We start from the raw sequence: 72,089 nt of genomic DNA on the forward strand, positions 1-72,089 counted from the left end.
TCGTTTCTATGCAAATTTTGATTTCTTTTTTGATTTCTTCTGTGATTTATTGGTTATTCAGCAGCGTGTTGTTCAGCCTCCATATGTTGGAATTTTTAATCGTTTTTCTCCTGTAATTGAGATCTAATCTTACTGCATTGTGGTCAGGAAAGATGCTTGGAATGATTTCTATTTTTTTGAATTTACCAAGGCTAGCTTTATGGCCCAGGATGTGATCTATCCTGGAGAAGGTTCCATGTGCGCTTGAGAAAAAGGTGAAATTCATTGTTTCAGGATGAAATGTCCTATAGATATGAATTAGGTCTAACTGGTCTATTGTATCATTTAAAGGTTGTGTTTCCTTGTTAATTTTCTGTTTAGTTGATCTATCCATAGGTGTGAGTGGGGTATTAAAGTCTCCCACTATTATTGTGTTATTGTTAATTTCTCCTTTCATACTTGTTAGCATTTGTCTTACAGATTGTGGTGCTCCCGTGTTGGGTGCATATATATTTATAATTGTTATATCTTCTTCTTGGATTGATCCTTTGTGTAGATCAACTATACTTTAAATTAAACAAATAATAGACTACTAAAAATACAGTTCTTGTGTTATTATTTTAACTTGTTAAAATATAGTAAGCAATTCTTTGGAATATTATTACCAGTTGCTTTTCTTTTCTCCAATTGGATAGGAAAAGTTTTATTTTTATTTCTTCTGGATTATTTATTTATTTATATTTTAGAAAATACTATAAAAGGTGACAACAAATATGCATAGTAAAGTCTAGTCTCCAGGCACAACCAGTAAGGATTTAAAGATCAAATTGATGATCTAGAATAGGATGTTGTACCAGAACTTTCCAAATACCTACAAAGATACATATTAACACATTAAATATTAACCCTCTAAGTATGTTCAGTGGATACATTTATATTTATAATTATTTATTTACATTTAAATATTTTTGGATCATAATATTAAATATATATATATATATACATTTTAGGAAATATATCCAGTGTCTAGTAATATTTATGATGACTGTATTTATGAAAATGGAATTATTCATTGTGCTTTAGTTAGTGCTCATTAATTTTGCACCATCTTGTGTTCTTATTTTTAGTTCATCTCTTGATTAACCAAAGTATGTGAAATAGGTGTTGTAAAACTCATGAAGTATTGTATATTAAAAGGTTGTTTTCCCTTATGCCATTATGTTAGAAAATTAAAATCTTGTAGGTTCAACAGCTTGTTTTCAGTTTGAAGCTCTTACAGATAAAGCTTTTATGAATATCTGTGTGTAGCCATTTTTTTTGGTAAAAATTTTTTTTTCTTTAATTTCTTTTGGGTAAACACCTCGGAGTATATTGTTTGGGTCATATAATAAGCATGTGTTAAACAGTATTTTTAAAACTACAAAGCTGTTTTCCAAAGTCTTCCATTTTACATCAAGGTAGCAGGGGCTTCCCGGGTGGCACTAGTGGTAAAGAACCCACCTGCCAATGCAAGAGACATAAGAGACTTTGGTTTGATCCCTGGGTCTAGAAGATCCCCTGCAGGAGGATGTGGCCATCTACTCCAGTACTCTTGCCTGGAGAATCACCGTGGACAGAGGAGCTTGGCGGGCTGCAGTCCGTGGGATCGCAAAAAGTCAGAAATGACTGAGCGATTTAGCACACATGCACAGCAATATATGAGAGTTCTGGTTGCTTCACATCCTTGCTAATATTTGGTATAGCCAGTCTTTTTAATTTTAACAATTTTGATTATAAACGTATCTTGTGTGGCTTCAATTTGCATTTCCCTAATGACCAGTGGTAGTGAGCACGTTTTCATTTGCTTATTGAACATTCGTATTCTTTTAATGAAATAGTTATTAAAACTTTATCTTCATTTTTAAAATTGAGCTGTCTTTTTATTATCGGCCTGAAAAAGTTCTTCATACAGCCTGCATGCAAATCCATTGTCTGATGTATATGTTGCAAGTATTTTCTCTTAGTCTGGAGCTTGCATTTTTAATTTTCTTAGTAGTATATTGTGAAAAAAATTATATCTATATATATTTTATAAAGTCCATACAGTCAGAAAGGGACTTTTGAAAGTCAGATGAGCAATGAAATTTTAGCACAGACCCATCTCACACTGGCCCACTATGTCTCTGAAACTCTTTTGTGGTTTTTTCCAGAATCCATAATTGGAATAGATATACTTAGCAGCTGGCAGAACTTCTTCAAGGAAGGTCAGTCTTTTGTTCTATCTAGGCCTTCAATTGATTCAATGATGTCCATCCATACTTTGGAAATCCCAGATTTCTCTATGCAAACAGTAAGGTTTAAAAGATTCTCAGTAAATATGTGCCCTCGGCTTGGGTAAAACTATGGGCTTCCCAGGTGGCAAGGTGGTAAAAAATCTGCCTGCCAATGCAGGAGATGCAGGAGACACATGTTTGGTCCCTGCATTGGAAAAATCCCCTGGAGAAGGAAATGGCAACCTTCTTCGGTATTCTTGCCTGGAAAAGCCTGTGGACAGAGGAGCCTTGTGAGCTAATATTAAACATAGGGTTGCAAAGAGTCAGACATGACTGAGCACACATACACAAGTTGTCTGAACATTTTCTGGTGATTCACAGAAAAGATGAAGTTCATTATATACAACTGATTAAGCATCCCAGGAGTTGTGCTTAAACATTTTCAATTTATTTTTCTTTTAATTTTTTTTAAATTTAAATTTATTTATTTTAATTGGAGGCTAATTACTTTATAATATTGTATTGGTTCTGCCACACATCAACATGAATCTGCCACGGGTGTACATGTGTTCCCCATCCTGAACCACCCTCCCACCTCCCTCCCCATATCATCCCTCTGGGTCATCCCAGTGCACCAGCCCCAAGCATCCTGTATCGAACCTCAACTGGCAATTCATTTCTTATATGATATTATACATGTTTCAATGTCATTCCCCCAAATCATCCCACCCTCTCCCTCTCCCACAGAGTTCAAAAGACTGTTCTATACATCTTTGTCTCTTTTGCTGTCTCTCATACAGGGTTATCATTACCATCTTTCTAAATTCCATATATATGCGTTAGTATACTGTATTGGTGTTTTTCCTTCTGGCTTACTTCACTCTGTATAATCGGCTCCAGTTTCATCCACCTCCTTAGAACTGATTCAAATGTATTCTTTTTAATGGCTGAGTAATACTCCATTGTGTATATGTACCACAGCTTTCTTATCCATTTGTCTGCTGATGGGCATCTAGGTTGCTTCCATGTCCTGGTTATTATAAACAGTGCTGCAATGAACATTGGGGTACATGTGTCTGTTTCAATTCTGGTTTCCTCGGTGTGTATGCCCAGCAGTGGGATTGCTGGCTCATAAGGCAGTTCTGTTTCCAGTTTTTTAGGAATCTCCACACTGTTCTACATAGTGGCTGTACTACTTTGCATTCCCACCAACAGTGTAAGAGGGTTCCCTTTTCTCCACACCCTCTCCAGCATTTATTGCTTGTAGACTTTTGGATCGCAGCCATTCTGACTGGCATGAAATGGTACCTCATTGTGGTTTTGATTTGCTTTTCTCTGATAATGAGTGATGTTGAGCATCTTTTCATGTGTTTGTTAGCCATCTGTATGTCTTCTTTGGAGAAATGTCTGTTTAGTTCTTTGGCCCATTTTTCAATTGGGTCGTTTATTTTTCTGAAATTCAGCTGCAGGAGTTGCTTGTATATTTTTGAGATTAGTTGTTTGTCAGTTGCTTCATTTGCTATTATTTTCTCCCATTCTGAAGGCTGTCTTTTCACCTTGCTTATAGTTTCCTTTGTTGTGCAGAAGCTTTTGATTGTAATTAGGGTTAGGGTTAGCGTTAGCATGTTTGCCTGCTATATCTGTTTATTTCTATGTTTATTTACCTTGATCTTAATTACAGCCTAAAATGAGTGTATCCTGTAAAGTCTTATAAGCCCTTTGAGTTGTTTTACTTCTGTGTAATTGCCTCAGTTGCTATTACAAAGCATGAAATTGAATAAAAAATTATATCTATGTTGTTTGTTGATTTTTTTCTACCTTATGATTATGTTTTCATGGGAACCAACTCTACCATGGAAGCAAAAAGGTCTGTGTTCAGATTCTTTGATTAGTTTTTCTGGAACTCATATCTTGCAGCATTGTCTAGTTAGACCCATTACAGCTAAGACAGTTCTTGGCAGTACAGTACTCCTCTATCATATAATCAGTGAATTCTGTATAAAGAGACTATTTAATACTACTTGAGTTGCATTAAGACTTAATTCTCAAAAGCTGATTTTAATATCTGTTACAGAAATAAATTACACCTAACTATTTAACAATAAAACTTAAATTTTGTCTAGGGACTAATAATTGCTCTGTAAATTTATCTCCAATTTGATACTGCATATAAATAAGGAGAAGGCAATGGCAACCCACTCCAGTGTTCTTGCCCGGAGAATCCCAGGGACAGGGGAGCCTGGTGGGCTGCCATCTATGGGGTCGCACAGAGTCGGACACGACTGAAGCGACTTAGCAGCATAAATAAGGAAATACTGATAGCTTACAATGAACGATGTCAGATTCATGATCTCCAAAGATTTAGCTTCAGGACCAGGAACCAAGTTTGATCACTCAAGAGCTTTTGTGTATCAGAGTTTTATTAAAGTTAGAAAAGGGATGAGAAAGCTTCTGACATAGACATCAGAAGGGGGAAGGAGAATGCCCCCCTCGTTAGTGTTAGCAAGGGAGTTATATACTTTTTAATTAGTTATTACAATAAATCAAAAGAATGTCTCAAGGCTACTAAGATCTTACTAGACCCACTCCCATAATTTACATTTTAAGATAACAGGATTAGCCAGAAGGTTTTCAGGAAGGAGAAACTGTCTTCAAGCCAGATGCATTGTTGTTATATAATCCTTAATACAGAGTTTAAACTGAGTTGTTTTTGTGTAATCAGCAGTTCTGGGCTTAAAGAAAAAACATTTTATGTGACTAAGACTAAGGGATGTAGAGGGGGAAAAAAAAAGTTTGTCCTTTCCTCCTCCTTGAGAATTCTAGAACCCTATCTCCTCCTTGAGAGCCCCAGACTCCTTTCTCCTCCTCGGGAACCCTGGACTTCTTATCAACCTGCCTAGGAATTAACTCTCTCAATATGATGTTTAATATCATATTCTGTAAAGCATATTCTCCATAAAATCTTAAGGACACGTTAATTTTAAAGGATGGAAAAGAAAATTATTTTAAGGCTCTTTTCAAACAAATGTTCAGAGTCAAGCTTTTTTAAAATGACATATTGTCACCACCTGATTTCGGATCTGTTTGGTTCTCACCCCATAAATAATGGGATTAAGGGCAGGGGGGATGACCACATATAAATTAGCCAGGAGGATGTGGATATAACGTGGAATATTGTGTCCAAATCGATGAGTCATAAAAGAGAAAAAGGCTGGAGTGAAGAAAGCTAAAATGACACACACATGGGAACCACAGGTATTAAGAGCTTTGAGTCTGGCCTCCTGGGATGGGAGTCTGAAGACAGCATGTAGAATCTTCACATAGGATATAGCAATCAAAACAACATCCAAAAGTATCATAGAAATAAGGATTAATCCAAACAATATATTGACCTTTATGCTGACACAGGCCAAACGGGCAATGCCCATGTGCTCACAGTAGGTGTGGGGTATAGTATTATGTCCACAGAATGAAAGCCTTAGAAGGAGGGATATAAGTGGAAAAACAAAAACCAAATTTTTCAACATTCCTATTTCCACAATAATACAGGTATTTCTGTTGGTGAGGATTGTGTTATATCGAAGAGGGTGGCAAATGGCAACGTAGCGATCAAAAGCCATGGCTACAAGCATGAATGTTTCAAAGCCTGTAAACAGATGTATGAAGAACATTTGAGTTAAGCATCCCCCAAAGGAAATCACACCGAGGTTAAACCAGAAGATGCCTAGCATTTTGGGAATAGTGGCTGTGGACAGGCCCAGGTCTGTGAGAGCCAAGATGGCCAAAAAATAGAACATGGGCTGGTGAAGACTGTGTTCAGTCTGGATGACAAAGAGGATGGTAACGTTACCAAGGAGGGCAATCAGATACACTATACCAAACGGAAAGCCAAGCCAGACTTGCATATTTTCCAGTCCTGGAATTCCCAACAACAGGAAAGATGAGGGGTGAATCCATGAGTTATTGACTGGAGACATATTGGCAAAGGCTTTTGATCATCACGCTCCACTCATTTGAAGGAATATTTTGTTCTATATCAGGCTTCCCAATGCCTCAATATTGCTAATACTGCGGAAGAACGATAAGATATAAGTATGTACACTTTCTCTAGAAATATAGAAGAAAGAGCACGTTATTCCACAGACTTCTCTTCCTCTCATTTACTTTCCTTGTTATGTATGGCACGTGAAGGAGATCACTATTTGGCAAAACTAATACAATATTGTAAAGTTTAAAAATAAAATAAAATTAAAAAAAAAGAAATGAATGGATATTTAGACATTAGACAAGATCATCTAAATTAGTTTTAGTGAGAAATTAAACCAAGTCAGTTAATATAAGATTCTATACTAGGCTCTAACTTTTTGAAATGTTAATTATAAATTGAGAGAAGATACACACATTCTAAGAAGATACACATATCCCACTGATAAATGATTACAATTTGTGAGCATTGGTATTATTATAGATTTCAGAAGCAGCCTTTAAAACCATTTGCTTAACTAGAAATATTACTCTAACATATGCCCTTGGGGGTTTCCAGTTGAAATCAATGAGCTCTTCCCTCCAGTACTTAATATGACATATATTTCTTTCTCAACATGCTATGAAAGTAGCACTGACATAGGTACACTACCAGGTGTAAAATAGATAGCTGGTGGGAAGCTGCTGTACAGCACAGGGAGCTCAGCTTCATCCACTGTGATGACCTAGAGGAGTGAGATGGAGAGGCTCAAAAGGGAGGGGATATATGTATACATTACAGTTGATTCATGTTATACAGCAGAAACTAACATAATGTTGTAAAGCAATTATATTGCAATTTAAAAGTTATTACAAAAAATCTAAGCATATATATTTTTTGCTTCTAAATTTGTGTTATTTCTTACTTTTGTCATCAATGTATGAAGACATGTGCTTTATTCTTTGAAATAGAACCTTACCTTATAAGGTCACTGACTTCACAAAATTCAATGCTACAAAATTAATTTTAGATATAAAACCATCTCTCTTTTAGCGAGGTTGACTCAAGTTTAAAGCTCTGACAATGCTTCAGGCTCCCCATTTTTCCCTATTTTCTTGTACCAACAACCTGGGCTTACTTCATTTCTAAAATACCTATATCATTATTATATTGTCATTGTTATAAGAAGGAAGAGAATAATTCTAAAATAATAACATCATACAAGTATTTAAAATTATTTATCTCAATCTCACAGGGAAATTTCAAATAAATTATATTACTTGGTATTCAGACATGGGGAAACAAGACTGATTCTGGTTCCTGAGTAAGTGGATTCTTTTTTTTTTTTTTTTAACTGGAGGCTAATTACTTTAAAATATTGTAGTGGTTTTTGCCATACATTGACATGAATCAGCCATGGATGTACATGTGTTCCACATCCTGAACCCCCATCTCACCTCCCATCCCTCAGGGTCATCCCATTGCACCAGTCTTGAGCACCCTGTCTCATGCATCAAACCTGGACTGGCGATCTGTTTCACATATGGTAATATACATGTTTCAATGCTATTCTCTCAAATCATCCCACCCTTGCCTTCTCCCACAGAGTCCAAAAGTCTGTTCTTTACTGTGTCTCTTTTGCTGTCTCGCATATTGGGTCATTGTTACCACCTTTCTAAATTCCATATATATCCATTAATATACTGTATTGGTGTTTTTCTTTCTGACTTACTTCACTCTATAATAGGCTCCAGTTTCATCCACTTTATTAGAACTGATTCAAATGCATTCTTTTTAATAGCTGAGTAATATTCCATTGTGTGTATGTACCACAACTTTCTTATTCATTCATCTGCCAATGGTCATCCACATTGCTTCCATGTCCTAACTATTGTAAACAGTGCTGCGATGAACATTGGGGTACAAGTGTCTCTTTCAATTCTGGTTTCCTTGGAATTCCTGGGTCATACGGCAGTTCTATTTCCAGTTTTTTAAGGAATCTCCACGTTGTTCATGGTGGCTGTACTCAAATGCAAACTTGAGTTTGCATTCCCACCAACAGTGTAAGAAGGTTCCCTTTTCTCTGCACCCTGTCCAGCATTTATTGTTTGTAGACTTTTTGATAGCAACCATTCTGATCAGCGTGAGATGGTACCTCATTGTGATTTCTTTTGGTCTGAATCTCAGGTGCAGGTCTTCATCCTCAAAACAAAACTGCTTTGTTCCAGTCACCCAGCTCTCTGACCTTCTGGTATTCCCAGCGTTCTGCCCAAATGTGCTTATTTTAGAACTAAGTAGTCAGTTCTTCATTCTTTTTCTTGTGCTACATTAACTTTGTGGCTAGCTATCTCCAGTTTCTTCCAATTACTCTTCCTTGTTCTATACTACCTCTTGCAAATTTTAACATAATTGGTCTAAATACACATTTCTAAAGAAGAGGGAACCAAATATGAGTGTGTTCTTAATTATAATCCGTGAAGGACAGATTCTCTTCTCTCTTTGAAGAGAATGAAATAGTATTAATAATAAGAGACTTGATCTTTTCTTTGAAGCTAAGGAAGTTAGGGGACATCACAGTACACTGTTCCCTTAAGATTTTAGGAAATCTATGTAGAAGATTCTAAGAATAAAAGAAGCATGATACTTCAGGAGAAAAGATAGGAAGCTAAAGTCTCTAAAAATCTAAATATATCTGTTGTAAGGTATATACATCAAGGCTGATATGAGGAAGAGAAAGAAGAACCAGCATCATCCTCCCATTAATCTCCCAGGTCTTTTAGTTACTCATGCTCAGAAAGGCTTCATGGAACTCAGTGTTGACTTGTTATATTTCTCTCCCAAGACCCTGTAATTCTACTCCATAGCTCTCTGTATGGCTATTTAATCAATGTCCGAGTTCCCATGTAATTGTAAGCTTCAGGCAGATTTGCATCAAGGGCTAGGAAGTGGTTTTGTTCATCATTATTTCTCTAGCACAGGATTTGGTGGATAGCTGTGACTCAAAACATTTCTTTTACAAAAAGACTGAATGAGTAGGTAATTATTAATTTTGACTCCTGGTCAAAAGTCTTCATGTTAGAAGAATGGTAACAGATATCACACAGTATATCTGGCAGTTAAGGATGGAGAAATGAAAAAGAAAACCATAATGCTCAAAAAAGGGTGCTCTGAGTACATAAGGAAGAGAACTCTGATCAGAAGCTTTCCTGACAAGGAAGCTATCAATGGGCCCGTGATGTAATAAAAAGAAAATGCAAGGAGGACATTCTAGAGAGAATTTTATAAAAGCAGGTGATCACGACAATCAAAAATAGAAAGTAAAATGTAACTGGTAGATTTGTTCATGCATAACTTGTTCTCTCATGGGACCTCCTGACTATTTGGATATTCAAATACATCAGTAAAACATCAATAATATAGTTTCATAGTGGTACATTTTCAAAAATCAGAGTTAATCAGTCTTTTGCAATCTCAACTTGTTTTCAGCATAAAGTCATTATTTATTCTATATTAGAGTGCCCAAATAGAATTGTACAAGGGGAAAAGGGGTGATGCCAAAGACTTGTGAGATCTTAAATCAAAACCTCCTGAATAAGGCAATTTAGGAGGCCCCTATGTAGGATAGAAATAAATTAAAAGTGGGTTCATTTCGATATTTGGCAAAACCAATACAATATTGTAAAGTTTAAAAATAAAATAAAATTAAGACGTAAAAAATAAATAAATAAATAAATAAAATAAAAAGTAGAGACATTACTTTGCCAAGAAAAAAAAAAAAATAGGGGTGAAATTGTGGCAAAACAGCCTCATCCTGCATGTCACCTTTCCAAAAGATTCTTATTCACTCTAAAAGATCTTTATTCCTATATACAATGAACAACAAAAGCTCAATAACAGTGCTAAAACCAGAAAGATGTTCAATCAGGTATTCTGAAGTCCTGGATAAAGGAGTATCTGTCTGTAAGATCAAAATTGTTCTTTTGCACAACACTGAGCCAGCCTAGCTCAGAAGCAACTGTTATATATCAGATATATTTCAACTCAAATGAGATTCACTTTCCCATTCTATACCAAATAGAACAGGTGGATAGCTAAATAAATAAATAAATCCATGTTCATAATTTTGGAAAGAGAATATCATCTTACTTTTTCCAAATTTGACTCTAATACATTTTTTAACTTTAACTGGAGGATAATTACTTTACAATATTGTGATGGTTTTGCATACATAAACATGAATTGGCCATAGGCACACATGTGGCCCCTTCCTCCCAAAGCCCCCTCCCAGGTTCCTCCCCACTCCATCCCTTCAGGTTGTCATGGAACACCAGCTTTGGGTGCTCTGCATGATAGGTTAAACTCCCACCAGCTCTCTATTTTAAATAAAGTAATGTATATGTTTCAATGCTACTCTCTCAAATCATCCCAGCCTCTCCTCCCACTAAGTTCAAAAGTGTGTTCTTTATGTCTGTGTGTATGTACAGGGCAGCAAAGGAGACTCTAATTTTTTTTAAAGTAATGAATAGACTGGAAGAACAAGTAATGGTTGAGTTCTACAAATAGCTACTTTTACAGCAAAGAAGAGATGTGATTTTAAAAACTGATTATTTTTCAACTGTTATGTGTTTTTGTGTGCTCGGTTGCTCAGTCGTGTCCAATTCTTTGTGATCCACTGGACTGTAGCCCACCAGGCTCATGGGATTTTCCAGGCAAGAATATTGGCGTGGTTTGTCATTTCCTTCTCCAGGGGATCTTCCCAGCCCAGGGATTGAACCCATGTCTCTTGCATCTACTGCACTGGCAAGCAGATTCTTTACCACTAGCACCACCTGCTAGTGTTGTGTGTTTTATATACAGCTTATATATTTAATGCTAAAGTAAAAAGTGAAAGTGGTTCAGTCATGTCTGATCCTTTGCAACCCCATGTACTATACACTCCGTGGAATTCTTCAGGCCAGAATAATGGAGTGTGTGGGTAGTCATTCCCTTCTCCCCAGGATCTTCCCAACCCAGGGAGTGAACCCATGTCTCCCGCATTGCAGGTGGATTCTTTACCAGCTGAGTCACCAGGTAAGTCCATTTAACACTAATCTTGCTTGATAGTATGGAAGACTAAATCAAGAATGAATATATTTGTAAACAAGGAGTCTTATATGTATAAATCAGCATGGAAATTTCATTGTATGCTTTTAAGAAACTACAAACTATTTGCAATCTGAAAGTAATTAAACATATTGAGGCTCTTTATCATGTGTTGGTTTGATTTGAAAAAAATTTTAGAATGTCTATTTTTGGATATTAAATACAAAATAATATTCCAAAATAACCTGTAGCATGACAAAGTTCAGTAGAATTAAACTAAAAGAGAAAATTAGAAATGGGAAGGATGGAGAAAGAGATACAGAAAGAAACAAAGAAGGCAGAATATGTAAAGGAAAGGGACAGAAAAGATTGAAGAGGAGGAGAGAGAATTTAGCAATATCATAACAAGTTGCTTAGTTGACTGTTTAGCTTTTTCTTTTTCTTCCTCTTTTCATGAAAATTAGAGATACTTGTACAAAAAAGTAATAAAACACTAAAATACACAGAATTACCTACAATTCTATCAATTAGAAATAAGAATGTAAAAGATTTTGGTTTATCTCCTCCAAATTAATTTCATATGTAAAGTTAGTGAGGGGGTTAAATCAAGAGATTCAAGTCCAAACTTTCCTAATCTATATGTTCAAATGCGTATAGCCATAGCTAAGCCTGCACCAACTTACCAGCTTCAGGAATAGCCAACATTAAAAAAAAAAATGTACAATCCAGACTAATAAATGCGCTAAGCATGTCTCAGCACTGTAACTGTGGTCCAAAGAGAAAAGCTTACTGGGATGGAAAATTTTCTCCCGGACTGAGAGTAGCTACCCTTCTGAGGCTCCACAGTATGAAAGCATCAAAGAAAGTGAACTCACAAGTTCTTACCACAGGTTCGAAGGCATAAAAAAGGACATGGGCAAAGGAAGCCTTTGGGACTTTCAAGTTTCTCCCAATTTCCAAGTATTTCTAATTCTCTAAGAACCCAACAGTTCTAATTATTCCCTTGCCATCAGTCCTATAAGAATAATACCTGAAGCAACCTATGATTTTTCTATCTGGTCCCCTAAGGCTGTTATATTCTCTAATTATTGTACCACTTTTTTTCCAGCAAATATCTTTGCCTTGATCTAGAAGTCAAGTAGCCATTGAATACTTATTTAAAATTAAGAATGTGTAGACTTCTCTGTGGTCCAGTGGTTGACTCCATGCTTCCACTGTAAGGGGTATGGGTTCCATGCCTGGTTAGGGAACTAAAATCCCTCATGCCACATGGCCAAAAAAAGATTAAGTGTGTGGTCATATATGTTTTAATTTGTAAATCTTTTCCCCATGAGGCCTATATTCTGGTTGCATAGACAATACTAACCACGAGATGTTGTTTTTAGTTGCTAAATTGTGTCTGACTCTTTTGCAACCCCATGGATTGTAACCTGTCTGGCTTCTCTGTCCATGAGATTTTCCAGGCAAAAATACTGGAGTATGTTGCTATTTCCTTCTCCAGGGGATCTTCCCTACCCAGGGATTGAATCCTTTGTATCCTGTTGTGCAGGCAGATTCTTTCTCCCTGAACTACCAGGGAAGCCCCATTAACAACTTATAAATGTGCAAATAATTAAGTTGTACAGTGTTAACTTTAGAGCTACAGAAACTCAGAGAACTTGTATGTTTTCTATGCTTTCTAACCTAATTTCCTTTAGAAAGGGCTTAGAAGGTGGCACAACAAAAACTACAAAGGAAAACATAAACTTACATTACTTGTGGACATCACAGAAGGATTATGCACTGTGTCTAGCCTGGATAAGTATAGAATTATGAAGCTGACTCTCTTCAGAGACAGAATAAAGCAGTTCTAACAGTTGTCATTGGCTCACTGGACTGGCACCAATATCTTGACCATGACAATACCCACTTAACATAAACAACTTTTCAAGATATGAACATCAGACAAAATCACTCTATGTTTGTGATGATGGAGTGAACTGGGGTGCAAAGGACAGCTTCCTGAGATACTGCCAAATAGTTTTCTAAAATGATTTTACCAATTTACCATCTCACTAGCAATGTTTGAGGATTCTAGTTGCACATATTTGGTATTTTGGTGGTTTAGTTGCTAAGCCGTGCCTGACTCTTGCGATCCTTTCACTTTACCCATTATGGTCAGTATATAGTGGAATTGCTTAGTGATTTTATATGTATTTCTTTTGTGACTAAGAAAACAGTGCATCTTTTCATGCTCACTAGAAATTTGGACATCTTCCTTTGCAAAAGCCCCATACAAACCCTTTGCTAAGTTTTCTAGGTGGTAGTGTTCCATTTTCTTATTTTGTCTATTCTCCCTATTATTTATTTGATAAAATATATATATTTGATATGCTTTATTTGATAAAAGATGTTCTTAACTTTAAAAATATATTTCTCATATTGTTAGCACATATATGTGTATGTATTGTGTCTTTATAATCCATTCTTATTGGAAAGTTATTTGTCCAGAAGTTGTATGGTTTATCCTTTCAAGTTTACATATACAATTCATTTGGGAAGGATTTTTTTGTATAATGTGAGATAAACATCAAAATTCACTGTTCCTTTCTATGACTCTCCAATTTATCCAATATCTTTTATTAAAAATATCACCTTTTGTTACTGTACTACAATGTTATCTCTCCTATAATTCGTGCAAACGTGTATCTGTGGGTGTTTCTGAACTCTCTATTCAGTTTCATTGGACTGGTTTTCTATACTTGCACCAAAACAATACTCTCCAAATTACTGTGCTTTATTATAGGTCATCACTACTACAGCTTTAGAACAGGTCTTGTTGTTTTTCCGTATGTCTTCCAATATAGTTCTTCAGAAAGAAAATTGGGTATTCTTGGACACTTTTCATGAATGTGATACTATTCAAGATAGTCTAGATAATGCTTAGATAATACTCACTCCATCCCAAGTTTCAGTGTATTAAGAAATAAAAGGTTTAATTCTTATTCCTACTACATGACTAATACAAGCTTTGGGAGTGGGGAGGGGCTGTATTGTAGTCACTCAGGGAGTTATTCTGACAAAGGTCAGAATTTTATGACATGACATCTGAACAAAAGCCTCCACTGAACAGAGGTGGGAGAGAGAAAATGAAAAATTACATAATTAGTCTTAAATATTTCACTAAGAATTGACAAAGATCAGTTCTACAAATATTTTGCCATTGCAAGTCCCATGGCCAAGTCTAACTGCAAGAAGTTTTACACACATAAACCCCCCATGTTCCTGGAAGAAAAAGAAAAGTTGGAAATGTCGGTAAGCACCAGGAATGCCTAACTTAAATGTGTCAAAAAATATTTTTTAATTTTCATCCTTTCACTACTGAAAAACAAATTGGCTAGCTATATGTTCTTCCTCAAAAGTCTTCGAGAGGTTTTTCTTGCTGTGATGATTTTATCCAAAGGCCCAATTTGCTATAGATAATGTTCTAAATTTTTTTATATATTTATTTACATCTAATATGATAATATTATTTTTGCTTGTTAATGTGAGCTCCTCTGACATCTATTTGGATGACTAAAACTTCCTTGCCTGTCTAGAATCAGAAGGTTCTGAATATATAGGCTGCTGCTGTTAAGTCGCTTCAGTCGTGTCCGACTCTGTGCGACCTCATAGACGGCAGCCCACCAGGCTCTCCCGTCCCTGGGAGTCTCCAGGCAAGAACATTGGAGTGGGTTGACATTTCCTTCTCCAATGCATGAAAGTGAAAAGTGAAAGTGAAGTCGCTCAGTTGTGTCCGACTCTTAGCAACCCCATGGACTGCAGCCTACCAGGCTCCTCTGCCCATGGGATTTTCCAGGCAAGAGTACTGGAGTGGGTTGCCATTGCCTTCTCCGGAATATATAGGGTAGCTTGACTCAATTTATCTGATACCTCTTTATTAATTTGCCTGAGTATGATCTTTTGGTTTGTTAAATTTTCTAAGTACAAAAGATTTAGCAGTGGCTATGCTTATTTAACTTATATGCAGAGTACATCATGAAAAACGCTGGACTGGAAGAAGCACAAGCTGGAATCAACATTGCCGGGAGAAATATCAATAACCTCAGATATGCAGGCGACACCACCCTTATGGCAGAAAGTGAAGAGGAACTAAAAAGCCTCCTGATGAAAGTGAAAGTGGAGAGTGAAAAAGTTGGCTTAAAGCTCAACATTCAGAAAATTAAGATCATGGCATCCAGTACCATCGCTTCATGGGAAATAGATGGGGAAACACTGGAAACAGTGTCAGACTTTATTTTTCTGGGCTCCAAAATCACTGCAGATGGTGACTGCAGCCATGAAATTAAAAGACACTTACTCTTTGGAAGGAAAATTATGTCCAACCTAGATAGCATATTCAAAAGCAGAGACATTACTTTGCCAACAAAGGTTCATCTAGTCAAGGCTATAGTTTTTCCTGTGGTCATGTATGGATGTGAGAGTTGGACTGTGAAGAAGGCTGAGCACCAAAGAATTGATGCTTTTGAACTGTGGTGTTGGAAAAGACTCTTCAGAGTCCCTTGGACTGCAAGGAGATCCAACCAGTTCATTCTGAAGGAGATCAGCCCTGGGATTTCTTTGGAAGGAATGATGCTAAAGCTGAAACTCCGGTACTTTGGCCACCTCATGCAAAGAGTTGACTCGTTGGAAAAGACTCTGATGCTGGGAGAGATTGGGAGCAATAGGAGAAGGGGATGACAGAGGATGAGATGGCTGGATGGCATCACTGACTTGATGGACGTGAGTCTGGGTGAACTCCGGGAGTTGGTGATGGACAGGGAGGTCTGGCGTGCTGCGATTCATGGGGTCACAAAGAGTCGGACATGACTGAGAGACTGAACTGAACTGAATGGACCTATGTTATCCTGTTTACAACATTTTTGTTAAATTAGCTTTAAGATTTAGAAGACAATATCTATTTTTTAAATTTATCTATGATGGTTTCTGGTCATGCAGTAAAATGTCCATGCTTATAAGCTGATGAAGAATCAAAAGTAAAAATTTCTGAAGTAACTGAAGTATAAGAGATAACTGTGGAAGACCCTCTTGAATGCAATTTCAAATGACACCTCCTTTATGGACTAAGTCAATAATTTTTTGTATGATTATTCTAGAAAGTGAAAAAAGCCAAATATACTTCTAGCTTTGCTTGGTATTCTTCAATATATTGGTGCAATATTTGTAATATTTATTGGATATTATTGCAAATTTTCTAAAAGTCTCCTCCCAAAATAAAGTAATATACAATCCTATAACAGAATGTTCTTAGCCTTAATAGCGTAACTTTCCTACCATGGGATTCTCAGGATGTAAGACTCTCCTTTCCATCTGCATATCACCAAATAGCCACATACAACTTAGCATGTGTTGAAGTTCATAAATATTTATTTCAGTTCAGTTCAGTCACTCAGTCGTGTCCAACTCTTTACAACCCCATGAACCACAGCACACCAGGCCTCCCTGTCCATCACCAACTCCAGGAGTTTACCCAAATTCATGTCCATTGAGTTGGTGATGCCATCCAACAATCTCATTCTCTGTCATTGACTTCTCCTCTTGCCTTCAATCTTTCCCAACATCAGGGTCTTTTCTGAAGAGCTGAATAAGTCAGCTCTTCGCATCAGATGGCCAAAATATTGGAGTTTCAGCTTTAACATCATTCCTTCCAAAGAAATCCCAGGGCTGATCTCCTTCAGAATGGACTGGTTGGATCTCCTTGCAGTCCAAGGGACTCTAAAGAGTCTTCTCCAACACCACAGTTCAAAAGCATCAATTCTGTGCTCAGCTTTCTTTATAGTCCAACTCTCACATCCATACATGACTACTGGAAAAACCATAGCCTTGACTAGATGGACCTTTGTTGGCAAAGTAATGTCTCTGCTTTTTATTATGCTGTCTAGGTTGGTCATAACTTTACTTCCAAGGAGTAAGCGTCTTTTAATTTCATAGTGCTGCTGCTACTGCTGCTAAGTCGCTTCAGTTGTGTCCAACTCTGTGCAATCCCATGAATTGCAGCACGCCAGGCCTCCCTGTCTATCACCAACTCCGGAGTTCACTCAAATTTACGTCCATCGAGTCAGTGATGCCATCCAGCCATCTCATCCTCTGTAGTCCCCTTTTCCTCCTGCCCCCAATCCCTCCCAGAATCAGTCTTTTCCAATGAATCAACTCTTCGCATGAGGTGGCCAAAGTACTGGAGTTTCAGCTTTAGCATCATTCCTTCCAAAGAAATCCCAGGGCTGATCTCCTTCAGAATGGACTGGTTGGATCTCCTTGCAGTCCATGGGACTCTCAAGAGTCTTCTCCAACACCACAGTTCAAAAGCATCAACTCTTTGGTGCTCAGCTTTCTTCACAGTCCAACTCTCACATCCATACATGACTACTGGAAAAACCATAGCCTTGACTAGGCGGACCACGACAGAATTTCCTATTTCATTTCTAACGCATGGTTTCTCATGTTTCCCTAGAGTGAAAATCATGATCATAATTTGTTGTGGAGAATTTTATGACCCATCATTTACTCATATAAAAATGCAAATTTTAAAAGTAACCACATCATAGAACTCACATAGGAAATATGTGTATTAATACAAGTAAATTTTCTAGAACAATACATACTAAGGATTCCAAATAATATCATTGTTATTATTTCTAAAATCCTGCTACTGATTTTATTCTATTGCTTTCACATTTCCTCTGGTGATCCAGAAACTACTATAATTTTAAAGCTACCTGCCCTAGCAATCTACATTCCAATAACAACTGAATTTTCAGATGAATCTTTAACTACTCATTTGAAAACGTTCAAATAGAGTAACTATGTCACAGGGCTATCTTGATCAATCTAACTATAAATAGGTTTCAAAAGATATAATCCTTACAGATGATTATATTATCATCAATAAACTCACTATTATTCTTAAACTAAAAGAATTATGGACAAAGGAATGTCATTACTGTTAATAATCACTGTTAAGGCTCCCTGCCCTTTATCTTTTTAGACAATAACCCCCTCTAATAAGCATATGGATAAAATATGAACTGTTAAACATTCTAAGGCTACTAATGGTTAACCTTTTTTTTTTTTTTCAAAAAAAATTTCTTCAAAACTTGTTCCCTAATTTGCTTAGTCCTGATTCCATAGATTATAGGATTGAGGGCTGGTGGAACAATCACATATAGATTGGCTAAGAGGATATGGATAAATTGAGGAATGTTGTGGCTAAAACGGTGTGTTAAGAAAGAGAAAAATGCTGGTGTGAAAAAGATTAAGATAACACCAATGTGGGAGCCACAGGTATTGAGAGCTTTGAACCGGGCTTCCCAGGAAGGCAGGTAGAAGACAGTATAGAGGATCCTGATATAGGAAAGAATGATAAGAAGTACATCCAATAATAAGATAGCCATATCCCCAAGACCAAATAATATGTTGACTTTGATGCTAGCACAGGCCAGATGGGCAATGCCCATGTGCTCACAGTAGGTATGAGGGATGATATGGTGCCCACAGAAGGGTAGTCTCAGGAGGAGAAATACCAGTGGAGCCACCATGTTCAGGCTCCGCAGAATAGCAATGCCTGCAATAACGCCAATGATTTTCCTGGTGAGAATCATGGTGTACTGAAGGGGTTTACAAATGGCGATGTACCGGTCAAAGGCCATGGCCACCAACACAATGCTCTCTATGGCAGTGAAGAAGTGGATAAAGAACATCTGGGAAAGGCAGCTTCCAAAGGATATATCTTTGAGGCTGAACCAGAAGATGCCCAGCATTTTGGGAATGGTGGCCGTGGACAAACCCAGGTCAACAGAGTCCAATATGGCCAAGAAGTAGTACATGGGCTGGTGGAGACTATGCTCAGTCCGGATCACAAATAGGACAGCAGCGTTCCCCAGGAGTGCAACAAGATACACAAAGAAAAAGGGAAATCCAATCCAGATGTGCATGTCTTCTAGCCCGGGGATGCCCAACAAAAGGAATGAAGAAGGATGGAACTGGGTGTCATTAGGCATAGACATTTTTTCTGCCACAATTATTCTGCCCCATCATTCCTGCCACAATTTGTCTGTTGTCCATATCAGAAACAATTGTTGGCTTCCAGTCAGCGATCCCTCCTCCATGTCTCCATTTTTTCAGACTCCTGTTAAGATGCAAAAGAACATTTTAATAATCCTTTGTTTCTATTAAAAAAAATAAGATAAATAATTTTTGTCAGCAATACTGATTACATACTTCAAAATTGCTAACAGACTGAATGTTCTCATCACAAAAAAAAAGTCTATGTGATGTGAGGGGAGTGATAGCTAAAGCTATGGCAGTAGTCATATTGTGATATACAAATGTATCAAATCAACACTGTATACCTTGAACATAACGCAACACTATGTATCAATTATATCAAATTTTTGAAAAAAGAAACAAGGTTAAGCACACTCCCATTCCTTATTTTTTGCTAGCCTCTCCTGAGCATCGTATGGCACCAGGAATAGAAATTACCTTACTTTATTGCCACTTTCCCTAATAAAAAACTGATATAAACAAGAGAGGGCAGAATAATATCCTCTGCACAGTGAAAATTAAAAATCTGAAGTATAGCCAGAAATAAGTAGAAAGAATAAAATTCCAGAGTCTATGTATGTGATAACATTCCATATATTTTTTGCTTAGGGTGTATGGTGATTTCTTTGGTACTTGTAATCTCAACTATTACCCTATTAGGGAATCTAAAAACCCCTCAAAATATAATGTGAATAATCTTGTATGTATGTTTATGCATTTTTGTGGTGTTTGTGAATAATAGATGGTCTGGTTTTTAAGGCAGAAGAAACAATTGATTTTTATTTACATATATGAATGAAAAATTCTACCACATAAAAATTAATTTTAAAACTTCACAAATAGATGAATTGCTGAAGAAGAAACAGGACAAGAAATTTCTATGTCCTATTTTAGAAAATAAACAACTCAGTTCTCATCATAATTTTTTTTAAAGTACCCATGAAATTTGAAAATGGATCAAAGAGAGGTAAATACTTGACAGAGTATTTTTTTAGTTATGATGAAACATGAATTGAGAGATCATTCTAATCTAAATAAGCCTATCATTTAGAGAGTTCATAACTCAACATATTCAGTAAAGACATTGTCCACATACAGCCCAGCTGAGGGAGCAGAGATTAAATATTTTGGACTAGGCAACTTTCAAATATATTTCTACCTCGTAACCATGGGGAGAGGGCAGAGCATTTTAGAAACCCTAAATCTTACTTCCTAATAGGATTCTTTCTATCCTGGTGGTCATATCTTTATGGATACCTTCCTTATAGTGACATTGAAAAGAATTATCAAGTGATTTTGTTTCATAGCACTCATCCAGAATACATGGGAATTCTGAACTTAGTTATAATAAATAAATATTTGAAGCAAAAAAAGGAAGATTTTGTGGGGAAAACTAGTTCTATAGAAAATGCGGATGTTTGATGTGTGCAATTATATGGAAAGTTTTGATTCAAATTTAGGAATGTTTGAATATTGAGGGAAGTCAAAGTTGAGAAGCATCCATCAGAGATAAATGCACAAGAAGGTAAATACATCTGTTGACTTTGACCCATGTCAAGATTTGCTGTGTCCTTTAAAGCCTATGAAGACTAGTAAAAATGAGAGATAATTTGATACTTTGGGAAATCCTCCCAGGAAATATATATATATATATATATTTATATGCTATGTTATATAATAGACCTGTGGGGTAAAATTGGACTACTAGGGCTGAGGAGAAGACAGTTGAGGTTCTCAATTTTGTCATGTTAAGCTTTCAGAGACAGCTACTGTCTTTCATTAGTAAGAATATATAAGGTAAGTGGGGAGGTGTGTCCGTGCTCGGTCATGTCCAACTCTGTCTGACCCCATGGACTGTAGCCCACCAGACTCCTCTGTCTGTGGGATTTTCCAGGCAAGAACACTGGAGTGGGTTACCATTTCCTTCTCCATGAGACATTCCTGGCCCAGGGATCAACCCATGTCTCCTGAATCTCCTCACTTGGCAGATGGATTCTTTACCACTGGGCCACCTGGGAAGCCCAAGTGGAGATGTACTCTCTCAACTTAGTCCATCAAGTACTTAAGAGGTCCTCTGTGTACCAACCTAGGTTAGGGAATTTGAATACAAGTTTGAATAAAATTAACCACATACCTTCAATGAGACCATTGAGCAGTAAGGGAGATAAAACTCCAAAGATGAAATTTGGAAATTGTATTCTAAGTTCAATTTAGAAGTATGCACAGAATGCTTTTGTATAGAAATGGGTCAGAAAAATTGCATGAAGGTGGTTAGGCTTAGGCTAAGATTCACAGAACTGTTCTTCAGCCAAAGAACAAAATGTGTTTTATTTTAAATGGAGTGAAGAGTAAGAATAAAGTGAAAATGAAAGCACAGTGGACAGAAATAACATCAAAAAGGAATAACATATTCTCTCAATGACCTTATCCAGAAATCCAGTAGATTAATGACCAAATTCTTAATTATCTGATGTCTTAGTCTTTCTTAAGGGCACCACACAGCAAAACTTTAGAAAATAAATAGTTACATCCCAAGAAAACCAATTATTCCACTTATTTCTGTGAATTTTTTAAGTGGACTTGAAAATGGATGCTTACCTCCTCTCAGAGTCAACATCATTTCCAGTCTGTAAACACTTAACAAGTCAAAAAATTATTTAATCATTTTATAATGTATACTGACCTGTTATTTCAATATACATTCATATATCTTTCAATTTCTCTGGGTTCAGAATTAAGACTGGTCCCAATCCCTCATTTACCTTCTAACTTTAAAGTTCTACATGAGAGTATATTTGGCTCTCTTTGACATGGTGTCTACTTACTCTATTCCACCAACCACCAGCAGACCCCAACTATCCACATTCCCATTTCCCAGAACTGATGAGCACAAGGAGCATGCATACCTTCTTCTTGTCCTGGCCTGATTTTGTCACCTCATGGTAATCCTGCTATTTCCTTTCTCAGATGCTTCATCAACCTAGCCCTAAGTCTTATTTTCATCCAATCTGTTCTCCAGAGCTATGCTTCAAGATTCATTTATTAACAAATTCATGAATTCAAAAGCAGTTCTAGAAAACAGAGAAAAGTACTCCTTGACCTCTTGCTATTCACATACATACAATTGCAAACTAGATCAGAAACAATAGCTAAATCAATGCAGGCTATATTGGTGCATCTCCTTCCACATTTTCCAAATGAGATTTTGCACAATCAAAGGTATAAGAACATGTAGGTAAAAGTGTAGCCTCAGGAGATTGTGAGTGTGCATTCTCATTTCATCTTTTTTTTACCTTCACTTTTCCTCCAACTCTCCATATTATTTTGGCATAAGCTCTTTCCCCATTCATCTTGATATTTTCACAGCCTAACCATTATATAACTTACCATGGTCTCTAAGAAACATCCCTTGGCATACCATTTATTATGCTAAGTGGGAGATATTTACACTTATATTAAAACCCACATCCCCTGGGATGGGTCCCAATAGTATCTTAGGGGATTTGATGCAGTTAATAGACTCCAAAGAATTCTTTATTATTACTATTATTGAAATACACTTGACATACAATATTATCTTAGTTTCAGGTATCTTACACTACATAGTGATTTAAAATTTGCAAAATTATGATATAATCACTGCAATAAGTCTAGTAAACATCTGTCCCCATACAAAGTTGCTACAATATTACTGACCACATTCTTTATGTTGTATATTGCATAAGGCTTATTTTATAACAGGGATTTGTACTTAATCCCCTCCACCTGTTTCAACCCTTGCAACATTATCCCCCTCTGGTAACTAATCTAATAGTTTAAACTAAACTAATACGAATAATTGTTATTTGTATCTATGAGTCTGTTTTCATTTTGCTTGGTTTTGTTTTTAGATTCCACATACAAGTGAGATGATACTGTGTTTATCTTTCTTTATCTGACTTACTTCACTTCATATAACAAACCCTAGATACATCCATTAGAGAAGGCAATGGCACCCCACTCCAGTACTCTTAACTGGAAAATCCCATGGACGGAGGAGCCTGGTGGGCTGCAGTCCATGGGGTCTCAAGAAGTCGGACACAACTGAGTGACTTCACTTTCCCTTTTCACTTTCATGCATTGGAGAAGGAAATGGCGGCCCACTCCAGCGTTCTTGCCTGGAGAATCCCAGGGACGGCGGAGCCTGGTGGGCTGCCGTCTATGGGATCGCACAGAGTTGGACACGACTGTCGCGACTTAGCAGCAGCAGCAGCAGATACATCCATGTTGTCACAAATGAAAAGACTCGATTTTTTATGGCTCAGTAGCATTCCATTGTATATGTATACCATATCTTCTTCACCATTCATCTATCCATAGACACTTAGATGGCTTCAAAATCTTGCCTATCATAAATAATGTTGGAATGAAAGTCCAATTCAGTTCAATTCAGTCCCTCAGTTGTGCCCGACTCTTTGCAACCCATGGACTGCAGCACACCAGGCTTTCCTATCCATCACCAATTCCTGGAGATTACTCAAACTCATGTGCGAGTCAGTGATGCCATCCAACCATCTCATCCTCTGTTGTCCCCTTCTCCTCCCATCTTCAGTCTTTCCCAGCATCAGGGTCTTTTCCAATGAGTCAGTTCTTCCCATCAGATGGCCAAAGTAGTAGAGTTTCAGCTTCAGCATCAGTCCTTCCAATGAATATTCAGGACTGAGTTCCTTTAGGATGGACTGGTTGGATCTCCTTGCTGTCCTCTCAAGAGTCTTAACCAACACCACAGTTCAAAAGCATCAATTCTTTGGTGCTCAGCTTTCTTTATAGTCCAATTCTCACATTTATACATGACAACTGGAAAGACCATAGCTTTGACTATTCAGATCTTTGTCGGCAACATCTCTGCTTTTTTAATATGCCATCTAGGTTGGTCATAGCTTTTCTTCCAAAGAGCAAGCATCTTTTAATTTCATGGCTGCAGTCACCATCTACAGTGATTTGGGAGCCCAACAGAAATTGGAAAAAGCCCTGTTTCCATTGTTTCCTCATCTCTTTGCCATGAAGTGATGGGACTGGATGCCATGATCTTAGTTTTCTGAATGTTGAGTTTTAACCCAACTTTTTCACTCTCCTCTTTTACTTTCATCAAGAGGCTCTTTAGTTCTTCTTCACTTTATGTCATAAAGGTGGTGTCATCTGCATATCTGAGATTATTGATATTATTTCTCCCAGCATTTTGATTCCAGCTTATGCTTCATCTGGCCCGACATTTCGCATGATGTACTTTGCCTGTAAGTTAAATAAACAGGGTGACAATATAGAGCCTTGATGTACTCCTTTCCTGATTTTGAACCAGTCTGTTGTTCCATGTTCAGGAATGAAATTTAGAGTGCATATAATATTTGAATTAAGGTTTTTGTTTTCTTCAGGTAAATATTCATAAATGAATTGGTGACTCATATGGCAATTCTATTTTTAATTTTTCAAAAAACCTCCAATGTGTTTTCCATAGTGGCTGCACCAATTTATATTCCCACCAACAGTGTACCAGGGTCCCCTTTTCTATACATCCTAGTCAACACTTGTTATTTGCGGGGTTTTGATGATAACTATTCTGACAAGTTGTTATGGAAATTTAAAAAATAGTCTTGTTCAGGCTTCAGATTGAGAAGGCAATGGCAACCCACTCCAGTACTCTTGCCTGGAAAATCCCATGGATGGAGGGGCCTGGTGGGCTGCAGTCCATGGGGTCGCTAGGAGTCGGACACGACTGAGCGACTTCACTTTGTTTTTTCACTTTCATGCATTGGAGAAGGAAATGGCAACCCACTCCAGTGTTCTTGCTTAGAGCATCCCAGGGATGGGGGAGCCTGGTAGGCTGCCGTCTGTGGGGTTGCACACAGTCAGACACAACTGAAGTGACTTAGCAGGCTTCAGAGACAAAGCAGAACAGGTCTCTAACCTTGCTTCTAATCTGCCTGGACACTGCCTTGACTGGGAACGACTGTGAGTGACTGCTTGCTGTGAGTGTAAGACTTGCAGCACCTTAGATAAATTAGGGGAGGAATCTTGAGATTGTTCCCAAGATTCTGAAGGGGGCCTGGCCAACCAAATCCCAGGCTTATCAACATTCCCAGTTTTACTAGACAAAACAAACAGCATTAACATGAAACCAGGCTTACAACCAGTCCATCCTAAAGGAAATCAGTCCTGAATATTCACCAGAAGGAATGATGCTGATGCTGAAGCTGAAACTCCAATACTTTGGCCACCTGATGCGAAGAACTGACTCATTTGAAAAGACCCTGATGCTGGGAAAAATTGAAGACAGGAGGAGAAGGGGACTACAGAGGATGAGCTGATGCACTGCTTGGGACCCTTTCCTAATTGGGACTCCAGATGTGCTGTGACATGGGACTTCCCAGAGTTGATTAAGTCTGGATGTTGGTCAAAACCCAATTTGGTGATGTATCCTCTGTTCTATTTCTCTTTTCTTTTAATGTTAGTATATTGAAAGTAAGCTAGATAATTCTCTAATAAATATTTATACTATTTATTTGCAGATAACTAGTGGCTTATTTTGTTGACAAATCCTCTGAACCTGAGACGAAAGTGAAAACTTTCAGCAAAACACAACTGTGAGGTGATACCTCATTCTGGTTTTGCTTTGCAATTCTATAATAATTAATGATGCTAAGTAATGATAAAAAGAATATTTCTTCTCATGTGCCTGTTGGCCATTTGTATATCTTCTTTAGAAAAATATCTATGAGGTCTTCTACCTATCTTTTAATCCAGTTGTTTATTTTTTATATTAAATTGTATGAGCTGTTTATATAATTTGAATATTAACTCCTTATCAGTCATATAATTTGAAAATATTTTCTCCCATTCTGTAAGTTGTGTTTTTGTTTTGTCAACAGTTTCCCTTGCTGTGCAAAAGCCTTTAAGTTTAATTAGGTCCCATTTGTTTATTTTTGCTTTTGTTTCCTTTGCCTTAGGAGACAGATTCAAAAAAATATTGCTACAATTTATGTCAAAGACTATTTGAGAGTGTTCTTAGGGTGTTTTATGTTGAGTGAAATAAGTCAGAAAAAGACAAATACTGTTGCTATCACATATGTGGAATCTAAAAATTAAAATAGCGAATATTTTAAAAAAGAAAGAAACTCACAGATATGGAAAATAAATTAGTATTTATCAGTGGGAAGAGAGAAGGAGATAGACAAGATAAGGGTAGAGGATTAAGAGCTACAAGCTGCTATGGATAAAATAAACAAGCTTTATAAGGACATACTGTACAACAGAAGAAATTCAGCCAATATTTTAAATAACTATAAATGGAGTATAATCTATAAGATTTTTGAATCACTATGTGTACACCTGCAACTAATATCATATTGTAAATCAACTATATTCCAATTTTAAAAAGTTAAGCATAGAATTGGACTTCCCAGGTGGTACGGTGGTAAACAATCCACCTGCCAATGCAGCCGCTGCAGGAGACGCAGGTTGTATCCCTGAGCTGGGAAGATCCCCTGGAGAAGGAAATGGCAACCCACTCCAGTGTTCTTGCCTGGAAAATCCCTTGGACAAAGGAGTCTGAGGGTTACAATGCATGGAGTTGCAGAATTGGACATGACTTAGCAACTAAATGACAACATAGAATTATCATAAGACCCCAATATTCCACTCCTTGGTATACACTTAAAGAATTTGAAACAGGTATTCAAACAAATCTTATATAAGAATGTATGTAGCAGCACTATTGACAATAGCCAAACTATGAGTGTATAAACAAAATTGGTATATGCATACAATGGAACATTGTTTAGCCATAAAAAGGGAATGAAGTACTGACATACACTGCAACAAGGGTTCAACTTAAAAGTATTACACTTTTAAGCAAAAAAACTAGGTACAAAAGTCTCATATATATGATTCCATTTATATGAAATATGTAGAATTGATTCCTGGAGAAAATTCATAGAGCTAGAAAGCAGATTGGGCTTCCCAGGAGGCTCAATGGTAAAGAACCCATCTGTCAATGCAAGAGACTAAAGAGACACCAGTTTTATCCCTGGGTCAGGAAGATCCCCTCAAGGAGAGCATGGCAACCCCGCTCCAGTATCCTTGCCTGGAGATTCCCATGGATGGATGAGCCTGATGCGCTACAGTCCATAGCGTTGCAAAGAGTCAGACATGACTGAAACGACTTAGCACGCACACGTGTGCAGATAACAGACTAGTGGCTTCCACGGTGTGGAGAAAGGGGAGAACATGGAGTGGTTGCTTGATGAGTACCAGGTTTTCTTTTAGAGTGATGAAAATTGTACAAAAACTAGATAGTGATAGTTGCCACTGTGAATGTATTAAGTGCCACTGAATTGCATACTTTAAATGGTTGAAGTGAAGTGAAGTGAAAGTTGTTCAGTCATGTCCGACTTTTTGTGATCCCATGGACTATACAGTCCGTGGAATTCTCCAGGCCAGAATACTGGAGTGGATAGCCTTTCCCTTCTCCTGGGGATCTTCCCAACCCAGGGATCGAACCCAGGGCCTCCCACATTATGGACAGATTCTTTACCAGCTGAGCCACAAGGGAAGCCCAAGAACACTGGACTGAGTAGCCTATCCCTTCTCCAGTGGATCTTCCTGATCCAGGAATTGAACTGGTGTGGTTAAAATGGTCAATTTCTATGTTATGTGTATTTTACTACAATTTAAAAAAAGAATTTCTGATTATATAGATGCCCAACAGAGTTCAAAAAATTAGTCCCAGCATTTTATGACCTAAAGGAGTACAGGATAAGAAATAAGGGAGGAAAAATGATTAAATATGATGGATCACTAATACTATGTAAAATAGCAAGAATTGACAGTTGACCAAATAACAAGCAGCAAGGTCACTAAGATTTCCCTAGAGCTTCTCTTTAGCTGGAGCAATGACCAAAGGGAATTCCTATTCATTTTAATTTCAGTGCCTCAGACTTTCTGGCATCTAGAGATGACATGGCAAATCCTCCTCAACACACAGGCACGAAAACATCTGTTAACAACTTCTGGGATGTATCAAGGGTCTGACCTAAAAAATGTTAATAACTGAATTTTCAGTTGCTACGTGATCCCCTACGACAGAAGACAGAGTACCTGGTCAGTGCCCCTGATAGATCTGAATAATGCATGCCTAAGATTGGGATTCTGATTCACAGAAATCAAGTTAAGACCTTGAGTATTGGAGTAAGGAATAAAATGGCACATATCAGTGGTCTGGGGAGAGATACCGGGAGGACTAACATGGGAAGAAGTTGGAGAGAAAGTACCTGCTGGACACCTATAATATTGCAGCCTTCCCTATCCCACTCAATATGAGGTAAGTATGACTGTGCTTATTTCTAAATAAAATTAAAACACAGAACATAGTGCAACTTACCTAAGGTCACAAGGCCAGTAAGAACAGACTCAGGACTCTGTTTCATGCCACAAGATGAGTAATATTAAATATTATATGCGTTTGCTTCTTTTTCCTACACATACTACCATGATAATGTAGTATGTGAACACAAAACACAAAGTGAAAAAAAAAAAAACACAAAAAACACAAAGTGAAAAAAAAAGCTGAGTAGGCAAATAAGACTAGAGCGATGAACTTGAATCCCCTTATACTTAGTGACTCCCTACATACCAAAATGTTAAAAAAAAAGAAAGCATACAATATGATCAGCTGTTGATTTTTTTCTCCTGCTTTATATTTCAAAGGGATTAAACTGAATTCAAACTTGATCATTTGGAGACCTGAATTAACGATTTGATGGCATGGCCCAATATGAAGCATGAAGTGGAAAGCATAACTACAGCAATAGTAAAAAAATATCTTTGGAACTAAATGAACAGATGTGAGTAAAGAATTTGGCTTTGCCCAGAGAAAGGTCTGTTTGCTCTTGGCTTCCATGAAGTAATCTATGTCATATCTGATAGGAGTGTCTTTATTTAAGGTGAGGGCTGGCCAAACCAGACCTGAGTGTGGGGGTTGACCCTGCCATAAAGACCAACAATATAATAGGATGGGAGATTTGGGTCATGTGGCATCAGTCAATGGGTGTCCAACCATGTGTGCAAAAAATCTATCAAGTATATGTAATAAAACCTCAATATAAAGTCCAAACAAGAGGTCAAGTGAACTTTCCTGGTTGGCACACTGGCTCAATGCACATTGCCACATATCAATGCCAGGAGGGTAGTTTATCCTGACTTTACGTGAAAGGACAATAGATGTTTCATGTTTGGAAACCTCACCCTCTTCCCTAAGCCTTTCTTCCTTTATCTGGTTATAATCTTTCTCTAGAATAAACTCTAACCATGAATATCATAGTTTTCAGTAAATTCTATGAGCCCTTCTAGTAAATTATTGAACCCAAGTATAGTTTGGGGAAACCCATATACTTGAAGTTTGGGCAGAAGGAAGGACTGTCTTAGGAACTGTGCCTTAACTTTGCAGTTTAGCTTTCTCAGATCTGATGTCTCAGCATTTCTCTCAACAGTTAATGGAGTCGACAGGTTCTTAAAAATGAACTTCATTCTGAGAGGAAACTTCATGGATTATCATTCCCCTCTTGATGATTTATCTTAAATTCCTACTTGGAGATATCTGAAATTTAGATATCTGGACCCCAAATATTGTGTGGATCTGCTTCTAGGTTCTCAATTCTGTTCCACTGTCTCTTTTTCTACATTTTTACTTTGCCAGTAACACTGTGATATATCATAGCTTTATGGAAAATTTCAATATCTGATAGTGTAAATATTTCAGATTTATTCTTCTTTGAGATATTTTTGACTGAACCAACTCCTTTTATTCTTCCTTATCTCTTACTTTTCTTTGTACCCTCTTTCACTACCTCTAATGACAAGTTTGCAAATATAGGTCCAGATCAATGTCACAAAACCTACTTCCAAACTAATTTCAAATCTTGATTCTGATGATTATTAGCTCTGTAAGCAATGGTATAAGTTAACCAACTTCTCAAAACCTTTTACTTTCATAAACCAGAGACCAGTAAAACTTGTGCCATAAAGTTGTGGGGAGAACTGAATGAGATAATATAAGCACATAATATTAAGAATAATGTCTGAAAAATAGTAGGTAACCAATTCAAGATAGATGTTATTATTCTGGTGGTTATTGCTATTATTATCAATTTTATTATTGCTTAATAGTATTTATTTCTTGGAGAAGAGGAGAGTTAGTGCATTTATCTACTCTGAACCCATAAGTTTAAGAGAAAAATGGTGTTAACTTCTATTTGACACTTCAACTCTCATACTTATGGTACAGGTGAGAAGAGTCACTAGGATTATGTATGGAGAACTGGAAAAGAAAAAAATAATAATCAAAGACATTTAGAGAAACTTATTCCTAATACCAATCCTTTGTTTGGGATTTTTTTATTTTTAATCTTTATAGATATCAGTTAACTGTGGACTGTCCAATGGTAATCATCAACAATTTTTAAAAATCATGCCACCTGAAGAAGAATGTCTTCTCCCAATGTCACTGAGTCACATCCTTCTTCGTTCCTATTGCTGGGGATTCCAGGGTTGGAAGTTGCACAGATCTGGCTTGGCTTTCCCTTCTGTGTCGTGTATCTGATTGCTCTCATTGGGAATATTATTATTCTGCTTGTCATCTGGACAGATCATAGCCTTCACCAACCCATGTTCTACTTTCTGGCCATGCTGTCAGTGATTGACCTGAGTCTTTCTAATGCTACCATCCCCAAGACGCTGGGTATCTTCTGGTTCAGCCTTCAGGAGCTGTGCTTTGGGTGCTGTATTGCTCAAGTCTTTTTTATCCACTTTTTTACAGTCATGGAGAGCATTGTACTTCTTGCCATGGGTTTTGATCGCTATGTGGCTATTTGCAATCCCCTCAGGTACAGCATGACCCTCACCAATAGAGTTATTGGTATGATTGGTATGGTGGTAGTTCTAAGAAGTTTATGCATGATTGCCCCCATCATTTTTCTCCTCCTGAGACTGCCTTACTGTGGACACAGAATCATTCCTCATACCTATTGTGAGCACATGGGAGTGGCTCGTCTGGCTTGTGCCAGCATTAGTGCTAATGTCTACTATGGTCTTGGGAATATTTCTATATTGTTTCTGGATGTGCTTCTTATCATTATCTCCTATGCTAGGATATTGAATACTGTCTTTCATCTCCCTTCCCAAGATGCCCGCCTAAAGGCTCTAAATACCTGTAGTTCTCATATCTGTGTTATCTTAGCCTTCTTTGGTCCAGCTCTCTTCTCCTTCCTCACTCATCGTTTTGGCCATAGCATCCCCCAGTATATCCATATCCTTCTGGCTAATCTCTATGTAGTTGTCCCCCCTGCGCTCAACCCAGTCATTTATGGAATCAGGACCAAGCAAATCCAGGAGCGTGTACAAAGTATATTTGTTAAAAAAAAAAAGATTGAATTAGAGGTAATTCATTCAGCTTAGAAACGCATAAAGTCTAGGAAGACTGACATTTGTGATTAAATAAAGCAATGTATTTCACCCAAATTAGCTGTGTGTGTCTGTATGTGTGTGTGTGTGTGTGTGTGTGTGTGTGTGTGTGTGTATATATGCTTGAACTTAGTCACTTAGGCTCTTTAAGACCCCATACACTGCAGCCCACTAGGCTCTTCTATTCATGGGATTTCCCAGGCAAGAATACTGGAGTGAGTTGCCATTTCATCCTCCAGGGGATCTTTCTGATCCAGGGATTGTACTCTCCTGTGTCTGTTGCACTGCAGGTGGATTCTTAGCCACTGAGTCATCAGGGAAGTCCCTTAAAGTTGTATAAGTACCATATAGATTATATGTAGACATAGAAAAGAAATATTGGTTGTAACTGTTGCAGGCATGTGTGTTTGTGTGTGTCTCAATGTATACTTGCAATGATATTCACTAATGACCCAGGCATAGAATATGCCATGCAAGAGTAAATCTCAAGGAGGAGAGATTTTATTCATTGAAGAAATAGCTTTCTGTTAAAACTGTAAGGTGCTCTAGATCTCTTTCAGATAGTAATAAGATTTCTTTCATAAGGATATTCAATGAGATCACATGACGAGTAGGAAGTAAAATGCAAAGTTTTTATAAACGAGCTGGCGAGCCTTGAGGGAACTCAGGAAGTAAAAGAATACCTGCTGTCTAGCAGCCATCAGACTGCAGCCACTCCTCAGAGTGAGCCACGAAGAAATTCTGAATGTGAAAACACAGATTACTGGCCCCAGATGACTAAGGTGCATACCAAAAGAATGATTTCAGTTAGCCTAGACTCTTGCACTTTCCCATACATAGAAAAACAGAAAAGCACTAAATTTCTTAACTTTGGATATCTGTTATTTTTTATTTTTTTAATATTTTTTTAAGATCTCAAATCAGTTGTTTTTTTTTTTTAATTAACAACAATCTTTTGGTGATCAGACTACCTTTGTTTCAAAACTTCTGTATCTCCTGGCCCCCCTCCCCTGCTTGCCTCCTTGGATCAGTTCTATTAGGGTTACTTGAGATACTGCCTACTGGCTTGAAGTCCTAAAAATTCCTGCCAAATAAAACATAACTCTGAACTTTTAAGTTGTGAATATATTCTAAGTCAACAGAACAAATGTATGGATACAAAGGGGGAAGAGGGAGTGGGATAAATTGGGAGACTGGGATTGACATATATGCACTATTGATATTATGCATAAAATAGATAACTAGTGAAATCCTACTGTATAACACAGAGACCTAAATGGACCTGAATGGAAAGGAAATCCATAAAAGGGAATATATATAAATATGTAGCTGATTCACTTTGCTGTACAGCAGATAGTAATACAACATTGTAAAACAAATATTCTCCCATAATTTTTTTTAATTTTGAAAATAAAGTACTGTCTAAAAGTAAACAGTAAAATTTTTACCAAAGTATAATCAAGCAAATGATAAGAATTAGACTAATTCTTTTGAGCTTGAGTTAAATTTAAGCTTGGAGAATATTCTATTGATACTTAGGTCAGTCATCCTTTAAAAGTTTTATTTTAAATTATCATTCTTTCTTTTCTATTGACATTTTTGTAGTGTTTTCTTCCCTTTCCATGTTCTCAAGTTTCTGATTCTATCAAGTTTTTCATAAGTCTAACCTCCTATAAACACTTTCATTCATGAAATGGTAAATTTAACACTATGTATTTTGTGGTAATGAAACATTCTTCCTTCTTGGAGTTTAAAAATGCTGTGGAATGCATGAAAATCATTATAAGACATATGTTTTAGCAATTGATAAAGCAATTTAGTTAAAAACAGAGATAATAAAAGAATATGTTTCTTCCCAGGTGGCAGAGTGGTAAACAATCCACCTGCCAATGCAGGAGACATGGGTTTGATCCCTGAGTCAGGAAGATCCCCTGGAGAAGGAAATGGCAACCCACTCCAATATTCTTGCCTGGAAAATTCCTTGGACAGAGGAGCTTAGCGAGTTACAGTCCATGGGGTTGCAAAGAGCTGGACATGACTGAGTGACTTAATATAGCAAAATGTTATGAACAATTGAGCCATACTTTGAAAAGATTAAAAAGGTGTGATTAGTAGCCTGAAGTTTATTCATTTAGAAATTGAAGTTTATAAACTGGTGAGTAAAATGATTATGTGGGAGTTTAGAAAATCTTACGTCACATTAGCATTTAGGAAAGATAGGACATAGACAATTAGTGAAGCACAAAGTTGATTTCTGATAATTTTATGACTCAAGGAGAACTGTAATTTGGATAATTATAATGCAAGTAAAGGGAAGATATCAGGTATGAGATACAAGACAGAGACATGGGGCACAACTTAGCCACACAGTAGCAAGAGAGAGCAGGGTTAATATTTATTTTGTTCATTGGTTTTCAACTAGAAGACTTCAAGTGTTGGAATATATAAGGAGAAAAAAAGAAACTTATTTATGAACTTCAAAAAACAAATAAAGAAATTGGATTGTAAAGGACCTTAAAAATTTTGGAATGTGAAAAAGTAAATATAAGAGGAATATATAAAATGGATGAAGTAGGTATAAACAATGTATTCATGGTTTACAAAAATGTCAATAGAAAAGAAAGAATGATAATTTAAAATGAAACTTTTAAAGGATGACTGACCTAAGTATCAATAGAATGTTCTCCAAGCTCAAATTTAACATTGAAAATTACCACAGCAATCAATTCACCTAATTCTATGACATTCCTATCCTAGTGATTCTTATTAATTTAATATACAAAATCAACATTGAAAAGTATATTATTAATGATTATATTTCAAACTCAGAAGAGTTAATATTGAGGTGACAGTAGAAGAGAACAATAAAAAATAACATGCCCACAGGTTTTCATAATCATACATTAAATTCCAGAATATTGATAAATATTCTTTATGTCTTAAAGTAATGAGGGACAAATACTCACTTAAGTTACACATTTTATGACTGAATTTTTGTCAAAAAATTCTGCCTACATTTCTGTGTCAAGATATACTTTGAGCATAAATACTCATTTCTGCTCTCCTTCAAAAACGTGCTGAAATTAATGATAATCTAGAAATGAAATAAGTATATAGCATTATTGGGAAATAGAATATGTGTCATTAAGCAGAATAACATTTGCTCTGTACAAGTCCCAGAAGGAGAAATAGATCAAACACTTATTTGAATATTTTTTTCTAATCTGAGGAATGAAACACATATCCAGGTCCAGGAACCTTATGGACTATAGCCCACCAACTCCTCTGACCATGAGATGCTCCAGACAGTAATACTGGAGTGGGTTGCCATGTCTTCCACTAGGGTATCTTCCCAACCCAGGGATAAAAGCCATGTCTCCTGCTTCTCCTGCATTGCAGGCAGATTCTTTACCTACTGAGCCACCTGGGAAGCCCCCAGGAAGCACAGAGAATTCCGGATAAGATAAGCCTAAAGAGATTCACACCAAGACACAATTACAATTAAACTGTCAAAAGTTAAAGATAAAGAAAATTTTAGAAGCAAGAGAAAAACAACTTGTTAACACCCAAGAGAAACCCAATAAAGCTTTCAGCAGATTTTTCAGCAGAAAGGTTGCAGATCAGAAGTGGCAGGACATATTCAAAACGCTAAAAAGAAAAAAAAAAACTTTTAACCAAGAATACTCCAACTTATGTCCACCCAGAGAACCAAATATTTGGCAGCCATCCATGAAGAAAAATAATGTCTTTAAGGGAGCTTGGAATCCAGGTAGAGCTTATGATTAAGGAGGACTGTTATGGGAATGCAAACCAGCACACCAGTGTCAGGCCTGATGTCGTGGTTCTGACTGCATACTGGAAACACCCCTGTCCCCTTTGAGTTCAACTCCAGTCCCACTTGTATGTAGTTCTATCACTAGCTACTGCTGCCAGGGGGCCTATGAAGAACCAAGCCTATCTGTTCCCCATGTGATAGATATGGCAGCTTCAGACCTAATCATGACCCCCAGTGCCATTCCACTCTAGCACAGACTAGGGGCAATTCTTCCCAAATAGAGATCAGCCCAGTGACCCAATGAAAGCACTCTCAGAGAACCAGTGGAAACTACGCCCCCTTGCAACCTGGTAACTGACAGACCAGATAATAGCCATAAGGCCTAGTTCCACTTTTATCCAACAGTGATCTCAGCAACAGTCCCATCGATCCAGGATCCCAGCAGGGGAAAAACATTACCTGCTAAAACCAGTGTACATCTTGGAAGGCATGTTTGTTTCTTCAAATGTGCATACCAACTCTAGGCTAGATAGAACACAAGGAATCAGACAAACACCAATGAAGTAACTAATAAAGTGCCAATGACTGTTCCTAAAGAGATGGCCCATGAACTGCTGGACAAATCATTCAGAATAATTATCTTAAAGAAGCTCAGTGTACTACAAGAGAAAATATACAACTACATGCAATCAAGAAAACAACACATGAATAAAATAAGGGATTCCCCGATGGCTCAGACAGTAAAGCATCTGCCCACAGAGCGGGAGACCTGGGTTCAATCCCTGGGTTGGGAAGATCCCCTGGAGAAGGAAAAGGCAACCCACTCCAGTACTCTTGCCTAGAAAATTCCATGGATGGAGGAGCCTGGTGGGCTACAGCCCATGGGGAATAAAATAAGAAGGCTAACAAATAAATACTATAAAAATGAACTAAACAGCAATACTGGAACTGAAGAATATAATGACTGAACTGAAAATTTCAATGCAGACATTTTAAAGTTTGGTTTATGTATAAAATGGAATATTATTCAGCCTTAGAAAAGAAGGAAATCCCATCATTGCAACAACATGGGAGAAACAGGAAGTTATGCTAAGCGAAATAAACCAGTCACATAGACAAGCATTGCATGATCTTGGTTTTATGTGGCACCTTTATTAAAAGAAGTCAAACTCATAGTAACAGAGAGTAGAATGGCAATTACCACATGCTGGGGCTTAGGAGAAAAAAGATTATTTAAAAACTGTGCAATTTACTCAATTCTAAGCTGAGGAGTCTGCTATGGTAAAATGGAAAGAACTGTGGGTTTGAATCACAATTTGAGGTAGAACTGTAAAATCATAAGGGATTATATATGCTAATGGAGAAGGAAATGGCAACCCACTCCAGTATTCTTGCCTGGAGAATTCCATAGACAGAGGAACCTGGTGGGCTACAGTCCACGGGGTCGCAAAGAGTCGGACACGACTGAGCGACTAACAACAATAATATGTGCTATAGTTAGTTGAAAATCACAGTACAAATTTAGGGAAACAAAGGACAGAGGAAAGAAAAGCAAGGATATGAAGAAAACATGAGGGATTAGATAGTCACACTTACATGACCTTGTATGTTTTAAAAGAACAACCGTGCTTGGCGAGAGTCACCATTGATCCTGGTTCATTCCACCAATACTGCCAGGGAGGGTGCACAGATGCACCTACTCACATAACTTGAGTAGGTTTCCTTTCCCACATCTTATGAGCAGCCCCAAGACCCAAACCAGTTACCTGGGGTCCACAGTGAAGTTAAAGTACCTTTATATCCATTGCCATCAAACTCATTCATCCTTCCCTACCCCTGCCTTCATCTACTAGCTATGATACTATATTAATATGCATTTTCATATTAAATTAAGAGCGTTCGTCATAGTGACAAAATGGAGGTTAACCACTAATGTCAATAGTTAAGAAGAGCAAAGAAAAAGCCTTCACGAAATGATGGTCCTTAATTGTTGTCGGTCAGATACTGTGATCCCTTTAAAGAGTATGTTATTAGCCCTTAATACTAGTTGCCAGCTACAGGAAATAAAGTTCCACCACTTCCTCTGCTGAATATTCGAAGATCTCCTCTTTCTACCTAAGTATTTGGAAGTCCCTCCCATCCTGCTGAATAAAGGCAGTTCTCAGAAGGACATTATTCTGAACTCGAGTGTAGGAAATGCCATAATTTCAAGACTAGATGTGTGTGTAAAAGAAAGCCTACACTGTCAATATATTCAGAACGTTGGTATGATTGTCTCTCTGTCACCTTCCTTACTTTTGGTTGTAAAGTTCTTGGTTGACAATGATTCCTTTTTTCAAAACAGTGTTATTGAGATATAACTGAGATAGAAAAAAAACTGCAAATATTTAACTTGTACAACTTCTGATTTAATGAGTATGGATATCCACATATACCCCTGAAATCATCATTACAATCAAGGTAATCAAATATCTATCATTTCAGGTGGCACTGGTAGTAAATAATCCACCTGCCAATGCAGGAGACTCAAGAAATGTGTGTTTGATTCCTGGGGAGGGAAGATCCCCTGGAGAAGGAAATGGCAACCCACTCCAGCCTTTCTGCCAGGGAAAACTCCATGGACAGAGAAGCCTAGCAATCTACAGTCCATGGGACTGCAAAGAGTTGGACATGACTGAGTGACTGAGCACACATCTCTTCTAAAAGTTGGCCCCTGCCCTGCCCCTTTGTTTTTTTGGTGTTTTTGTTTGCTTATTTGTTTTAAAGGCATTAAACACAAGATTTCAGTTCAGTAGCTCAGAAAAAATAAAAAAATAAAAAGTGAAAGGTAGTTGCCAAGGAATGAGGGGAGTAGATCATCAGGAGTTATTGTTTAATGGATATAGTTTTTATTTTAACAAAGTGGAACAGTATGAATGTACTTAGTGTTAGGTAGTTAGAATAGGGAAAAAGGAGTCCAGAATAACAGTGGCTAAAAGATACGGAAGAGAAAAGCCAGTGAAAATAGAACACAGGAAGGTCTGAGGACTGGAGTGAGGGCCTCAGGTAAAACAAACAATACTCCTGGCTGGCCCAATTTACACAAGACAGGCCCAGGGAAAAAAACATATAAAAAGAGGAGCCAAAGCTAGCTCTCTGTCTGTCTCCCACGTGCTGGAGCACTCTTCTCTTCACGTCTTTGGATCGATGTACCCTCACACCTCAAAGATGGATTTTCCTGCTATCTTCTAAATAAAATAGAGCTGTAACACTGAGCTGTAACACTGATTTGTCTAAGAGGTATAGCACCGTCTGTCCAAGACCTGAGAGCTGTGACACACTGAGGCGGCTTTAATGTCCGTCACTCCAAATCTTTGTTGTGACGAGACAGAACCGAGGAGCATACACTCGCGTGACATTAGTACTACTGAAATACACTTAAAAATAGTTAAGATAGAAAATTTTGTGTAAAGTGTTTCTATCACAGTAAAATATTGGGAAAAACAGGAAAGGGAGTAAACACAGAATCAAATAAAGTAATTTGTTCATGTTATAATAGTATCATAAACTGATACAGGAGACATACAGATCATATCTGCTTCATACAGACTCTTCATAAAGGAAATGGTAAATAAGGGAGGGTTGAAGGAAAACTGAAATAAATGGTTTCATAAAGAGGACTTTTGATCACCAAAACAGCATACTGTTTTGAAGATTCATGATGTAGAATTAAAGTTTAAAATGTTGATTAGGTATTGACTGAAGGTTTGGCAACAATATTGAGTATGCTTTACCAAATAAAGTCTATAATACACACCAGAGAAATGAAAGTCATAGGGAGGAATTTTAACAGGAGATTTGACAGAGTCAGACTTGATTTGGAAAGGTAAATGTTGACACAATGGTGAGGATGGATAACATGAGAAAGTGATAGGGGAGACTGGAAGTACAGGTTTCATTAATCAAAAAGAGAAGCAGTGAAAAAACAGGAACATATGAGATTGAACCAGAATCGTTTTTATCACAAACATTATCTTCTGCATAATAACAAAAAATTGTCTGAACTTGGAAAATAAAAAAAGAAAAACTGATTGTCTAGTATATTCAATTTTCTGTCTGCACTCATGAAAACCATGATCTATGGCGCATCCAGGTACTCTCAGGTCAACTCCATCACCATCCAGAAAGGTAAATTCTAAGTAAACTCTAGAATTTGAGCTCTACCTGGATTCTGTCTTCTTGGGAGATTGTGGAATTTCTTTTGCCTTCTGCCCAGAGAACTGAAACATAAGAAAGCCCCTCTCTGAAGATTTTACCTGTTACCATTAGTTATAATTTAGGAAGGAGAGTCTTAATGGGTTGGAAGAAAGTTGATGCCATTTTCTACAGGTAAGATGAGCACTACCCAAAACCAAAATTTACTGTTACAGAGTCCAATGCATCTACTTGACAGATCTTCTTTAACTTTTGAAATTCACTTGTAGCATTGTCAAACTGCATCAGGATTCACATATTTATATTCAACAAAGCAAAAGACGCAATGCTAAGGATAGATCCCTAGGAAGTCACACTTTGAAAACTTAATGGTCTAAATTTAATACTTTCATGCCTTTTGAAATGGACAGAGTCAATGTCATCCCCTGTGCTGATTCCTCCCCCTTTTGGATGTTTCCCTTCCTAATAGCACAAGACACATCCCTTCCTGTGAGCTAAGGAATTATGTCTGGTATGGTGATGTGTCTCTGCAGATGGAGTAGGGAAGAACAAAGAGTTAGCTGGATTTAATGACCCATGAGCCCATGTTTATGCCCAGAGGACTTTGAAGGCTAAGCTTGGGGATTCTGGGACATGCTTAGACTTAGAGACACCCTTATTCACTATAAAGTTTTTCTCCATGTGATAGGACAGACTGAAACCCAGAGGTTTCTTGGGGTTCCCATCACCATCTTTAGCACTAGGGCTTATACTGTGACACGCTGTTCCAAGGAAGGTTTGGAGGAGGAAATATAGGAAAGGTAAGGATACATGAAAGAGGGAAATGATATGCTACAGAAAGGAGGAGAAGAGGCAAATGAGGAGAGAATGGGACAGCAGCCTCCCCTTTGCTGAGAAGTTATCCAAAGTAACCATTTTCTATTCTCACCACACAAACAAAACATGACATAGCATATGGGATTAAAGCAGATGACCACAGGTGAGAAAACAGTAATATGTCACTGAGTTATACGCAGAATATTTCTGCTCTTTCTCTCTCCCTTACACATATATTCACACATACTCTCTCTCTTACCCATACATAAATATAAACATACACATACACAAATCCTTATTTTATTCAATGGCTACATTCTGAAAAACTGGGAGCCATATCCTCATATGGCAATGTTAGGGATAGTAAAGTAAATACTCCTGGTTTGTTACCTCCAGTAGCAGCATTTATGTTGGTAGGGAATAGAAAAATTTATAAATAAAATCATGCTATGTTAGATGCTGCAGAGTTGTATAATATCCTAGAGATGCCAAAACTTAAAAATATATAACTTTATTATTTTTAAGCATCAGGAAAGATTCATTCACAATGCTTTAATTTTAGTGTCACTTAAATTTTCTAAGCATTTTATCTATATAAACCTGAAGCTAGGCATAATTTCAGGACATGAGTGCAATTTTTCATGTTAATTTGTGATAAGTTAAGGCATGAAAGGCATATGAACATGATTTAGCTGATAAGCAAAAAGCAAATTACTGTACTTCCTGTAAGAACATCAAGGGATCACAGAATAAACAGGAACCTGGAGGCAACAGATCAGAAACTAAACCTTTTAATAAGATTTGTCCTGTTATTGTTCAGTTGCTCAGTCATGTCTGACTCTGCAACCTCATTAACTACAGTATGCCAGGCTTCCCTGTCCTTCAATATCTCCCAGAGTTTGCTCAAAATCATGTCCATTGTGTCAGTGATGCCATCCAACCATTTCATCCTCTGTCACCTCTTTCTCCTGCTCTCAACCTGTCCCAGCATCAGGGTTTTTTCCAATGAGCTGGCTCTTCGCATCAGGTGGCCAAAGTAAGATTAGCATCTTAGATTATATTTTTGATGCTTGATAATTCCATAAGATTAGCATGCATCAAAAATAGCAATGGCTTTCTAGTATAAAGATAAAGAAGAAAATTCTAAGAGAGACCATCTGACTGGTGGTGGTTTAGTTGCTAAGTCATGTCTGACTCTTGTAACACCATGGACTGTAGCCCGCCAGGCTCCTCTGTCTGTGGGTGTCTCCAGGCAAGAATACTGGAGTGGGTTGCCATTTCCTTCTCCAGGGGATCTTCCTGACCCAGGGGTAGAACCCAGGTTTCCTGCACTGGAGGCAGATTCTTTACCAACTGAGCTATGAGGCAAGCCCTGCTTCCCATAATTTGGCTGCAACAGATCCATGAGGGAAATCCCTATATTTGTATAATATCAAACACAAACAGTGGTATAAGTCAGCAGTTTTAATTTAGACCTAGGATTCTTTAACACCAGACCACACTTTGAAAAACACTAGGTATAATAATTTCTCAAAAGTAACCAAAAAACTTCTTGGAAAAGGAAAGGAAGAGAATACCATTAAAGGTAGTATACACTCTTTTTTGAAATACTGCCAGTTCCTTCAAAATTCTCATATATAAGAAAAAGTAATAGCGCCTAAAGCTGAGTGCTGAAGAATTTATGCTTTTGAACTGTGGTGTTGGAGAAGAATATTCAGAGCCCATTGGACAGCAAGGAGATCCAACCAGTCTATCATAAAGGAAATCAGTCCTGAATATTAATTGGCAGGACTGATGCTGAAGCTGAAAGTCCAATACTTTGGCCACCTAATGCTAAGAACTGACTCATTTAAAAAGACCCTGATGCTGGGAAAGATTGAAGGCAGGAGAAGAAGGGGACAACAGAGGATGAGATGGTTGGATGGCATCACCGACTCAATGGACTTGAGTTTGAATAAGCTCTGGGTGTTGATGATGGACACTGAAGCCTGGTACACTGCAGTCCATGGGGTCACAAAGAGTCGGACATGGCTGAGGGACTGAACTGAACTGATGAATCTCAGAACAATAACTTCTATTGAAAGAGCTGTTGACTACTCTCAGGAAACAGGAGAATATCTAATATTTCTAAATTAACTACTTTTACCATAACCTCCAGTGTACTGATTAAAAGTCTTTTCATCTTTCTAGGATGCATTGATAAGAAAAACAATGTAATCCTACTTTCTGACAAGAATTTTCCATGACACCTCTAGGAGAATGCCTTCTATCAATGACACCCAGTTCCATCCTCCCTTCTTTCTCCTGCTAGGAATACCAGGGCTGGAGACTGTACATATCTGGATTGCTTTCCCATTCTGTGTTGTGTATCTGATTGCCCTTGTGGGGAACATCACTGTTCTATATGTGATCAAGACTGAACACAGTCTCCACCAGCCCATGTTCTACTTTCTGGCCATGTTGTCCATGATTGATCTGGGTCTGTCCACCTCCACCATCCCCAAAATGCTGGGCATCTTCTGGTTCAACCTCAAAGAGATCAGCTTTGGAGGCTGCCTTGCTCAGATGTTCTTTATCCACATGTTTACAGGAATGGAGACTGTTCTACTGGTGGCCATGGCTTATGACCGCTTTGTTGCCATCTGCAACCCCCTCCAGTACACCACCATCCTCACCAGTAAAACCATCGGCATTTTAGCCTCTGTTGTTGTGGGCAGAAATTTACTTCTTGTGACTCCATTTGTGTTTCTCATTCTGAGGCTGCCCTTCTGTGGGCACCACATTGTTCCCCATACATACTGTGAGCACATGGGTCTTGCCCGATTGGCCTGTGCATCCATTAAGATCAATGTTATCTATGGGCTCATGGTGATTTCTAATATTATTGTAGATGTGATTCTGATTGCCTCTTCCTATGTACTGATCCTTCAAGCTGTTTTCCACCTCCCCTGTCAGGATGCCCGACTGAAGGCTCTCAATACCTGCGGTTCTCACGTCTGTGTCATGCTGTGCTTTTACACACCAGCATTTTTTTCTTTTATGACACACCGCTTTGGTCGTAATATTCCCCACTACATTCACATTCTTTTGGCTAATCTATATGTGGTTGTCCCACCTGCCCTTAACCCAGTCATCTATGGAGTCAGGACAAAGCAAATCCGAGAGCGGGTTGTAAAAATATTTATATAGAAATAATAGCTCTGTGAAATGACTGGGAAATATATTCACAAATTTTAATAATCTAAGATCTAAGTCTTTCATTATATTGTATAGTACTCTCCAGATTTTTCATTTTTATTGGAAATGGTTTAGGGTAAATGGAATTCCCTGGTGGCTCAGACAGTAAAGCGTCTGCCTGCAATGCCGGAGACCTTGGTTTGATCCCCGGGTCGGGAAGATCCCCTGGAGAAGGAAGTGGCAACCCACTCCAGTACTCTTGCCTAGTAAACTCCATGGATGGAGGAGCCTGGTGGGCTACAGTCCATGGGGTCGCAAAGAGTCGGACACGACTGAGCAACTCCACTTGGGTAAACAGATTAAGCAAACTACCATTTTTGTCCACTCTGCTCACCTCCCCCATGTAACTGAGCAAAGACTAACAAAACAGGAAGATAATGATAGCTTATGGTAAACAGTATCAGGGTGTGTCATTCATTTACACAAGTACACCAGAGAGTTAGTAAAGTAAAGTAGAAAATGTGTATACTGGGAAAGCAGAGAAGCTAGAGCTCTGAGTGTTCTTACCTTGTCTTGAAGATCCTGGATGAGCTCCCAAGATGATAGCTTATGGTGAACGGTGTCGGATTCTAGATCTCCAAAGAAGAAGATTTAGCTTTGGGACCAGGGACCAGTCTTGATCACTCAAGAGCTTTTGTGTACCAGAGTTTTATTAAAGTATGAAAGAGACAGAGAAAGCTTCTGACATAGACATAAAAAGGGGGCTGGAGACTGCCCCCATTGTTAGTGTTAGCAAAGGAGCTATATACTTTTTTAATTGGTTATTACAATAAATCAAAAGACTGTCTCAAAGTTGTAAAGATCTTACTAGACCCACTTCCATAATATACATTCTAAGATTTCAGGATTAGTCAGAAACTTTTCAAAAAGGAGAAACTGTTCTCAAGCGGGATACATTGTTGTTATATAATCCTTACTACAGAGTTTAAATTGAGTTGTTTGTCATGTAATCATCAGTTCTAGGCTTGAAGAAAAAAACATTTTATGTGACTAAGACTAAGGAACTTAGAGGATAAAAAAGATTTGTCCTTTCCTCCTCCTTGAGAATTCCAGAACCCTATCTCCTTCTTGAGAGCCCCAGACCCCACTCTCCTCCTCCAGTACCCTGGACTTCTTATCAACCTGCCTAGGAATTGACTCTATCAATACTCTAGAGGCAGCAGTGGTCTTGGATAGAATGCCTGATGGAAAAGGGTGAGATTTCCCTCATTTCTCCATGTCTTCTCTTTAGGTAAGTTTATTTATTTATTTATTTTTTTTTTTTTTTTTACTCTAAAGCGGCCAATATAGCACTTTTTTTTTTTAATTTAACTTTACAATATTGTATTGGTTTTGCCATATATCAAAATGAATCTGCCACGGGTATACATGTGTTCCCCCTCCTGGACCCTCCTCCCTCCTCCCTCCCCATACCATCCCTCTGGGTCGTCAGTTTAAAACCCGATAGAACACTGATCTCATTATATAGATCAAGAAAATAAAGTTCAAACCATGGGTGGGTAGTGACGTCTGAATTAGAATATCCTGTTCCATAGAACTATGTTCTTTATAACAATCCTTGAATTTCATCTCCCTATTCTAGAATCCTGGACTCATTGTTATGATCCCTCAGTCTTTTCATTTTGCTCCTTTTTATCTTTACTATTCTTTTTAGTTCCTCTCTCTCTTTCTTTCTTCTTTCTTTCTCTAACAGATCAAGCTTTGGGGAATTAAAGAATAAGAGAATCTGCAGTGTGAGCATTAAGAATACATAATATTGTTTTCCTTCCTGAAGCAAAGTCATTTTATTTTTTATTTATTTATTTTCTTTTCAAACTCTTGAGTTCAGGGCTGACTTTCAATAGATCGCAGCGAGGGAGCTGCTCTGCTACCTAGGAAACCCCAACGAAGAAGCTGGTCCTCTACAAATGGTTTAGCACTAGGTTCCCCACGAAAGCGCAGGTGTGTGACTGGCAAGGGGATATCCACCTTTCCGGCCTCACCCCAGTGTCCCAGGAAGTAGGGCTCCCCACACTGGACCCCCGTCCCCATGCTCGGCAGAGCGGGCCACACCACACCCCCAGGGAGGCAGGCTGTGGCCTGCCAAAAAAGTCATTTTAGATGTGAATAATCATCTGTACTATGTCTAATTCCAATTGAGTTCTACTTAAAATTTTTCTTGTTTTCTATACCATGTACCTTCAGATATACAGGACTTCAGAACACTTAAAAAGGACTCAGGCTCATTCTATGGTTTAAGAAGAAGAACAGTCTTGGTGTCAAGTCCAAAATTATCTCACTGTAATTTATTTAACAATGTAGATTTCACATATATAGTCTTATTTGTGAACTCTAGATACAGTTGGAAAGTGTGGTTTGCTTAAACTGGGTAAAAACAGCACTGATTTGAAATTTGTGACTGACCACGACACTCTTGTGTAGAAATCAGAAGTCTCTATCATATCCTGTTTTAGAACCACTCTGTAGGTTTAATGAAGATAGGCAAAATATTCAAAGCTCTTCAGAAACTAGGAAATATATAACCAATAAGACAAGGAAAGCAACAACATATGTTGCAATTTCTGTAAATCTGTCAGCTCTTGATCTGAAATTTAACACTGGCTAAGTACAATTCTTGTATCCTACAACACTTTATGGAATTTCCTTAGGCCTGTCTGTGTGAGTTATAAATTGTTTTGTTTTGTTCAGGCCTCTGACTCATGTCCCTAAAATTTTACGTGAACTTAGAATTTTAAAGATGGAGAGAGCTAATCTACCTCCTGTATTTTACAAATAAGAAAACCAAAGTTCAAAGAAAGGCAGGAAATTTGTGCATGAAGCATATCTGCATTTAGCATCATTTAGAGATAACAAGGTGGCTCTAGTGGTAAAGTACCCTCCTACCAATGCAGGAGACATAAAAGACACAAGTTTGATCCCTGGGTCAGGAATATGCCCTGGGAGAGGACGCAGCAACCCACTACAGTATCCTTGCCTGGAGAATCCCATGGACAGAGGAGCCTGGGGCTACAGTTCAGGGTTGCACATAGTTCGACATGACTGAAGCAACTTAGCATGCATGCACAGAGGTAACGAGAAATGATCACTCAGATAAATCATTTTTACCACAAACTCTTAATTCTTACAGGACATCTGGATAGAAAATACTTGGTATATATAAGTGACAATCCAATAATAGTTTCAGGTAAAGATAGCTAGGAAAGTGGAAAACAGAGTAAGTAACCTAGGATTGGTGTTGGTAATGAGAAAAAGGAGACTACAGAAACTCTGCTGCAGGTGCAAGCAGAGTAGTAACAAAGAATGACTAAAGTTAATACAGTCCTCATTACTATGGTCTATAAATCCTGAGTGGTGAGGACTCACTAGCTCCCTGGTCATTCATATTTATACCACACATAAACAGACTAAATAAAGACAATGCTTTCTCATTTCTCTGTCAATGATACTAAGTGGTCTGTGACACATAAAAAGCAACTTTATGATTAAATCTACCTATGATATTGGGGAAAATTCAATGTAAAAGTAATAGTGTACATAATGTGGATTGAAGTGAACAGTGATGCTGGCCCTGAAATGGTTCACAATCAAACTGCAGTGTTATGCTTGGACCTGGCTGAGCAGAGTTCCCGCCCTAAGCTCCATTCTCAGGGTAACTCTTTGCTTTGGAGTAGCTTCCCCAAATTGTTCTAAGTTCACTTCTGCTACTTGGGGCCAGCTGGAGATAGCAACACTGTCTGTGCAGGGTGCCTTGAACTTGAACCAAGCATACATAGGCCTAATCATTAATTCCCCTCTTCAGAGGACTCTGATTCTCTTTTTCAACACCCACCACCTTATGGAGTCAGACATTTGTCCTAAGGGGCTCTATGACCCATGTCTATCAGGTTGTCTTGGGACCTCATCGCTGGATCCTGGGACCTGGTTTCAGGAGAGTAGCTTGGTCAGCAGTTTTGTCTTTCTGGACAGCATAGACTTTCATGGAATCACATGAGATGAAGCCACCAGAAGGGTTCTGACATGCTGATTGGAGGTGTTTCTCACTCATCACTCATGACAGACATAGGATAAGTTCAGGGCTCGAGGCTACCAATGGTCCATTCTGAAATGCTGAGCTTGAACTATGTGTTAGGTCTGTTCATTGTCTTTCAACTGTCTACATTTACACTCTCATGCTGCTTCCTAGCTACAGCACTTGAAGGTAATAGCAGTAGCAGCAGACCTCCTTTACCTTACTGCTTTCCTCACCATGACCCTGGTACCCAGAGTAACTGACCATCCCACTCTCTCTGCAAGCTCCATACCACCTGTCAACTAAGTGATTACATCTGTATTTGTGACCATTTGTGACCATTGTGACCATTTGTGACCATTATAGCCAATTGATATGATGACATGCCACCCTGAGTCAACATTAAGTAATGCCAGATGAGGTAGGGGTATTCCTTATAGGAGTGAGAATGCTCTTCTCATTTTACTACAGACACCTCACCTATGCTACAAGCTGGTGACACAGTATGAAAGGAAACAATGCAATAAGAACTGAAAGAGACCATCTTCTAGACATGCAGTCATTAGGGATTAAATATTTTAGGTAGCAAAAGATGTGTTTTTCTACATTAATGTTATAAAGTTCAAAAAAAATGGAATATAAACAGTAAAAAAAAAAAAAATTTTCCTGAAGGATCTGGTTAAACCTGGCATTTGTAGTCATCATCAATGAAACATAGAAAGAACTTTTGAAGAGTCACTGGAAGCTATTATCCATGGGTAATATAATGAAGAATGCAGCAGCCTACTAATGATGCAATCAGCATTAAACAAATAGAATTTGGAAATGCTAGAAACAAGATGGTCTATATTGTTCTGAACAGCCATGTCACAGTAAATAATAACCACATCAGAACTTCTTTTGTAGAAGGAGACTTGAAATGGCTAGAAATGGCCTGTCTTCTCAATTAAAAAACAAGTAGCTCATGGAGCTGAACAGGAAGAAAAAAGTACCGGAAACTACAAAGAATCTTTACGTTCAGTGATTAGACAAAAAACAAATATATAATTAATTCTTCTCTACTCATTATCTTAAATGCTCATTGATAAATTACTATATACCACATGGTGTTTATCATACATTTTTTAGGCAAATTGTTTGTATGTTCAGGACCCAAAGAACACATTTACCCCAGGCACCAGATATAGAGATAGGTCAAGTCCTCCATACATTTTTACATTCAGCATCTGTGAACCCAACTTCTAACATCCCATTTCATTCCTATGATCTGTGTCAAGATAATTCCATCCTGGACCTGAACAAGATCCCAGTGTTCTGGGAATAATATGTATGCAGTTTGACTATTGATTTATGGACAATGCTGTGTGTAAGTGTATGTGTGCACACATGCTTATGTTTGTGTTACACATGACATGAATTTGCTAGGGTCTGAACATTAAATGCTTTACATACAGACTTAATAGCAAAGATATGCAATATGATAGGAGAAGGAAATGGCAACCCACTCCAGTATTCTTGCCTGGAGATCATATAGACAGAGGAGCCTGGTGGGTATATAGTCCATGGAGTCACAGTCAGACATGACTGAGTGACTAACACTAAACACTGAATGATATGATAAGAAGAAAAAATATATAAACATAAAAATAGTTAAGGAAATGGTGACAAGAGAAAAATGACTCCAGTTTTAATTATATTCTATCAGATTAAATGACCCAAGACAATGTCTTTCCACTTAAGCCACCCTTACACTCCCAGATACCCCTCCTTTATGGGAACCCTTTATACATCACAGGGTACTTCACAGAATACAGAAACCCATCTAGTTCATAGAATATTAGTGTTGTTTCTTAATATATTATTCACCAGCACCTTGAGAGTGGACATAACTCAGTCTAATTGATTTATTTTCTCTAGTTTGTACTGTTATTAAAAGCATTTTGCATTATAGAGCTATTTGAATACTTTAAATATAAAGTATTGTTTCCATAATGTAGACATATGGAGTATATTTAGGGATAGATGTGTTACTTGGAAAGGTCTGCTTTGACAAACTGACAAAGTCTAAATTAAAATTCCAGTGAGCAGTAAATCAATGGAACATCCCAAAAGAGAATAAAGACACTCAAAATGGAAACAGTTCCCCCAAAGTATATGATTTGGACTTATTTAGCTGCTGAATATATGTTACCAATCCCCCTACCCTACCCCATTCTCCAACTGAATGATTAATGAGTAATCGTTCAATAAAAGATGCAGTGTGGTTTATGGAGATAAAACAGCCTAACATTACTCTTGGCCTCCTCCGTGAGGGGGGTGACATCCTGGCAGCCTGGCCAAGGGTGGCCACGTTCATCCCACCCAGACAGAGACAAGCCCGCCCACATTTGGCTGGTGAAGTTTAATACCAGTGCAGATTCCACATTCCCACTCCGATACTCACTGAGAAGTGCTTAACGATGCTGATGCACTTACAGACACAAGAAAAATCTTTGCTATTATTGTATAAATCCATAAATATAGATAAATCATGTTTTTAAAAAAATAAAGAAATAAGCAAACATTCAGGACATTTAATCCAGATACAATATGTCTCAAATCTGTTCCAATATTGGTCCATTCATTTGGTTTATCAGCCCCATAAATTCAGTTCAGTTCAGTTCAGATGCTCAGGTGTGTCCAATTTTTTGTGACCCCATGAACTGCAGCACTCCAGGCTTCCCTGTCCATCACCAACTCCCAGAGCTTGCTCAAACTCATGTCCATCGAGTCGGTGATGCCATCCAACCATCTTTATCCTCTGTCATCCCTTCTCCTCCTGCAATCTTCCCCCTTCTCCACCCTTCAATCTTTCCCAGCATCAGGGTCTTTTCAAATGAGTCAGTTCTCTGCATCAGGTGGCCAAAGTATTGGGAGTTTCAGCTTCAGCATCAGTCCTTCCAATGAATATTTAGGACTGAGTTCCTTTAGGACTGACTGGTTGGATCTCCTTGCAGTCCGAGTCTCAAGAGTCTTCTCCAGCACCATTTCAAAAGCATCAATCTTGGGCACTCAGCTTTCTTTATAATCCAACTCTCACATCCATACATGACTACTGGAAAAACCATAGCTTTGACTAGACAGACCTTTGTTGACAAAGTAATGTCTCTGGTTTTTAATATGCTGTCTAAGTTGGTCATAGCTTTTCTTTCAAAGAGCAACCATCTTTTAATTTCATGGCTGCAGTCACCATCTGTAGTGATTTTGGAGCCCCAAAGTATAAAGTCAGCCACTGTTTCCATTATCTCCTCATCTCTTTGCCATGAAATGATGGAACCAGATGCCATGATCCTAGTTTTCTGAATGCTGAGTTTAAGCCAACTTTTTCACTCTCCTCTTTCACTTTCATCAAGAGGCTCTTTAGTTCTTCTTCACTTTCTGCCATTAAGGTGGTGTCATCTGCATATATGAGGTTATTGATAGTTTTCCCAGCAATCTTGATACCAGCTTGTGCTTCATTTGCGACCAGACTGTTTGTGACCCTGTGAACTATACAGTCCATGGAATTCTCCAGGCCAGAATACTGGAGTGGGTAACCTTTCCCTTCTCCAGGGGATTTTCCCAACCCAGGGATCGAACCCAGGTCTCCCTCATTGCCAGCAGATTCTTTACCAGCTAAGCCAAAAGGAAGTGAAGTGAAGTTGCTCAGTCATGTCCGACTCTTTGCAACCCCATGGACTTTAGCCTTCCATGGGATTTTCCAGACAATAGTACTGGAGTCGGATGCCATTTCCTTCTCCAGGGGATCTTCCCGACCCAGGGATCGAACCCAGGTCTCCCACATTGTAGACAGATGCTTCACCATATGAGCCACCAGGGAAGTCCTCACCCATAATTCAGGGGTATCTTTAAAAACTTGGAAAATTCCTTGCAGACACTTCCATTTTCCAGGTGCCAACTTGGAAATTTTGAAGAAAATTACCAACAGTTTTCCAAGGTGGTTTCATGATTTTGTACTCCTACCAACAAGTATGAGAGCTTCAGCTGCTTAGCATTTTCACCAATGTTGAGGGGGTTTTGATCTTTTGAATTTTAGCTATTCTAGTGTGTGAGAAACAGTATCTCACTGTAGCTTTCATTTTCATTTCCCTGATAGCTAGTGACATTGGCACTTACTGGCCATTTTTAAATCTTCCTTTATAAAGTTTGTGTTGTTGCTGTTGTTTAGTCACTAAGTTGTGTCCAACTCTTTGCAACCCTATGAACTGTAACCCACCAAACTCCTCTGTCTATGGGATTTCCCAGGCAAGAATACTGGAGTGGGTTACCATTTCCTTCTTCAGGGGACCTTCTGGACCCAGGTCCTAATCTGTGTCTCTTGCACTGGCAGGCAGGTTCTTTACCACTGAGCCACCCAGGAAACCCATATAGTCACTGTAGTTGTTTAGTTGCATCTGACTCTTTGTGACCCCATGGACTGCAGCACGGCAGGCTTCCCTGTCCTTCACCATCTCCCAGAGTTTGCTCAAACTCATGTCCATTGGGTCAGTGATGCCATCCAACCATCTCATCCTCTGTTTCCCCCTTCTCACCCTCAATCATTCCCAGCATCAGTGTCTTTTCCAATGAGTCAGTTTTCATCAGGTGGCCAAAGTATTGGAGCTTGAGCTTCAGCATCAGTCCTTCCAATGAATATCCAGGGTTTATTTCCTTTACAGATTGATTGGTTTGATCTCCTTGCATTCCAAGGGATTCTCAAGAAGAATAAAATTGATAACTAATGAGAACCTACTGTATAACACAGGGAACTCTATTCTGTGCTCTGTGGTGACCTAAATGGGAAGGAAATCCAAAAAAGAGAGGATACATGTGTACATGTGGTTGAATGACTTTGCTATACAGAAGAAAATAACACAACATTGTAAAGCAACTGTACTCCAATAATTTTTTTTAAAAAATCAATGTAGAAATCATTGATTTTTTTTCATTCTGACAGCTCAAGAGAAAGATGTTATAAAGCTTCTGCCAATAAACATTTCAGAAGCCCCCACTGACTACATAACCCTCCTGCTTCTCCTGTTCGCACTGCTGCTTATCACAGGGAGGAGGCCAAAAGTAATGTTAGGCTGTTTTATCTCCATAAACCACACTGCATCTTTTATTGAATGATTACTCATTAATCATTCAGTTGGAGAGTGGGGTAGGGTAGGGGGATTGGTAACATATATTCAGCAGCTAAATAAGTCCAAATCATATACTTTGGGGGAACTGTTTCCATTTTGAGTGTCTTTATTCTCTTTTGGGATGTTCCATTGATTTACTGCTCACTGGAATTTTAATTTAGACTTTGTCAGTTTGTCAAAGCAGACCTTTCCAAGTAACACATCTATCCCTAAATATACTCCATATGTCTACATTATGGAAACAATACTTTATATTTAAAGTATTCAAATAGCTCTATAATGCAAAATGCTTTTAATAACAGTACAAACTAGAGAAAATAAATCAATTAGACTGAGTTATGTCCACTCTCAAGGTGCTGATGAATAATATAAAAAGAAACAACACTAATATTCTATGACTAGATGGGTTTCTGTATTCTGTGAAGTACCCTGTGATGTATAAAGGGTTCCCATAAAGGAGGGGTATCTGGGAGTGTAAGGGTGGCTTAAGAGAAAAGGCATTGTCTTGGGTCATTTAATCTGATAGAATATAATTAAAACTGGAGTCATTTTTCTCTTGTCACCATTTCCTTAACTATTTTTGTGTTTATGTATTTTTTATTCTTATCATACTGTTCAGTGTTCAGTGTTAGTCACTCAGTCATGTCTGACTGTGACCCCATGGACTGTAGCCAACCAGGCTCCTCTGTCTATGTAATCTCCAGGCAAGAATACTGGAGTGGGTTGCCATTTCCTTCTCCTATCATATTGCATATCTTTGCTATTAAGTCTGTATGTAAAGCATTTAATGTTCAGACCACAGAATAGTGAAATGGGTTGTCATTTCTTTCTCCAGGGGATCTTCTCAGCTCAGGGATTGGCAGGCAGATTCTTTACCACTGAGCCACCTGGGAAGCCTGAGTTTGTACCAGTCTTTTCCAATAACTTGGAGAAGGCAATGGCAACCCACTCCAGTACTCTTGCCTGGAAAATCCCATGGACTGAGGAGCCTGGTAGGCTGCAGTCCATGGGGTCGCTAGAGACTTTACTTTCACTTTTCACTTTCATGCAATGGAGAAGGAAATGCAGCTCACTCAAGTGTTCTTGCCTGCAGAATTCCAGGGACAGAGGAGCCTAGTGGGCTGCCGTCTATGGGGTCGCACAGAGTCAGACATGACTGAAGTGACTTAGCAGCAGCAGTTTCCAATAAGTACAAAACTAGCTCCTTTAATATATATTTGAATGCAGTTCAAAAGCCTTTGGAAAATCAGGGTTAAAGATAAAACTGCCTATGTTAAAAGTAGGACCAGGAAAACATACATATATATGTGTTATATATTGTACATTATTGTATAAACTAAGAGTAAATTTAAATAGAGAGATCTCCAGTGAAAGATAAAGTTGCCTACTGACTATGAAAATTTCAGAAAAAATATTTGGCAAACTCAAGCTGGTGCCCTTAAACTATGGCAAGCTACAGGCACAGTGTGGTTCCTGGAATCTAGATTCAAAGACACAGTGAAGGAACCTACCTGGCAGGAGCTGGGATTTATTTTGAGGGACTCACCCAGCACATGATGACTTTCAGTTCATCTACAAGGAGTGGGCACTTGGAAACCAGAGTGAATACCCTGACTTTCCTTCTGCTACCCTCCTGCTGGTGTTTTTTATATTCTGAATACAGCCAGGTGTCCAAGTGCAAAGGAGGCAATCAGTGCAGTACATTTGTGTGAGTCCTCCAGGATGCAGAGTATTAAGTGGTCCTAGAGAGGCAGAGAAGATATGCAGCACATTGGCCCACACAGATGAAGAGCTAAAAAAAAATTCAGAACAAAAGCCCGAAGGCCAGCATTTTTATATATTCTCCTTTCAAGTACTATACTATTTTTTCAGGATTGTATCTGTGATATTTGATACTGTCTTTGTTCTCAGGCTTCCCAGGTGGTGCTATAGGTAAAGAACCTGCCTGCCAATGCAGAAGATACAAAAAAAGTAGGTTCAATCCCTGGGTTGGGAAGATCCCCCTGGAGGAGGTCATGACCCACTCCAGTATTCTTGCCTGGAGAATCCCCATGGACAGAGGAGCCTGGTGGGATACAGTCCATGGGGTCGCACAATGTCAGACATGACTAAAACGACTTAGCAGGCATGAGCACATGCTATTTGTTCTCAGAGTCCCCTTAGAAGAGATTTGGATTTCTTTTTATCCTTTTAGACCACTCAAGAGTTATGCAAAATACTTCCAGTTTTCAAAACTCATGTTATGAATTCACTCTGAAATTAAATGTACCATGTTTACCTGGAGGATCAAAATTTTTAAAAAAGAAGGAATGGATAATCATGTAACTGCCATGCATGTCCTATGTTTGTATTCCTATATGTTCTCAAGTAATTTTATATTACTCTTTCCCTAAGGTCTAAAGTGAGATGTAAGAAAAACTGAAATGCCAGGAGTATTCTGTTACGTTTTATAAAATCCATGGGTATTGAAGAAAACTTTGAGCTTTCTAAAGCTTTAACTAGCACTGAAATTCAAAAAAATTGATATGAAAATGTATGTTATTGTTAAGTCACTTCAGTCGTGTCCGACTCTGTGCGACCCCACCGACAGCAGCCCACGAGGCTCCTCCGTGCACAGGATTCTCCAGGCAAGAATACTGGAGTGGGTTGCCATATAGCCAGATATAACACCTTTTGTGGAGAATACTATAAGTGATGAAGAAGAGTCAAAAACTTTTTTTTATCCTTTATGGTCTTTTATCATAAAATAAATAAAAGCTTTCTGAAGAGAAGATGGTGATTCACTTGGGAGTCATATAAGTAACGCTATACATAAAATATCTTGAAAAATTACAGTTATTTACCTGATAGCTCACAACAGATCTTTTGTTATTTGCTCAAGAAGTAGTTGATTATGCCATTGCATATATATAAAGTTAAAATTATCAACAAAGTTTTATTGATTTAGCTTATATTTATTGAACACCTAAATACTGTGTTGTCTAATAAGAGCTTAGTAAATAAAAGGTTGAATCAAGAATGTTTGCTTATCATATGAGCATTACTGACACCTAGTGGTCAAGCTTGGAAAAGGCAACGGCAACCCACTCCAGTACTCCTGCCTGGAAAATCCCATGGGCAGAGGAGCCTGGTAGGCTGCAATCCATGGGGTTGCGAAGAGTCGGACACGACTGAGCGACTTCACTTTCGCTTTTCACTTTCATGCACTGGAGAAGGAAGTGGCAACCCACTCCAGTGTTCTTGCCTGGAGAATCGCAGGGACGGGGGAGCCTGGTGGGCTGCCGTCTATGGGGTCGCACAGAGTCGGACACGACTGAAGCGACTTAGCAGCAGCAGCAGTGGTCAAGCTAAATGCACTTCTTAATTAAATGAGTCCTTTATAAAAGCAAGAGTGAACTAAAAAGTAACTGCAGTTGTTTTATTCAAATTCCATCAAAAACATGTATCTTAAATAAGTAATAAAGACAATATCCATTTTAGTAATAGTTTGGATCTATTGTCAAACACTTCTTTCTCATTGCATATATTAATTCAGAAAAAAAATGTGATGTGAATTTTCATTTTCACCCCTTTTTAAAAATTTAATTTGTTTATAAGGTGGAATGTGAGGCTTATAGAGGTAAAGAATTATGCTCAGTGTCTCTCAGTTATTGTATTGCGGAAAAAAGATTTAAACTTAAGTTTTCTGACTCTAAAGTGTTGATTCCAGAGATAATGCCATAAATTAATTAAATAGCCAGTGTTTAATATCAATTAATTTCTAATAAACAGTGATAGAGTCCTTTCTAGGCATTATCTGATTATATCATTACAACAATCCCGTTAAGTTGATTTTCTTTCCTCATTTTCCTGTGAGAAAACCAAAGCTCAAAAGGTAAATTGAATGGACAGAACTCATAGAACAAAGGGATGGGCAAAGGGACCATGTTCCTAATATACATGATACACAATTACTATTATATCTAGTGTTAGAGGTTCTATACGCTCACAAAAATCATTTAGTGTAATTCTTAAAACAAATATAGCTCAAAGTTTGTAAACTTATATAAGAATTCTGGCTCTGGCCTTTATCAAATGTACATATATTTCTGCACTGAGTTTGAGAAATGCTGGGTTTTTTCCTACAGTGCTGTTTCACTGTCTTCCCTGCCTACCAAAAGTAACTTCACCTGATCCACAGTGAGATTTAAGATGTTGGCGAAAAAAAAAGGTGAAACTGAAAGTCGCTCAGTTGTGTCTGACTCTGTGACCCATGGTCTGCAGCCCGCCAGTTTGGTGGGAGGCCATTATTCCTTTGATTTACTAGACTCCTGAGGGTACTCACTGGAGGATGCAGACTATAGATCTGTAACCAGAGGGAATTTCTGACCAGAAAATTTTAAGGTTGTCCTCAGGGATATGGGAAATTTTCCATGCCATATTACAGGTCTAAGGATACAACCCACAGTGGGAAGGCCCTTCCGGGGGCTAGAGTTCTCATATAACTCCTTGGCCTTGGCTATTGAAAACTCAGACATGTGCAGGCTACAGTCTGTGGCATCCAGTTCTTCACAAACTATTTCTCAGATGCCAGTCATGATAGGTGAGTCAGTTTCTGGTTATGCTGGAAGAGGGATCACAATGACAGTAACTAAAGTGATTCATGGAATGATGGAATTCCAGTGGCTCCATCAGAGTCTCGTAGAGAAATCCATCTCCAAGCAGAGCAGCAAGAAATTGTATTGAGAAAAACCTGAATTTATAGATGCACATCAGTCACTAACACAAAATCACATAGCATAACACAGGACTAAATATGCAAACTAATATCAACAAACTCAGCAGATAGGTAGATAGATATTGAACAGATAGATTCAAACATATGAACAAAGAATGTGATATGCAAACAGGAGGGAAAAATACTAATGGTAACTCATTGGCTGGAACAAACGAACTCCTTCCTTCTCTACAGCCTTCTATTTTGTCATCTCAGAAGAGAACCTCTTATACTAGGCACGGTCATCCTAGTGGGAGGTTACAGCATTTCTGAAAATGCTGCACAGAGGGGTTGAGAGATGGGAAGCCTGGAAACCTGGGCAAAGAGATTATTCAATTCTGCTGCAAAGATGGAAGCCAGTCCCTGGGAGAAGCTCACCACAGTTTACTTGGGGAACTGTGTGTCTGAAAGGAAAGAGAGGTTCAGAAAGGAAAAGAAAGAACATCAGAGAGTTATGGTGAATATAAACTTTAAAAATATACATGGAAGTGTTTATTAAACAGAAAATAATATTAAGCACACAAAAGGTGAAGATGACTGCATCTGTAGTGGTCATAGTAATGGTAATGCATGTGTGCATGCTCAGTGGCTCAGTCATATCTGACTCTTTGTGACCCTGTGGTCTGTAGCCCACCAGGCTCCTCTGTCCATGGGATTCTCCAGGCAAGAATACTAGAGTAGGTTGCCAAGCCCTCCTCCAGGGCATCTTCCCAACTCAGGAATTGAACCTGCATCTCTCGAATCTCCTGCACTGGCAGGTGGGTTCTTTACCACTAGAGCCACCAGGGAAGCCCAGTAAAGACAATGGTTGCAACATATTGACCTAAACAGACAGCATTTTTGCCAATGACAATATGCTTCAATTGATATTTAGCCCCAAGAAAATCTTCCATGATCATTCAGTGGGATGATAATAAGATCAAAACAGTATTAAACATTGGAAACACTGGACAATCTCATTGAACAGGACATGAATCTTTGAACCCCCTACTCCCTTTGAACAGGATATGAGTCACTGCATCTCAGTCACATTTTATTGATAGTATTATATTGATCAGTCATATGTTTTTCAAAGGGAAAATTACTGAGAGTCATTGGTGAAGAGGGATGAATTATTGAAAAATTAAGATAAAAGATTATAGAAGTCTTAATTAACTCAGTAGTTGTGAGGGGGAAGAAAAATAGATTTGATAGCTATTTCTGAAGACTAACACTGTTAAAGTACTTGGTGGCTCAGATGATAAAGAATCTGGCTGCAATGCAGGAGACCCAGGTTTGATCCCTGGGTCGGAAAAATCCCCTGGAGAAGGGCATGGCAATCCACTCCAGTATTCTTGTCTGAAGAATTCCATGGACAGAGGAGCCTGGCAGGTATAGACCATAAGGTCACAAAGAGTCATACACAATTGAAGCAACTTAGCACGCACGCAAACGTGAATTTTAGTCCAGGCCATGTCCAGGAGCAAATTAAAGTTTTGCCCCTGACACAAGAAATACAGAGAATACTGACAGGTAGAGAAAGAAGAAAAAGTAAGATGTGAAGTTCAAATGCAGACAACTAAGTAAGGAAAGAGTAAGTTTCCTGAGACTGAAAGAGAAATACAGCCAAGAATGAGCAGAAACACAATGCCATCTGTGGTATGCCCTGTGACACAGCTTCCAGATCTGCTTTTTAGGAAATATGCATCTACCTCCCAGCTACTAGGAATATCAGATACTGGGAGCTCACATCTGCACCCCTCTCTGGAACTGTCATCCAACTCAAGAAACTATCTCAACCAAAGTTTTGTCCCATCACTTAGGATAACACTTGCCAATGGCAAGACACCATGGAATGCAAATAACTGATTTCCTTGCATCGTCGTGGGACAATGTAGAAGGGCCATTCCAGCTCCAGAGCTTCCCATAATATCACTGGAGGCCCCAGATGCAATCTCATGGTGAGTCACCTTGTCCTTCGACCCAGTCCTACTTTCCTAGATTTTTTTTAGAAATATAATTTCTGAGAGATCTCCAAAATCCCTCTGCATGCCACTCTGTAACCCAGTTTGTGTTTATCTAGGATATCATATTTATATAACAATTTGAAAGATTATTTCCACTAAAACCTTTAACTTTTATTTGCTAATTATTGCTGATCTCTGCCTATCACTATGTAAAGTATAAAGATACTCTATACCATGAACATAAATCTGACACAGATTTTGACCTCAAAGACATTATACCCTAGCGGTAAAAAGCTAGTAGTGTTTCTTTAGGCTAGAATGAGCATTAGAATTGCCTGGAGGGTTTAATTAAAATTATTAATAGGTCTCAATCCCAGAAATTCTTATTTAGAGAGTCTGGGGTAGTGTCCAGTAATTAGCATTTATAACAAATTACTAGATGATGCTGATACCCATGGCCCAGGGACTACACTTTAAAAACCACTAATAATCAATAATAACTAGCATAACAGCAAGATAAATAGACTTCTGGAAGATAACAAAAATAATAAATAATCATGAAACAAGCCATCTGGGGAAGGCTCTGTGGATAGTGTTTCATTAAACTTAGACTAAGAATTATTTTGGTGATTGGACTTAGAAGAATTTATAGTTCTGAGAAGGTTTATTATTTTGCTGGAATTATGCATTAGTCTCCTGATATGTCAAAATTTCTTAATTTCATTCCTTAGCTCAAATCTAAACACCAGCTGTCCACCCCTCCACCCTAACTAAGTTCCCTCCCACATACCATTTTCTCTTTTCATTTAGCAATTCCTTGTTCTTTTATAAAAAATTTTTTATTAAAGTATAGTTGATTTATAGTGTTGTAAGTGTTTTTCATATTCTTTTCCATTATCATTTATTATAGGATACTAAATATAGCTATCTGTGATATGCAGTAGGATCTTGTTGCTTATGTATCCACATACCATGTTATTGTCAGGCCTCTCTTGAAAGAATGTATCATTCCCCTAAACCATCTATATCAATACAAGTCCTATAATTTTATACACACACATACAGACCATCTTGTTTAGGCTTTACGTGATGATTAATAGATATAATTAACAATCAATATTTGTTATTTTATAGCCATATACAGTTTCTTCCTTAAAGAGTGAAAAAAAAAAATACAAGTGCAGAATGGCTTTTTTTTGGAAATTTTCCACGTGGTTTTCTATGTAGGTGAGGTAAGTACTTTGAAGTGAGAATGTCTTTTTAATTCTGCCTCATATTCCGTCTCTAGGTCTCTTCAGCTGTATTATGAAATTAAAGATTCCAGAAAACAGGTGACATGATCTGAAAGAGGTTATGGTCTCTCCCTGGAAGCAAGAAAACTGCAAAAAATGTATCTATAACCACTCCAAACAGATATGCTGCACCCCAACAAGACACAGTTCCATCCTTCTTCCTTTCTTCTGATGGGGATTCCAGGGCTGGAAGACATGCACATCTGGATTGGCTTCCCCTTCCTTGCAGTTTATCTAATAGCTCTCCTGGGAAACATTACCATCCTGTTTGTGATCCAGACTGAACGCAGCCTCCACCAACCTATGTTTTACTTCCTGGCGATGTTGGCCTTCACTGACCTTGGCCTGTCCACAGCCACCATCCCCAAGATGCTGGGTATCTTCTGGTTCAATCTCAGGGAGATTGTGTTTGGTGCTTGCATCACACAGATGTACACAATTCACATATGCACTGGCCTGGAGTCTGTGGTGCTGACAGTCATGGCCATAGACCGATACATTGCCATCTGCAACCCCCTAAAATATAGCATGATCCTCACCAGTAAGGTAATAGCTATCCTTGGCATAGTCATCATATTTAGGACTTTGGTATTTGTGACTCCATTTATTTTCCTTATCCTGAGACTGCCTTTCTGTGAAGTCCGGATCATCCCCCACACCTATTGTGAACACATGGGTTTGGCAAAGTTGTCTTGTGGCAGTATTAGGGTCAATGTTATCTATGGCTTGATTGCTTTCTCTGTGGGATACATTGATCTTTCTGTGATTGGATTTTCATATGTCCAAATCCTCAGAGCAGTCTTCCACCTCCCGTCCTGGGATGCACGGCTCAAGGCACTCAGCACCTGTGGATCCCATGTCTGCGTCATGTTGGCCTTCTACCTGCCAGCACTCTTCTCCTTCATGACCCACCACTTTGGCTACAATGTCCCTCACTGCATCCACATACTTCTGGCCAATCTATATGTGGTTGTACCTCCTGCCCTTAACCCTATCATCTATGGGGTTAGGACAAAGCAGATAAGACAGCGAGTGCTTAGGATGCTCAACCCAAAAAGCTATTGATTTTTAGCCCCAAGAAAATCTTCCATGATCATCAGTGGGATAATAATAAGATTAAAGCAGTAGTAAACACTGGAAATATTTTCATTAAACTCCTCTGGCATTTCCACACAAGCCAGTCACACTGCTTTTTTGCCCATCAGTCATAATCTGTATATCCCCATCGGAATGCATAGCTCAAAGATTCCAAAATAATCATTCTACTTTTTGCCACAGGAAAAGTACGTCAAAAATTCTCATGTTGAAATCCCACTGATGCTACAAAATTCCTAAGGGGAGAAAAAGGTTTGAAAAAGTCATGGCCCTGGTACCTTCAATAATTTTTTTTCTTATGGTCTTGTTATTCACAGGTCAGAAGCTGAAGTTCATGTCTATAAAAATGATGAATTTCATGAAAGTCAAGCAGGACACAGTGATAAGGGACATGCACGGGTCATGAGATCCAGGTTGAAACTCAGGCTCTGTCCTTGACTGGAAGGTTTACCTGAGTTTGTCACTTAGAGCTCTTTGAGTGTCAGTATCAGTTCAGTTCAGTTGCTCAGTCGTGTCCGACTCTTTGCAACCCCATGAATCCCAGCACGCCAGGCCTCCCTGTCCATCACCAACTCCTAGAGTTCACTGAGACTCATGTCCATCGAGTCAGTGATGCCATCCAGCCATCTCATCCTCTGTCATCCCCTTCTTGTCCTGCCCCCAATCCCTCCCAGCATCAGAGTCTTTTCCAATGAATCAACTCTTCGCATGAGGTGGCCAAAGTACTGGACTTTCAGCTTTAGCATCATTCCCTCCAAAGAAATCCCAGGGCTAATCTCCTTCAGAATGAACTGGTTGGATCTCCTTGCAGTCCAAGGGACTCTTAAGAGTCTTCTCCAACACCATAGTTCAAAAACATCAATTCTTCGGCACTCAGCTTTCTTCACAGTCCAACTCTCACATCCATACATGACCACTGGAAAAACCATAGCCTTGACTAGACGGACCTTTGTTGGCAAAGTAATGTCTCTGCTTTTCAATATGCTATCTAGGTTGGTCATAACTTTTCTTCCAAGGAGTAAGCGTCTTTTAATTTCATGGCTGCAGTCACCATCTGCAGTGATTTTGGAGCCCCCCAAAATAAAGTCTGACACTGTTTCCACTGTTTCCCCATCTATTTCCCATGAAGTGATGGGACTGGATGCCATGATCTTCGTCTTCTGAATGTTGAGTTTTAAGCCAACTTTTTCACTCTCCTCTTTCACCTTCATCAAAAGGCTTTTGAGTTCCTCTTCACTTTCTGCCATAAGGGTGGTGTCATCTGCATATCTGAGGTTCTTGATATTTCTCCCAGCAATCTTGATTCCAGCTTGTGCTTCTTCCAGCCCAGCACTTCTCATGATGTACTCTGCATATAAGTTAAATAAGCAGGGTGACAATATACAGTCTTGACGTACTCCTTTTCCTATTTGGAACCAGTCTGTTGTTCCATGTCCAGTTCTAACTGTTGCTTCCTGACCTGCATACAGATTTCTCAAGAGGCAGGTCAGGTGCTCTGGTATTCCCATCTCTTTCAGAGTGTCAGTATACTCGCTAATAAAATAACTAAAAAAAAAAAAAAAAACTGTTGTGAACAACTTTGCAGCTTCGAAGAACAAAGAAACTTTGAAAACAAACACATGTGTTTCTGGTGTGGTTGTTACTTCTGGTGCATGTAGATTAGTTTACTAATTTCAATCTTACTCTACAGTCACTGGTTCCAGCTGCAGATGACCCCAGTGCTTAGAGGTCTGCAGGGACTCAACCCTGACCTTGGTCAAAGCCTTTAAGTCAGAAGGCTATAATTCCTAAAGAGTTAAGAGTTCTTCCTCTGGGCTTGAGGACTCAGTGAAACCATATGCCCTACAGTCCTTGTTAGGGCATGAGGCAGAATGGCTAGCTTTAGGGCAGAATGCACGAGAGTGGCTACTAACATAAAGTCATTCCCATCTGAGTATGGAAGCTAGATAGTATAACTGATTTCTTTGGGTATTCTAGGAACTGCAGAAACATTCATTTGGCTTCTAATTGGAAATGGGACCTGGTTAAAATTCAAGAGAGAGTGAGTAAGGAATAAACAGAAAATGGGACTATGGTAATATAAACAAAGAGAGGTGGTGAACTTAAAAAAAATTATATTTTGTATAAATTTATAAAGAAAAATGACCAAATGATAGGTTTCTACATAGAAATTACAATATTGACACAAACAAGATTTTTAAAAACTAAACAGATCAAAATGATGAAGGGAGATGACAAAAAAGGTTATTGCAGATTTTCATCCAAGTAAGGTGGTGTGTGTGTTCAGTCTCATCCAACTCTTTGCTACCCCTTGGCTCCTCTGTCCATGGGATTTTCTAGGCAAAAACATTGAAGTGGGTTGCCACTTCTTCCTCCAGGGGATCTTCCCTACCCAGGGATTGAACCCACATCTCCTGCATTGCAGGTGGATTCTTTACCACTGAGCCATCAGGGAAGCCCCAGTAAGATGGTAAGAAGCCATGATAACTTGTCATATGTTTCTTATATTAATAATTAACTGTTTAGCAATATTAGCAAATTTGCAAATCTTTCAAAATAATCTTAAAAATTAATTTTATTCTGATGACAAAATCAGAAAATAGAGAAGAAAATACAGTCTTTAAATCAATGCAAATAGCAACACAATTGTGAGAAATTTGACTCAAAGTCAGTGTTCACAGGAATAGATACTACCAATCTGTTGTAAGGATTTGTAAAAGATGTAGGATTCCATACACCAGTTGTCATTCCTCATGATAACTAGCACAATTTCGGCACATGAAGGGGCTCAGAAAACATTCCTTTACTTACAATACTGAAGTGTATAAATGTAGAGTTGACAAATAGTGTCTACAATGGATCTCTAGTTCTACATAAGTCAGTCCCTACATATGAGTGTCTTTCTGCCCTGGTTCTAAGGCAAGAGGTTAAAGAGGACCACAGGCTCTCACAGAATTGTCAAAACCAGGGAAGGTGGTTCAAGAAACTGGACAAAATGGTCCCAAGACAATGTTTCAGGTGACTCTACATACAGGTAAAGGGAATGGAAATATGGGGCCAGGATTACTCAAAGAACCAGGTCTTAAAGGGCAGATCCAACACTGCCAAGAAGTTTCAATAATATTAAAAAAAAAAAAAGTCCTCTTAGCACAGGCTTAGTTGGCGAGATTTAGTATTAACTAAATGTATTTAAAATTAGTAGACTGTAGTTGTTTTTGTCAATTTAACTGAGAAAATCTATGAAGAGTCGCTTTGCTATTATGGTCTGCCTATGGTTCAGCTGTTCTGGAAGAAGTTGTACTAAGAACCAGAGAAGGGTAAGGTGGGACCTATCAAAGCCACTCACCTCACTCCCTGGTTTGCAGGTTTGTCATATTTGCATGAGAAATTTACATGAGCAACACAGATCCTTTTGATAAATAAAGATCTGAAACCATTGAACAGTATTGAGAAACAGAGAAAATTTTAATCAAGATCCAGTAGCAAGACAGAGCAACAGGTTACCTTCAGAATTAATTATCTAGAGGAAAAAGAATCTAACCTAGTGACCAAGACTCAAAACAAAGAGCTAAGTATTGTTGAGGAAATAAAACTATGCATTCCACATATCAAAAAGTGGAGTTTGCAAGCCTCTTGGTACATCTGATGCTATATTTTGCTTATGATATATTCCAAGCATGTGGGTGCTAATAATGACAACTGTGACCTCATAGACCCAGAGTGGGACATCAAGACAGGGAATCTGGGAGTCTAAACAGCATTTGTTGTTGTTGTTCGGTCGCTCAGTCATGTCTGACTCTTTGCGACCCCATGGACTGCAGCAGGCCAGGCTTCCCTGTCCTTCACCATCTCCTGGATCTTGCTCAAACTCATGTCCACTGAATCAGTGATATCATCCAACCATCTCATCCTCTATCATCCCTGTTTCCTCATACCAATCTTTCCCAGCATCAGGGTCTTTTCTGATGACTCAGCTCTTCACATCAGGTGGATAAAGTATTAGTGCTTCAGCATTAGTCCTTTCAATGAATATGCAGGATGGATTTCCTTTAAAATAGACTAGTTTGATCTCCTTGCCATCCAAGGGACTCTCAAGAGTCTTCTCCAACACCACAATTCAAAAGCATCAATTCTTCGGCGCTCAGCCTTCTATATCGTCCAACTCTCATATCCATACATGACTACTGGAAAAACCATAGTTTTGACTAGACAGACCTTTGCTGACAAAGTAATGTCTCTGCTTTTTAATATGCTGCCTAGATTTTTCTTTTTTTTTTTTTCCAAAAAGCAAGCGTCTTTTAATTTCATGACTGTAGTCACCATCTGCAGCAATTTTGGAGACCAAGAAAATAAAGTCTGTCACGGTTTCCATTGTCTCCCCATCTATTCACCATAAAGTGATAGGACCAGATGCCATGATTTTAGTTTTCTTGAATGTTGAGTTTTAAGCAAGCCTTTTCACTCTCCTCTTTGACTTTCATCAAGAGGCTCTTTAGTGCCTCTTCACTTTCTGCTAGAAGGGTGGTGTCATCAATGTATCTGAAGTTATTGATATTTTCCCTAGCAATCTTGATTCTGGCTTGTGCTTCATCCAGCCCAGCATTTCACATAATGTACATTGCATATAAGTTAAATAAAGAAGCAAGGTGACAACATTCAGCCTTGACATACTCCTTTCCCAGTTTGAAACCAGTCCATCATTCCATGTTCAGTTCCAACTGTTGCTTTTTGACATGAATACAGATTTCTCAGGAGGTAGGTCAGGTGGTCTAGTATTCCCATCTCTTTTAGAATTTGCCACAGTTCATTGTGATCTACACAATCAAAGGCTTTAGTGTAGGCAATGAAGCAGAAGTAGTAGCTTTTCTGGAATTCTCTTGCTTTTTCTATGATCTAACAGATGCTGACAATTTGATCACTGGTTCCTCTGCCTTTTCTAAATCCAACTGAACATCTGGAAGTTCTTGGTTCATGTGCTGCTGACGCCTCACTTGGAGAATTTTGAGCATTACTTTACTAGTGTGTGAGATGAGTGCAATTGTGCGGTAGTTTGAATACTCATTGGCATTGCCTTTCTTTGGGATTGGAATGAAAACTGACCTTTTCCAGTCCTGTGGCCACTGCTGAGTTTTCCATATTTGCTGGCATATGGAGTGCAGCACTTTAACAGCATCATCTTTTAAGATTTTAAATAGCTCAACTGGAATTCCATCACCTCCTCTAGCTTTGTTCATAGTGATACTTCCTAAGGCCCACTTGACTTCACATTCCAGGATGTCTGGCTCTAGGTCAGTGATCACACCATCATGGTTATCTGGGTCATTAAGATAAGCTCTTTACAAAAGAGTTTGTAAAGTCCCTCTGTGTATTCTTGCCACCTTTTCTTAATATCTTCTGCTTCTGTTAAGTCCATATCACTTCTGTCCTTTATTGTGCCCATCTTTGCATGAATATTCCCTTGGTATCTCTAATTTTCTTGACGAGATTTCTCTAGTCTTTCCCATTCTATTGCTTTCCTCTATTTCTTTTCACTGATCTCTTAAGAAGGCTTTCCTATTTCTCCTTGCTATTCTTTGAAACTCTGAATTCTGATGAGTATATCTTTCCTTTTCTCCTTTGCCTTTCATTTCTCTTCTTTTCTCAGCTATTTGTAAGGCCTCCTCAGGCAGCCATTTTGCCTTTTTGCACTTCTTCTTCTTGGAGATTGTTTTGATCACTGCCTCCTGTACGGTATTATAAACCTCCATCCATCATTCTTCAGCCTCTCTGTCTATCAGATCAAATCCCTTGAAGCTATTTGTCACTTCCACTGCATAATTGCAAGGGATTTGATTTAGGTCATACCTGACTGACCTAGTAGTTTTCCCTACTTTCTTCAAGTCTGAATTTTACAATAAGGAGTTTATGATCTGAGCCACAGTCAGCTCCCAGTTTTGTTTTTGCTGACTATATATTGTTTCTCCATCTTTGGCTGTAAAAAAGATAATCATCTGATTTTGGTATTGACCATCTGGTGATGTCCATGTGTACAGTCATCTTTCATGTTGTTGGAAGAAGGTGTTTGCTATGACCAGTGCGTTCTCTTGGCAAAATTCTGTTAGCCTTTGCCCTGCTTCATTTTGTACTCCAAGGCTAAACTTGCCTATTACTCCAGGTATCTCTTCACTTCCTACTTTTGCATTCCAATCCTATGATGAAAAGAACATCAGTTTTTGGTGTTAGTTCTAGAAGATCTGGTAGGTCTTCCTAGACCCATTGAACTTTAGCTTCTTTGGACTAGTGGTTGGGGCATAGACTTGGATTACTGTGATATTGAGTGGTTTGTCTTGGAAACGAACAAAGATCATTCTTTCATTTTGAGATTGCACCCAAGTATTGCATTTTGGACTATTTTTTTTACTATGGTGGCTACTCCATTTCTTCTAAGGGATTCTTACCCACAGTTGTGTATGTAATGGTCATCTGAATTAAATTCACCCATTCCAGTCCATTTTAGCCCACTGATTCCTAAAATGTTGATGTTCACTCTTGCCATCTCTTGTTTGACCACTTCCAACTTACCTTGATTCATAGACCTAACAATCCAGGTTCCTAAGCAACATTGTCCTTTATAGCATCAGAATACTTTTACCACCAGACACACTCACACTTTGGCTCAGCTTCTTCATTCCTTCTGGAGCTATTTCTCCACTCTTCTCCAGTAGTATATTGGGTACCTACCAACCAGAAGAGTTTGTCTTTCAGTGTCATATCTTTTTGTCTTTTCATACTATTCATAGGGTTTTCAAGGCAAGAATGCTGAAGTGTTTTGCCATTCCCTTCTCCAGTGGACCACATTTTGTCAGAACTCTCCAAAAGGACCCATCAAAGGCTTCATTGCTGGCAACTCAACAGTGTCTCCTTGTGGCTATCAACCAGAATAGCAAGACTGCAGTGATTCCACTTAAATCTGCTTGGTGTTTGAAAGGAGACTGATAACTTTGAAATCAAAATTTCTGGGATCTCCAACAATAGGGGAAGGACTGTGGATAGTTTAAAGAAGAAAATACTGTACTTCATGATCATAAGCCAATGGGAATTTTAATGATTAACTTAAAAAACAAAAGATATATATGACAATTTATACTCTGATTTCCTTTTCTCCACTGACATTGAAAAGTCAATATCAAATCAATGACATGAGTCAAGTCTTCATAAATAGAATATATCTCAGCATTTTATAAGATGTTACATTAGCAACCAGTAACGCTGAAGAAGCTGAAGTTTAATGGTTCTATGAAGACCTACAAGACCTTTTACAACTAACACCCAAAAAAGATGTCCTTTTCATTATAGTGGACTGGAATGCAAAAGTAGGAAGTCAAGAAACACCTGGAGTAACAGGCAAATTTGGCCTTGGAATATGGAATGAAGCAAGGCAAAGACTAATAGAGTTTTGCCAAGAAAATGCACTGGTCAGAGAAAACACCCTCTTCCAACAACACAAGAGAAGACTCTACACATGGACATCACTAGATGGTCAACACTGAAATCAGACTGATTACATTCTTTGCAGCGAAAGATGGACAAGCTCTATATAGTCAACAACAACAAAAAAAAAGACCAGGAGCTGACTGTGGCTCACAGATCATGAACTCCTTATTGCCAAATTCAGACTTAAACTGAAGAAAGTAGGGAAAACCACTAGACCATTCAGGTATGACCTAAATCAAATCCCTTATGATTATACAGTGGAAGTGAGAAATGGATTTAAGGGACTAGATCTGATAGATAGAGCGCCTGATGAACTATGGATGGAGGTTCGTGACATTGTACAGGAGACAGGGACCAAGACCATCCCCATGGAAAAGACACGCAGAAAAGCAAAATGGCTGTCTGGGGAGGCCTTACAAATAGCTGTGAAAAGAAGAGAAGTGAAAAGCAAAGGAGAAAAGGAAAGATATAAACATCTGAATGCAGAGTTCCAAAGAATAGCAAGAAGAGATAAGAAAGCCTTCCTCAGTGATCAATGCAAAGAAATAGAGGAAAACAACAGAATGGGAAAGACTAGAGATCTCTTCAAGAAAATTAGAGATACCAAGGGAACATTTCATGCAAAGATGGGCTCGATAAAGGACAGAAATGATATGGACCTAACAGAAGCAGAAGATATTAAGAAGAGGTGGCAAGAATACACAGAAGAACTGTACAAAAAAGATCTTCACAACCAAGATAATCACGATGGTATGATCACTCACCTAGAGCCAGACATCCTGGAATATGAAGTCAAGTGGGCCTTAGAAAGCATCACTATGAACAAAGCTAGTGAAGGTGATGGCATTCCAGTTGAGCTATTTCAAATCCTGAAAGATGATGCTGTGAAAATGCTGCACTCAATATGCCAGCAAATTTGGAAAACTCAGCAGTGGCCACAGAACTGGAAAAGGTCGGTTTTCATTCCAATCCCAAAGAAAGGCAATGCCAAAGAATGCTCAAACTACCGCACAATTGCACTCATCTCACATGCTAATAAAGTAATGCTCAAAATTCTACAAGCCAGGCTTCAGCAATACGTGAACTGTGAACTTCCAGATGGTTCAAGCTGGTTTTAGAAAAGGCAGAGGAACCAGAGATCAAATTGCCAACATCCTCTGGATCATGGAAAAAGCAAGAGAGTTCCAGAAAAACATCTATTTCTGCTTGATTGACTATGCCAAAGCCTTTGACTATGTGGATCACAGTAAACTATGGAAAACTCTGAAAGAGATGGGAATACCAGACCACTTGACCTGCCTCTTGAGAAATTTGTATGCAGGTCAGGAAGCAACAGTTAGAAATGGACATGGAACAACAGACTGGTTCCAAATAGGAAAAGGAGTATGTCAAGACTGTATATTGTCACCCTGCTTATTTAACTTATATGCAGAGTACATCATGAGAAACGCTGGGCTGGAAGAAGCACAAGATGGAATCAAGATTGCTGGGAGAAATATCAAGAACCTCAGATATGCAGATGACACCACCCTTATGGCAGAAAGTGAAGAGGAACTAAAAAGCCTCTTGATGAAAGTGAAAGTAGGGAGTGAAAAAGTTGGCTTAAAACTCAACATTCAGAAGACAAAGATCATGGCATCCAGTCCCATCACTTCATGGGAAATAGATGGGGAAACAGTGGAAACGGTGTCAGACTTTATTTTTCTGGGCTCCAAAATCACTGCAGATGGTGATTGCAGCCATGAAATTAAAAGACGCTTACTCCTTGGAAGAAAAGTTATGACCAACCTAGATAGCATATTGAAAAGCAGAGACATTACTTTACCAACAAAGGTCCGTCTAGTCAAGGCTATGGTTTTTCCTGTGGTCATGTATGGATGTGAGAGTTGGACTGTGAAGAAGGCTGAGCGCCGAAGAATTGATGTTTTTTAACTGTGGTGTTGGAGAAGACTCTTCAGAGTCCCTTGGACTGCAAGGAGATCCAACCAGTTCATTCTGAGGGAGATCAGCCCTGGGATTTCTTTGGAAGGAATGATGCTAAAGCTCAGACTCCAGTACTTTGGCCACCTCATGTGAAGAGTTGACTCATTGGAAAATACTCTGATGCTGGGATGGATTGGGGGCAGGAGGAGAAGGGAATGACAGAGGATGAGATGGCTGGATGGCATAACTGACTCGATGGACATGAATCTGAGTGAACTCCGGGAGTTGGTGATGGACAGGGAGGCCTGGTGTGCTGGGATTCATGGGGTCGCAAGGAGTCGGACTCGACTGAGCGACTGAACTGAGCTGAACTGAACAGACAGTTACCAAGAAACAAGCTACTTTAAGAAAGATTATGTTCAAAACAGCCCATGACTTATCATCATTTTTAACCTTGGCAATTAGATAATTAACCAAAATGATAAATTCCTAATGATCATTTAATTAATAGTGGCCAGAGTCAAGAGTAGGTTAGGCATATCTGCTACATAAATCTGCTT

The 72,089-nt window shown here is 38.4% G+C and overlaps 5 protein-coding genes across 5 annotated transcripts; 3 read left to right on the forward strand and 2 right to left on the reverse strand.

Annotated features, from left to right (window-relative positions):
- Positions 1 to 5,266: 5,266 nt before the first annotated feature.
- LOC113905005 (olfactory receptor 52E4-like) lies at positions 5,267 to 6,208 on the reverse strand. The gene has a single exon (XM_027562047.1). It carries the CDS (start codon positions 6,206 to 6,208, stop codon positions 5,267 to 5,269), a length of 942 nt encoding a protein of 313 aa, XP_027417848.1.
- A 12,154-nt stretch (positions 6,209 to 18,362) lies between these two features.
- LOC113905006 (olfactory receptor 52E8-like) lies at positions 18,363 to 19,325 on the reverse strand. Its single transcript, XM_027562049.1, has one exon. The coding sequence runs from the start codon at positions 19,317 to 19,319 to the stop codon at positions 18,363 to 18,365; it is 957 nt and encodes a 318-aa protein (XP_027417850.1). The 5' UTR covers positions 19,320 to 19,325.
- Positions 19,326 to 30,876: 11,551 nt separating this feature from the next.
- LOC113905007 (olfactory receptor 52E8-like) lies at positions 30,877 to 32,289 on the forward strand. The gene is made up of 2 exons (XM_027562050.1): positions 30,877 to 31,792; positions 32,249 to 32,289. The coding sequence occupies exons 1-2, from the start codon at positions 30,877 to 30,879 to the stop codon at positions 32,287 to 32,289; spliced, it is 957 nt and encodes a 318-aa protein (XP_027417851.1).
- A 10,606-nt stretch (positions 32,290 to 42,895) lies between these two features.
- On the forward strand, positions 42,896 to 43,825 carry LOC113904821 (olfactory receptor 52E4). Its single transcript, XM_027561910.1, has one exon. It carries the CDS (start codon positions 42,896 to 42,898, stop codon positions 43,823 to 43,825), a length of 930 nt encoding a protein of 309 aa, XP_027417711.1.
- Positions 43,826 to 61,155: 17,330 nt separating this feature from the next.
- LOC113904822 (olfactory receptor 52E5) lies at positions 61,156 to 62,103 on the forward strand. The gene has a single exon (XM_027561911.1). It carries the CDS (start codon positions 61,162 to 61,164, stop codon positions 62,101 to 62,103), a length of 942 nt encoding a protein of 313 aa, XP_027417712.1. The 5' UTR covers positions 61,156 to 61,161.
- Positions 62,104 to 72,089: the final 9,986 nt, after the last annotated feature.

Source organism: Bos indicus x Bos taurus, chromosome 15 (assembly GCF_003369695.1).
Source record: "Bos indicus x Bos taurus breed Angus x Brahman F1 hybrid chromosome 15, Bos_hybrid_MaternalHap_v2.0, whole genome shotgun sequence".
Taxonomy (NCBI): domain Eukaryota; kingdom Metazoa; phylum Chordata; class Mammalia; order Artiodactyla; family Bovidae; genus Bos; species Bos indicus x Bos taurus.

What these genes read in the sequence shown, in the direction of transcription:
- LOC113905007 (XM_027562050.1), top strand. Translation starts at nt 30,877, where the DNA reads ATGTCTTCTCCCAATGTCACTGAGTCACATCCTTCTTCGTTCCTATTG. An exon ending in AATCCAGGAGCGTGTACAAA is followed by an intron (nt 31,793 to 32,248) that starts GTATATTTGTTA and finishes TAACTGTTGCAG; the next exon opens with GCATGTGTGTTTGTGTGTGT.
- LOC113904821 (XM_027561910.1), top strand. Translation starts at nt 42,896, where the DNA reads ATGCCTTCTATCAATGACACCCAGTTCCATCCTCCCTTCTTTCTCCTG.
- LOC113905006 (XM_027562049.1), bottom strand. Translation starts at nt 19,319, where the DNA reads ATGTCTATGCCTAATGACACCCAGTTCCATCCTTCTTCATTCCTTTTG.
- LOC113905005 (XM_027562047.1), bottom strand. Translation starts at nt 6,208, where the DNA reads ATGTCTCCAGTCAATAACTCATGGATTCACCCCTCATCTTTCCTGTTG.
- LOC113904822 (XM_027561911.1), top strand. Translation starts at nt 61,162, where the DNA reads ATGCTGCACCCCAACAAGACACAGTTCCATCCTTCTTCCTTTCTTCTG.